The following is a 72,089-nucleotide window of genomic DNA, read 5'->3' as shown; positions in this document are numbered from 1 at the left end:
AATGTAATAAAATCTTTTATAGTTGTAGCTTAAGAAGGCAACAAATAAATTGCAAACATATTTCAGTACTTTAGCCATCAGAACATAAAATTCCGCATGAAGGTAACATTTAGTTCATGATATTGCTAGTCCTTCATTTATGTTTAGTTTTCCAGTTGAAAAGTACATGAAAATTTTAAGTTCATAACAGCACTAATTCCAATGGTGCAGGTAACTATATCATATCTTCATTAATGTTGTTGAGCTTTATTGTATCATCTCTGAACTGTACCTTCTAACACCTGGATAATAATATGTTAGGATTTTTTACAATTGTTGCTGCTAAAGACTGTTTATACATTAGAAGTGAACTCTCACAAATGCACAGACATCAGCAAAACAAACATGTAATGGATACAAAAGAGACTAAGAAAATTCATGAACCTGCACTTATAACAAGGTGTGCATTTATAATAATTACACTTACAACATTATTGATGCATCTTTCCGAATTCTCTCTGTAATCTAAGGTCTAGATTCAAACAAGCGGTTTTATGAAGATATAAAGGGACATGAACACTGAGTAATGCATAATACACAGTAAGAGAGAAAAGGAGGAGAGAAAGAACAGATCCTAACATAAATGTCATGTCCTGCAAAAACATATACCCTTAAATGTTTCTACAGATAGCTTCACTAGCTACACTACTTTTGCAAAAATTAAGTCAGCTGGCATTTGTGTGTCAGTATGTAAAGGTCATAGAGCAAAATAGACATTCTGGAAGCCAACATTTCCTTCAGACTAACTGTTGGGGGTTAGGTTCGTTCCTTCTTTCTCGAAGGAATTTTTTCCCCCATAAGTTACCAAGGAGACCAAGTGTTGGATACTTGAGAGTACTTAACCGAAACAAAGAGGTAGACAAAGTTAGAAGGGGGAGATAACGCAGGTAAAAGACAGAGCTTGAGGCAACTGCGGGCTCTTCTTTTTTCGGCGTTCAGGGAGAGAGAGAACAGCTGTTGCTGGCTGGAAGAGTTTCACTGTGGCCAAAGGGATCCAGTCCTGGGAAATCTACTATCACCGGTTCGGCCTGAATCCTGAGTTTTCTCTGCCACCCGCGGGAGCTAGGCCAGGCCCTGCCTCGCCTTCGGCTTCTTCGGCGCTGCTCCTCTTGCTACAGCGTGGCCCTGCACCCCCTGCCCTGCCGGGACATCCTGCCCCTGCCTGCCGGGACACCCTGCCACCCCAGCTACCAGCCTGGGACTTTTCCACTGTTTCAGCTTGGTGCTCTGAGGATCCTGCAGGGACACTGAAACCAAACTGCCCTGGGTTTTGTGAAACAAAGCCCTCAAGGTTCTTGGTACTGTTGTCGTTTGTCATTAACGCTGTAGTTGTTTGGTGGGTTTTTTTATGTTTGTTTGCTTTGTAATGCATACTAGTAAAGAACTGCTATTCCTATTTCCCAAATCTTTGCCTAAGAGCTTCTGATTGTAAATTTATAATTGAAAAAGAAAAAAAAAAAAAGGGGGGGAGGGGGGGTGTTTACAGTCTCCATTTCAAAGTAAACTCCAGTTGTTTGGGTTTTTTTATTACCTGGCAGATACCTGTCTTCCCAAACCAAGACACTAACATAAGAAAAAATTGAAATTTTAGGGAATTATAACAGAAATTAAAAGCAATAAGAAGATGGTGTAAACAGTTATCACCAAAGAGTTCTTATTAAGTCATTCTTTGGTCTTAATATGTTAAAGATTATATCTATGTCACCATTTGCAGCCAGTTTTGAAACTGCACCTCTCACACTTGAGTCAGAATTGGGAGCAATCACCCCCTTGCAACAAATCTGTGTTAATTCATCCTGCCCTGCAGTCAGATCTATTGTGTGGACTTCATTTCTGAGCTGGCTGTGGTTATGGGGCCCACACAGTTCAGAATTAGAGAACACCATGCTCATACTGGCAGTGTGCACCAGCAGGAGCAATCTGGTTTTTCCTGAAAAGGATTGGGCAAAACATATCCTAAAATAAATCTGTTTAAGGTCCTCCTAGCCTTAGGCCATCATTCTGAAAATACATACAAGCCTTTTAATTTTATTCTGACTTCAGCAGAACTATTCTCAGATAAGTACAAGCACAGTGAGTAGCTTTGCAAATGACTCTGAGAGTAACGATAATTCCGAGGTGTGATCTGAGATACTGAGTCTGAGGGCCAAGTCCACAGTTGTCTGGAAAACTGCACTGCCATTAAAATTCATGTGAGGACTATCCCTAGAGGAACTGACCTGTCAACTAAGGCAGAGAACTACCAAGAGGCTTTACTCAGAATCCTTTAAAATTATCCATACTTACGACGGAAGACCTAATTTAGAAGATGTCCTTAAAAAGGGGAGAGAAGGCAGATTTCACCTTTTAATCTGAAAGAGGAGTTTAAAAAGGCAAAAGAAAAATTGTTCCCTTTAGGCTGAATCCACACCAGCTATTTCAGAGCAGTTTTGAAGTCCTTCCTTTAACTGACTACACTGAACAGTGTGCTTTCACAGGATGGTTTTCCTGTACACTGGACAAATGCTCTGGGCATTGCAATTAGTCTCTCTTTCACAACAAAGTCCAGTCAGTCATTAAATATTTCATCTTTAGATATCTCCAAACTACCTGTGTGGTTGAGACTTTTGGCATAGGGAATCAAGCTAGATACAACTCAGAGTAAACCCCCTGAGCAACAAGAAACAAAAACAGAACTCCAGAACCAGCTTCCGAATACCATTCCTTTTCTGATGTACCTTTCTGATGTTCTTATGATTTCCTAATGAAGAAATGAAAATTAGAACTGAGTAAACAAAGCTAAACTCTTGTTATATTGTTAGTCACAATTAACAGAACATAGGTCTTCACACAGGCATAATTTTTAAAAAAATTATTTAATCATCTTTAGGAGTGCCAGGTACAGTGTATCCCAAGTTTCTGATGGCACAAGGAGACTTCCTGTCAAACATTGAAGTTAATAACTCTAGATGGGCTGTAGTCTTCCCCATAAGTGTCCAGGGATTACTTAGATTTTCCTAGCTATCATAGTGCACTGCAGATGCTCATCTCATTCAAGCTCTCAGATTCTCCTTCAACACTTGCAGAATTACCCACCTGCTGGGAAATGCCTATTTTCACATTACATTTTCAGGATCTTGTATCAGTGACTGAAACATATCCTCTTCCAGCCAAAGGATGCTCTGCAGGTCCAGCTTCCCCTGAGTCAGACTTGACAGTCTTGGTCTTGATGTGATCTAGCTCTGTATGTCATGTTTTCTTACCCCATTTGCAGTGAGAGGAAGTTTATGTTTTTGTTTTCTTGCTAAAAAGGTATTGGCAACACTTTTCCAGCTGACTTAATAATTACTAACTTGTGCAGCTACAAGCAGCTTGTGTAGGAGCATTTTAAGGCTGACAGTCTTACAGTTCCAATGCTGCCCATGACTACAAAAGGACATTTGTCACCTCTTGGATCATTCGGCGCTGTGCCACCACTAGCGAATTTTTACAGTATTTTATATAATCCACTCCACAGCAACTGCCTACAACTTTGAGACTTCAACTCTCCACAGTACAAAAACTTCGACCAGCCAAAGGCTCATTGATCTTGACTTCCACTTTTCACTCTGAGTCCCACATAAACCAACCACTACCTGATCAGGTACTTATTCTCCTCCTTCCAGCAATTACTACCATCAATACACATGCACATGTTTTATTATTTTTTTATATATATACTTAGAACTTTTGCTGATGTATGCTTCACTTTTGTACAGAAAGTAGCATTCCTAAATTTTTTGTAATGTAGTTGCACAGCTAGATCATCTGCCTGAGATAAAGGAAAGACACTAAAACCAAACTGTTCCAGAACTTGCATTGCCACCAGTGCAAGAAATGATCCTCTGACAGACTTCTTTCTTGGTAGCACTACTTGCCTTTTTCAACACAAAGCAAAGAGCTCTCCAGACATCACCCAGTCTACTAAAATGCCATCAGTCAGGGCAAGGCTTTTAATTCACTCCTGTATCTGTGGGAAGTTAGTGTAGCAAAATTCAGTGTAAGATGTTAAAGAAGAGGGAGGTGATTTCACTAAACAAATTGTCTCAAATACACTGTGGATGCAGTTGCATTCTGCGAAGTACTAAGGTATGGTTTCTCTTCTTTTACAGCCTGGGGGATGAACAGATGCAGAGCAGACCTGAGGAGAAGGACTTGGGGGTGCTGGTGCTGGACATGACCCAGCCATGGGCACTCCCAGCCCAGAAAGCCAAACGTGTCCTGGGCTGCATCCAAAGAAGCGTGGGCAACGGGAAGGAGGGGATTCTGCCCCTCTGCTCTGCTCTGCTCTGCTCTGGTGAGACCCCAGCTGGAACCCTGCATCCAGCCCTGGGGTCCCACAGGACAGGACAGGTCTCATAGGAAGGACATGAACCTGTTGATGTAAGTCCAGAGGAGGCCATCAAGTTGATCAGAGGGATGGAGCACCTCTCCTACGAGGAAAGGCTGAGAGAATTGGGATTGTTCAGCCTGGAGAGGAGAAGGCTTCAGGGTAACCCAGCGGCTGCCTTTCAGTACCTGAAGGGAACTTTACAAAGAAGATGGAAAGGGGCTATTTTCAAAGGCATGCAGTGTGTAGTGGTTTAAGGCAGATTTTGGGAGGAAACCTCCTAAGGGGGCCCTCCCTCCCCTCCCCCAACCGGTTCAGGGAAGAAAAAACCTCCTCCAGAGAAGTGGAAAGAACCCTGTTTATTAAACAGACAAAGCACTCCCCAGCACAATAAATTTGACAATACCAAATGACAAGAACTTCATGCTGCTCTGGAGAGATGACAGGATTAGAAAAGAAGTCCTTCCTGGAGGTGGTTGCTCTGTCTCAGTCCCTCTGGCGCTGGGACATGCTGCGCAGGATGGATCTTGGTGGGTTCCAGGTGCGAGCCCCCACGGCGCTCACCTGAGTCCTCAGTCCAGAGAGACTTTAACAGTTCCAAGGGAAGACAAAAAAAAAAAAGAAAAAAGAAAAAAGGAAAAAAAAAAAAACAGGAAAGAAAAGAAAAAAAAAAAACAGGAGGAGAGGGGAAAAAAAAGTGAAGCTTCTCCTCCTCTGCCAGCTACTTCCTAACTAGCTAGCTAACTACTGAAGAAAAAAAAAATCTCCATCTCTCTCTGTGTTTTGCTGAATCCGACTCTCAAGGCCAGCCAGCGGAGGAAAGTTTCTGAAAACAAACCACACGCCTCTCCCTTCCCCCTGCTCCCAGACCCAACACCAAAGGCACACAGGGCAATATCCAACAGAGACCCAACAAACAATTGGGGATATAAACCTCAAAACATCACCCCAGGACACAGTGATAGGACAAGGGGGAATGGCTTCAAACTGAAAGCAGGTTTAGATTAGACATTAGGAAGAAATTCTAGGGGAGTGGTGAGCACTGGAACAGGTTTTCCACAGAAGATGTGGATGTCCCATACTTGGAAGTGTTCAAGACCAGGTTAGATGAAGCCAGTGAAAGTGTCCCTGCCTATGGCAGGCAGGTTGAAACTAGATGATTTTTAGCATCCCACTCAAGCCATTCCATGATTCTACAGTTCTATGACACTTAAGTAGTCTGGCCAGAATCACTTGGGTTCACCATGGAGGGCAAACACTGCTGTCTATGCAACTCTCATACATCTTGATTTCTTTTGGATTGACTACTGCACCCTGACTGGTGCATGTGCTGAACATAATTCTTTAATGTGGACAGTTCCAGAGCAAAATACCCAAGACTTGTGGTTCTTTTCATTTCCCCTATGAACATTTTATGGCTCCAGATCTCCCAATTTGACAGCATTGATATTGCAAGTTTTTCAATCTTGCTATCTGTGTTGGGTTTGCACAGCCTGGTTTTTGACAGTAGGAGGGCAGCAGATGTGGCTTCTTTGAGAAGCTGCTGGAATGTCCAACAGAGCCAGCCCCTGGTGACTCAAAAAATGCCATTGACCAAGGCTGGGCCAATTCTAACTGCTGGTAAAGCCTCTGTGATAACATATTTAAGAAGAAATCAAAACAAAAAGGGTGGCAGTTTTAACTCCAGCCAAAGAAGAGTAGAGTGAGAACACGTGAGAGGAACAATGCAGCAAACACTGGGGTATGAGCAGAAGGAGAGGGAGGAACTGCTCCAGGCACCAGAGCTGAGATTCCCCTGCAGCCCCTGGTGCAGATCATGATGAAGCAGCTGTGCCCGTGCAGCACATGGAGTTCCATGAGGATGCGCTGATCCACCCACACCCTGTGGAGGAGCCCCATGCCACAGCAGGTGGATGCTACGGGAAGTTGTGAACTCGTGAGAAAACTGTGGAGACAGGGGTCTGCTCCCATGCTGCAGCAGCCTCTCCTTGAAGGACTGCACCCCGTGGAAGAGTGATCCAGGCTGCAGCAGCTTTGGGAGGACTGCTGCCCACAGGATGGACTCACACTGCACCCCGTGGAAGAGTGATCCAGGCTGCAGCAGCTTTGGGAGGACTGCTGCCCACAGGATGGACTCACACTGCACCAGGTCACTGAGAGCTGTTGCTCATGAGAGGGATTCACAATGGAGAAGTTCATAGAGAACTGTCTCCCACTCCCATGGGAGGGACCCCAGAGTGCAGCTGGAGAATGACTCCTCTCCCTGAGCAGTGGGATAAACCATGGCAGATGAACTGACCATAATCCCCATTCCCTGTTGACCTGAACAACTTTGGTAGGAGGCAGAACTTGGGAAGGAGGGAGGGGTGGGGGGAAGGTATTTTCAAGGGCTCCTTTTACTTCTCATTATCCTGCTCTTGACACTCAAGAAATATGAATGAGAAACTACATACAGCATTTTGTAGCAATTAACACAATACTCTAGCTTGGTTTCTAAGGCTTTAACACATTCTTTTGTTAACACTTCAGTCACACCAGTCTTAATATTTTTGGTAGAAATGTCTATACATTCTCTAAGTTATTTATCTTTGTTCCCATTTGTTCTCCAATAATTTAGCCATCTAACCTCACAGAGGCATGACTCCTCCTTGTCTGACTACTTTCAATTGAATGTTTAATTAACACAACAGCTGACTCTTGCCAAAGGTATCCTGATATTTGCCACTTTAAACTAAAAAACAGTAGTGTGTTCTACTTTCCATCACATGCTTCAGCAAACACATTTCTACTGCACAGAGGGTGAGTATTTTTGGAAATTATTTAAATAATTTTTTTCAGGTTAATAAATTCCAGGTTAATCTATACACAAACAGAAACAACTGTTCAAGCTTACTGAAATTTTTGCAAGAATTGAACAACAGAGACTGTACAAGGTTGTGCATGAATACGTGAGGATTTTTAGTCTATCCACAGGATGCATTAATGAAACTGATCTCAGATTTCACAACTGGCACTTTCAAAGAGACAACAAGGATTTTCACTTCCTCAGTATGTCTGTCCTGCGGGTTGTTACTTAGCATTCGAACCACAGTTTGCTTCCAGTTGGTAAAGCTTTTTGTGGTCCTTTGAGATTAAAGGTGATGCCAGATCCATTTTATCAGATAGTTCAGTATCTTTTTGATATAAAATAGGTGTTGTATTGTCTAAAAGAGCTGACAAGGTCTCAGACTAAGATCCAAGAAGTGTGTATGATGTTTTACCCAAGCATTTGAAGCTCAGTGCCTTAAGGCACTTTCTAACTCTAACACCACTCTGGGGTTTGTGGGTGGATGTACTACTTCCTCAGCTAAGATTTTCTTCTATGACTAATTTCTCTTAGGAGTAAAGTGGTACTATCTTTTTACAAAGACACCGGCACCTTACAGTACTCTTGAGACCATAATGTGAAAGCTAATGCTGTGAAAACAAAAGTCAAGAATTTCTGATATTTTTTACTATTAACAGTAGCCTTTCTATACATCTGCAACTAGAAGTGACAGACACTTTTCAGTTTCTCCTGCCAATGGGATTATCATCACAACCTTAGGCAGCAAAGAAATAATGCAGTTAAGTGATCAACATATTCAATGCTCTAAATAGGACTGCTGTGGAAGCCATTCCTCAGACTTTTAAGTCTTTTTTTGTGCAGGACAACAGCCACACAAGAAAGCATCAAACCAACCTTCCTTTGATAACAAGCACCTGAAGATGCCAGTTAAAGCATGGGTATTTGCTGCTAAATGCTGTCATGTACCAACTGCTACAAACCTCCTCAAAAGTTGCATGGGCAGAAAAGAATTGTCATCTAAAGGCAAAAAAATAATATTGCAGCATGAACAAATAAATAAAAGACATTTTTTGCAGCACTGTAGTTAAGAAAGTGTATCCTACTGGAATAAGTTGCAAAATGGACACCGGAGACTTGCGGCAGTTGGAGGCTTCCCTCTTTAAAGAACAAGTTACCTGAAGGTAACTTGTAACATATATGAAGGGGTATGTTTTCCTCTTTTTCCTGTAAGTTTGTGACACATGGGGTATCAGAGGAAAATGGGTATGTGAGATGGGGTTGAATTCTCTTGAGAGCTATTTCTCAGTTTTCAGAGATCAAGTTTGCTGTGCAAGTTTTCTTACTAGCTTTTGCTTCATAGGTTTAAATTCAAAAAATCTAGGTTTATTTCAGATATAACCTTCAGCAAAATCATTGATCAATGTCATGTCAAAAATATTTCATTTCAAAGCTAGGACTTCAAGGAAAATACTTTTTATCAAAATGATATTAACAAAACTTTCTGCAATATGCTAATCTTTTATTTATCCAGATAAACCTTGCTCACCTCATGAAGTTTTTTATCAGGTTTGAAGATTCAGTTGGTTAGAAAGTCTTGCTGTCTTCTTTCCTTCTATTTCTTCAATACTACCATACTATCTCAAATGCACTTTTAATACACTTAATTATCCTATTTGCATTCTGCTCTAGGTAGGTTGGCATTTCTGGTAAACATGTTAGAAATATAATAACATAAGCTGAAACTCTTTGGTTGAGTTTGGAGTCTTTGTAATTAGGGAAAAATAAACATCCTACTTAAAAATAAAATTTTAAAAGTATACATGGAATCTACTGTTCCATTTTTATTGCTCTTTCTCCCAATATGACAACATTCAAATCCGAGTAAAAACAAATAAATTCAAATATATTTACCATGGGCTTCCACAAACTTGGAGATAAGCTTTCACTTTTGTGTATTTCATAATAAAGTAAAACACCTCAACCAACTGCTTGAGGCAACTGTGCAGAACTTTTTAATATGATTGCTACATGGTAGCTTGATGTATTTCTCCCCCTAGAGATGGAAGAAATAGGGCAAATGAGTTGTTTTTACTACCTTCAGTTATTACCTGGAGTCATGAGTTGTTTTTCCTTTTGACAGATGCTGTAATGTCAAGGTGGCACCAGCCCACTCTTGGCAAGGCTCTATCCTAGAAAACTGTTTTGCTCATAATAGGCTGCCTGACAGTCTGACCTTTATCACATTTTTCTTTCCTGTCACTTTCAGGAAGGGCAGCTGTAGTGCTGTTGATGTATTTCAAACACAGACAAATAATTTCAGAATTATTCTGAAACACTAAAAATTAGTTCTTCTCTTGATCTTGCAACACCTTCTGGGTTTTGTGATTTGTACTAAAAAAAAAATCTGAATTTAATTACTTTGTTACAGGATCGTTAAGAGTTTCTAGCACTCTATATTTCCTAAGGTGCTTTCCCAAAAACGCCTTCATGTCTGAAATATGAACGCTTACTTATTGGTAGGGAAAGCTTACTTCTTGAGGAAAAAATGGAAATCCATTGTCCAAGAACACTAAATCCTTAACCATTCAGTTAAAGTCACAAATATCAGCTCTGCAAACAACTTTTTCCTCTAAGGACTGCACAAAGGCTTGCAACATATCTCTGAGGTCAAAATGTGTGCCTGAGAAGGATATGCAAAAGCCAATTAGCTTTGGGTGGCATAATCTAGTGAATATTTCTATTTCTCAATCTTCCTTTTCAGTTTTTATTTTTCTTTCAATGTTAAAGAAAAGCAGATAAAGATACACCAGACACCCCCATATATGATTAAGTTTCTCTTACAAAAGAGAACTCATCAGGACTTTCAGAAAAGAGTGCAGTATTTTGCTGCAAAGTGTATATAATATGCTTAAAAATACTCTTCATCAAAACTAGTAGGAGAAAAGGGGAAAACATAATTGCCTATAAAAGAAAAACTTTTATAGAAACAGATTTTTCTAGATTTTTTTGTCTAGAAAATCTGTTTCTATAAAAACCACTGGAAAGTTTTCAAGGTAATACTCCACACATGTAGAAAAGTAATTTGTCATGAATGCTGTTACCTGCCTGTTATTCACCACCAGTCTTTCTTGCATCATCATTAAATAACGTCGTGCTGAGCAGATTTTTGCCCACATTCAGATGAGTAGAGCTAGCAGCGGAGTTTCCTTTACAGTCTCTTTCTTACACAATTATATTGACACATAAGCATTAAGATATACATCAGGCATCAGTTAAGGGACACTTCAGATACAATCAATTTTCTGAAATCCATAAGCCTAATTTCTCACTGGGGCATGCAATCAGAACTGGCCATTTTTTCATGTCAGCAGAAAAAGGACTATAAAAAATATTGACTTCTAAACTGCTAACATGTAATGCAGTTGATAGCACTTAAATCACACAGCTCTGTACTTCTCAGATTCAGTTGGTGATGCAGCATTTACTTTCAAATTACGGAAGGATTTTAACACATTTGCTTTAAGGTGCTAGTGCTGAACATGCAATACATAAAGGCACTTTTATAGCTACAGAAAACAGACTGCAAGGGCAGCAGAGTAGCAATGCTAGGCCTGGGACTGTACCCTGAACCATGCCCAACATCTTCCATTCTCTTCCTGCAGTTTTCTTTTAGAAAACAGAGCAAGACAATTCTTTAAAGGCAATGGGAGAAGACAAACAGCACCTTCTTTTCTGTAAGACTTGCTTAAGAGAAATTGTCTAGGGAAAAAAAAAAAACCTAATTTAATTTAGTTTTTTACACATGATGGATTCAAGACTTTACTCTTAGATCTATCTCACCACCAAGCTCATGAAATGGAATCCATGGGACACTAAACAGAGGACTAGAAGTCATGCTCAATTTTCTCAATCACATAAAAAATAGGCTATTCTGCTGATCCACTCATCCTGGTTGACCAGCTTCTCCAGGTAAACCAGGAAGCATCTCAGCCAACTAAGCCTGGAAGATCCCAGAAGTGATAGCTTTTAGACCACAACAGAAAAGTATGACCAAAATCTTTAAACAACTTTTTAAATCAAGTTCTCTTCTTAGGAGACATATTGATGCTAGTATATATAACAGAGAGCTTAACATGCCTGTTAAAACAATCTAAGTCATAGGTTTATTTATCACAGGTTTTATTATGATCTTCTAGTCTATTATAATCAAAATACAGTAGCATCATATTTTCACAACAAATGCATGTATACAGCAAGCAAAATCTCTGAGGACAGAGGAAAAGGAAAGAAGTTTCCCAAGTATAGTTTTCCAGATCTTTGTATTGTTATCCATCATGTCTTTCCCTGTTTTTTTTGGTGGATTTTTTGGGGGGGGGTTGTTTTTTGGGGTTTTTTTTTGGTTGTTTTGTTGTTTTGTTCTGGGTTTTTTTTTTGGGGGGGGGCAGGAAGTCTGTGTTTGATTTCTTCTGAAAAAGTAAAATTAGGGGGGAAAAAAAAAAAGGTAAATTGCATCAGGACAACTAAAAATTTTGTTTCTCTGGATCAGAAGCACAGCTCAACACAGACCCCCAAAGCCGCCCCATAGAAGCAACCACCTGGGGAAGTGAGTGTGTCTTACTACTGAATATTCTTACACTGCAATAAAACATGCACTGGAGCAATGGTCTCCCACCAGGAAGTTAAGCATCTCAGAGGTAACAAGGAGGAAAGCATTAGTTATTGTTTATTTTTTACCTAAAATAGAAGTGGAAACCTACAAGTATTTACCACCTGGAAGCATTAAGAAAGAATTACAACTTTACTAATACGTAACATGTCTTGACACTGCATTCTCATCTGATGTGTATACCAGAGGGTCATACTTAAGGGAGACAGTACACAAGGTACCCTTGAGCAAGACTGGGCGCTTCACAATGCAGAAGGGAGTTAACAGTGACACCCTAGCTCATTCTTTCACTTTCAGTGTACTGATGTACTGGACATTAGCATGCGCCCAGTTAAGTGGATCTGTGAACTGTATTACCTATCTGAACTACCCTAACCCTCAAAAACTGACTCGGTCTCTAAAAACAGTTCTGGAAAAAAAAAACTGCAGATTGAAAGTAACACAAATAATACAAGCATAGACAAGTTGCAGAGGTGATACTTCTGCTCTTAGTGTAAGTCCTTCATCTACCACTTTGCATGGTAATATGACTGACAGTGGAGTCTGATTTGAGAAAAAGTTGGCCAAAAAAGTTGAAAACTATCAAGGTAAGTATTTGAAATACAAATTTCCAAGTGTTATTGCTAACAGTGAACCTTTTTTTGAGTGTACATTGTACCTTTTTGTGGCAGACCACAGGCTCCCCTGGGTGCCGTGACCTTCCAGGTAAAGCATCTTTAAAAAGACACTCACAGTGATACAGCTCCGTTGGAAGGGCTGCTGGAGCAGTCAACTTCTTCTCAGGCAACGCAGGATAGAAGGAGCAGGAAGCAATCTTCCAGTATCAGGGGCTCCTTTATTAGACCCCAAACCAGCAACTGAAAGCCCCTGAGGCCTCAGAAACACAAGGGTTTATAGGGTTTGGAGTGGGTGGGGTCAGCAACTTAGACAAATGGGGGAAAGGATTGGGGAAACATCCAGTCAGGGGAAGGCAAAACCCAGGAGTTACGGTAATGACAAATCACAAACAAGTGATCAGCATACCTGCAAAGGCTCAGGGGATTTTGAGATTTCTTGCTCGCTGCAAGCGTAAGGGAAGTCTCTTAGAGAGACTCCCTGCGGGAAAAGTTGAAGCTTAAAAACAGCTTATAGGCTGTCAACCCTGCAAGGGAGGGTGAGCTCCTCTGTGGCTGGCCCAGGAGCCACCACACCTTTAGGCATTAGCTAACAATACTATGGAGCCACAACAATTAATAGAGCATTTACAAACCAGCCATCCAGGACATGAAGGGCAATCTTTTAAAGTTTTTCAGGAATGTTTAGAGTCCTGTGATGTTCAATCCAGTATTTCACAAATACCACAGAAAACATTGCTGAAGTGAAGGCTTGAAGAAACAGTATTAGAACAAGCCGTGGGTTGTGCGAGATTTTAAACTACAAGTGTTCCTAACCTGTCTCAGTTTATGGTAGTTGCTAGATTTTTTTTTACACGATAAAGTACATAGAGAGAAACTTTTTTGTCAATCCCTAACAAAAAGATGTAGTGGAAAAGGTAGCTGCTCAACAGTAAACTGTTCCTTTATTAAAAGTTCTGTTTTGTGAAAAAACTGCACAAGTGTAACCACTGATGAAGTAGCTGCTTTGAATAGAATAAAAAAAGTGATTTAAGGATAAGGTTACAGCAAGAGTGAAATTCATTCACTGGATCACTCACGGGCAACCTAGTGCAGCAAATAAACAGGACATAAAAGCACACTAAGTCCTACATTATCATCAATGTGGTTAATTTTATAAAAACAAGACCTTTCAATATTAGAATCTTCACAATACTTTGGAAACAGCTGAGGAGTTATCAGGGAAGTCTTTTATACTATAGGGGTTCCCTGGTTATCCCATGTCAAACTTACATTTTTCTTTCACAGAAAGAAAAGCAGTTGTTCCATATCTCCTGATCTTTCCTGTGACGAAAAGGGCCTGCCAGTACTATGCTAATAATTTTGAAAAATAAAAACATTTGATGTGTCACTTCAAGATAAAGATGTTATTCTAACAATGAGTAAGAAATTTTTTGCTTTAAAAATAAAGTTACTGTATGGAAGGAGCATTTTGAAAACAGAAGTTTGAAAATATTTCCATGATCATGCAATTTTGTTGCAAAAAGAAGTGAAGAAGTGTCACCCATAGAAACCTCTAATATCTGTACATTTGTACAGGAAAGAAAGTTTCTAACATTTAAAAGAAACTTCCAGAGGAAAGTTTTTCAATCCATTTGTTAACAACACAAAAATTCAATTAGTTTGCAAATCCAACTGACTGACATCAGGGAAAATGCAAACTTAATATTATTAATTATTGATTAATAAGCTGAATATTAATACACCTTTCCATAAGTCATGGGTAGGACTGAAAAATGAAATCATTATTCAATAGGCAACACACTTTCTGTTTGGATCAGTATCTTTGTGAAGTATCTCTTTCAGTAATGACAGATATTAAAGAGAGATATTAAATATATATTAAAGTTTAAAATCAAGATAAATTTGATTTAGAAACAAATCTTTGAATCTCTGTACCAGTGTTCAACAAAAATTTCTAAAAAAAGTGAGGTATCAGGTATTTCTGAGCATCACTTACTAATTTTCTACTGGGAACAGAAAAATACACTACCCATAAAAATATTTGAAAATTGTGTATCTAATCTATAGCTTACCTTTTTAAATTTTAATTGTGTACTTAAATAGCCGAGTACTACATATAATAATTTATATACAGTAAGGGTGCATGCTAAAGTATTTTTTTGTATCCAACCCTGGATTCCCCAGCACAGGAAACCATAGACCTGTTGGAGTGAGGAGGCCACAAAGCCGATTGGCACACTTCTCCTGAGAAGATATGCTGAGAGAGCTGGGGTTGTTCAGCCAGCAGAAAAGAAGACCCTGGCGTGAGCCCTTCAATATAGAAACAAGACTTGTAGGAAAGGAGGCAGCATTTCACCAGGGCATGCAGTAACAGGACAAAGGGTAAGAGTTTTAAAACGAGAAGGGTTAAGTTTAGATTGGACATAACGAAGAAAATGTCTACAATAAGGGTGGTGAAGCACTGTCACAGGTTGCCCAGAGATGCTTTGGATGGCCCCCATTCCTGGAAGTCCTGGAAATGTTCAAGGTCAGGTTGGATAGGGTAGCTTGGAGCAACCTCCTATAGTGAAAGGTGTCCCTGTCCCATAATCTTTAAAGGTCCCTTCCAACCATTGTGTCATTTTGAGATTCTACTTCAAAAATCTGATCCATTGCTGGGATACTATAAGCAGTAATAAACTAGAAAACTGCTACTTTTAACACTAACATACTGTATTTTATTCCATACATCAAGCTTAAGACATTTTAAGCTGGAATCACACAAAACTTACCCTACTGCAGTCTGACCTGCAGCAAAAAAAGACGATCCAGTATAAAAGCCTAGGCTTGAATTACAAGAAATTCAAAGAAAAAGCCACCTAAGCCTTTTCAGAAAAAAAAAAATATATATATATATATATATATTTATATATATATATATATATATATAAATAATCTGCAGTACTGTTCAGATCAGAAATTATTCTCAGGGGTTCTTTCATACTTTCATTCTCCACTTCTCTACCCCAGTGGATACTATGTCAAATACCAAAGGAATTTCTAAGCAAAGCATTTTCACCACTCTTGATGACACAGACAAAACAACAGAACAGGAATTCAGTACTGTCAGCCAACTCGAGGACAAATCCACTTCCGTTCTGAAGCAGCAAAGGCACAACAGCAAACTTGGAAGAACACGCACTTACTCACGAAACCTAGAAAGCTTAATATTTATTATGCATTAGGAAGCTTATTAACTTAAAAATCAACCTGCATAGTACAAAAGGTTTCTTATCTGTGCTTAACATGGAACAAGTTTCAAAATACGTATTTTTAAAATTTGTTCAGTCAATACACAATCCTTTAAAAAAACTGTATAACTGTCTGTACCTCATTACATTTATAAATACATGATTTACACAGCACCCCATCTAGAAAAACAAAAACTCCTTACAAATATCTACATATATTGCATACATATAAAACAATCATAAGAGTATTTTATCTAAGTTGGGTTTAATAGTCCATTTACACTGCAGCAAAATACATATAAATCTCTGTCTTCTTCATAAAATGTCTCTAAAAATTAGTGTATTTGTTACAATTCATAACTCCTTTGAAGCATGTTTAGAAAAAAAAAAGATATGAATATATCCATGATATTTAGCAGGTAAGACAGTGATATGAAGGCTGAATATGATTAATAACTGAGCACTAAGTAGCAGTTAAGGCAGCGGTGAAAGGAATTAATAGGAAAAATTAATTTATGGCAGATAAAGTGACAAAATGTCACACATAACACACATACATACATATCTTGATGTAACGTACTCTGGCACCTCCTCAGAGGTGTCTGTATTTCTGACACTGTTCATTTTAAAATTATGATTTTATTTTTTATAAGCAAAAATTTAATGGGACCTGGGTCTTGGGTGCCATCTGGACTTGGTTTAACTGCACAAAACTGATTATTCCAGAATGTGGGTTTAGTGTTTCTGTATGACCTTCACTTAAGGGTAACTACTGTCATGTGTGATCACACACATTCATAATTCTGCCATCTCAGTTTCATTACTGCCTTCTGGTAAATACTGGACTTCTTGTTAGTAAATAGTATTTGAGAATTTCATTGATAACCACTATTTCAGGCACCAAAACTATATAGAGATCAGTGCCTCCCATACCATGAAGACTACACGTGTCATAGATGAAGACAAAAAGGCATAAGAAAAGCGAAACAACCTATTATAGTGATGGCAGAAATTGTTCTGACTCAAACCTTTTTATTTTGCATTACCTTGCAATTTTGGGAACTAAGAATTCAGACTTTCAAAAAAATTCTGTCTCTATATTCAGGTTTCTACACAGTATCAGAACTGACATAGCATTTGCAGTCCAGTATTGGGTAGAATTACCCCAGTTTGTGACCTGCTGTTCTAAATAACCACTCCTGCAAGCATGATATCAACCTCAAGTATCAAACAGCAAGTGACCTCCTGTCACAGCTGCCTTCCTCTCAAAGTCAAGATACTCTGTACCTCCCACCAAGCCTCAGGAGCCACAATTCAGTGCATGAATTTGTTCCACAGGCCCCTCAGAATTTAGCCTTCATACACTGCTATCCTGCAGCAATGGTTCAATGTCCTCTTCATTACTTTGGTCTAGGTTGTTACTCAGATTACTGCTGCTCCTGCTGTTGTGTTTTTTGGTACTGCTGGCTTTGCTGTTCTCAGGAATAAATAAGGCGACTAGAAAAGCCAGAAGAACAATGCATGCTCCGATGAGGAAGGGGGGACCCGGAATGATTGCTCTCTACAGGAAAACAAGCATAATAAAGAATTCATGTTTAAGACATTGACTTCTCCATTATGAACTACAGGAAATCATGAGAGACATATTTATGGGGACTATCAGATTTTTGCAAACAGGTTCATTTGTGCATTGGAAAGTGAATTTTCTGCATCTAAAATCCCCACAAATTCCCCACCTGATCTCCACACTGATCTAAAAACCAAAAACACATAAAATTGTCAACTGACAGTATGATTGCCTAGCAAATGAAACAGATGTTGACTTGATGCTTTTTGTAATTTTTTTTTTGCTTTAGGCAACATGCCTGTTCAATCAACAAGATTCCTCTGAACATTAACAGAATACAGTTTCAACATCCAGAAGTACAAATACTCAGTAAATCTTAGCTTTGCTTTTCCATGGCTGAGATACTCTAGAATCAAGTTAGCCAAATAAACAAGCATCCCAAAAAAACAATATATGGGTGAGCAAAATTACAGTGAGACCATTCTCATTGCAGAGACATTTTATTCATGTATGATAGCAGTATTTGGAGCTATTCTCTCTTGCTTCAAAGCAGTTCATTTTAGAATTCAAAACCAAAACTCTACCCACATTTCATAGCCCCAACTAAAAACAAAAACCAGAAAGGTTTCAAGATAAATTTTAAAATCAGCCAAGAGGTTTGATGATAAACCTCTACAAAAGAAAAGTGTCAAAAATCCAGCTTTTTTTTTTTCATCTTTAACAACTTTTCTGTACCTGTGTAAACTAAAACTAGATTAAAATCAGAAGATGAAATTTGTCAATCCAGTGTACTTTCATTCTACCAAATGAAATGTAGGAAGCTATTCTCAAATGAAGTAGGAAAGTAACAGAACATAAGTATACAGTTATAGGGTATTTCTCTTGCCTCAATCCTTGTTACAATCAGAGGCCTAAGTTTTCACCTGATGGTCTGTACATATAAAGTATATAAACATACCAAAAATACATCTTGATGATATTAAATCTTCAAGAGGTGCTACACACACAAATACTTACAGAAGAAATTAACTTTCACAAATTAATACACCCTCATTTGTAACATAACAGCTAATTCACCTGAGCAGATTTTGAGTATTACATGATTGTGGTTTCACTGAGAGGAGTAAAAATCTTCCTAAAGCTACCATTTGTCACTGCATTTCAAAGTGTTATTATTACTCTCCAACACAGCCTACAAGTCCCACTGTTTGCTGCGACTGTTTTCTGTGGACAATCGTAATGATGCAACCTCACTCGAACTTTAGCTCCAGTAAATTTACATCAAAAAGTTACCTATACTGTTACAACACTGAAAACAATGCTGCTACTTCTGTAAATCTGAATATTTACGATCACATTTAAATTATGAGCTATCTTAATCATTTAATAAAACTGAAAAGCAGGAATTAAGTAGTTCAAGAATCTGATATAAAGATTTTAAATCAACCAAAAGAAGACAGATTTCTAGCCCTATGAATTCTACGCAGAAAACTGCACAACAAATTTTGAACTAACCTTATCACTGGGATTCTGCTTTGTTTTTTTTTCAGAAGTGTTATCAGGTAGAAATCCATTGAGTTCCACATGGAAAAGAAAGAAAATAAAGCCATACAGTGCTGGTCCCAGGCCATTGCACAGTCCTCTTACTCCAGTTATTATTCCTTGGACGACACCTAATGAGGAAAATGAAAATAGCAGGACTTTTTTTTTTTAAGCATGGAACAAATGCTCAGATCCATGATCTCTGAGTGTATTCTAATAATTGTTCCAAAAATAGAGCATACAATAATTATTTCAATATTTTAAGATGTAAGAAGTACATTGAAGACAAAACTGTCAGATTAAAATAATCCTCTACATCATCATAGTTCTGCCACTATACTTGTAGATTAGTGGAAGAATTATGATTTTTATTATTGTATAACTTTTCATTATTATGATAATTAAATTTTTGTGCAGGTTTAGTTTTTTTATATTAGAGTTCTTCCACTCTCACTCAAAGCCTACAATAAAGATAGCAGAGCTTAAATGTAGTTCCCATTCAATTTATTTTCAAGTGAAATTTAGAGTAATGTACCTAAGTGTTAAGAACTGCGACTGGGAAAATATGCACAAATTGTGACCAGTATTTATTTAAATACCAAGTAACTTACTCAGGGCAATAAAGTAAGTGTACAGCAGTAAATTCCCAAAACTGGCTGCTGTTTTACACTGGATTCATTTTAACGCTTGATTAATCAAAGTGCTGTAAGTATATTTCTGTTTTGACCACATTAAGTGATTGTGACAACACTGCAAAAAGTGTTTTGGTAGTATTAATTTCACATAGTAAGAGTCTAAAAATGCTGTTTTACAATATTAATAATCTGCTTCATTCTTAACTTGTAAAATGGGAGGAAAAGAAAACATGCAAAAATGAGAGCTGTCCCAATTTTTTACTTCATAGGTTGATAATATGAAAGTTTAAAATCTTCATGCCACTAGGCGGAGAAACCTCAGTCTTGAAAGCATTAGCTATTAACACCAGTTTCCTCTATGTAAAATAAAAGTTCAATGGCTTCTGTCAGCTTAACTAAATTAGTAATTTCCTGATGTAAACAGAAAATAAGTCTTTAAAAATCTTTAAAATGTCTTGAAAAAAAACGGGGGAGAGGGGAATAATAACAAAAACTCATGTAAAATACCACCATTTGCATCTTTCAACAGAAATCCACCTCCTGGAACAGCATCTCCTTTGTACTTCTCCGATTAACTGCATTTATCTAACTTCATGTTGTACAATGCTAAAGCATAACTGATAGTTAAAATTTGTATGTAAAGCATTTTTTAAAGAGAATACTAAATTCAGTTCTTTTTATCAGTGTTTTAATTTGTGATAACTTCTCATTTCACTTTAAAGGAGGAGGAATTTCTTACTGTACATTGCTTTTCACATCAAAACCAGTAAACTTTGTGTTTTCTCGGATTAACTGGTTACTTTGGCATCCTGTTCTATTCCTTGAAAATCTGAAGTACTGTATCAAATGGGCCAAGTTTTCTACAAAGAATGAAGTTTCTTTCCTACATTTATTTCAGTCTGGTAAAATGTGCAATTAAAGAGGTAGTATTGTAACATTAATCCTCATTGCCTACGTAGAGAATACTTAGAGAATAAAAGGAAGAGAAAAAAGACAAAGTTTTTGTTGCCTTCATGGTACTTTTACTATGAGGTAAAGAAAAAAAAGTAGCTCATCAGAAATTATGTATTTTACAATGTAAATATGGTAAATTTGTGCACTTCCTTCCCTTCTACATAGACTAGCAGACTTCCACAGGTATTACCAAGTGAAAACTCACAAAGATAACTTGAAAAGTACACCTAGATAACTCTTCTACTTTCTAGACAAAAAACCACATTCTGATGCATAAACAATAACTGATCCAATACTCACCTTGTTGATCTGCCTCTGCATTTCGTGAAACCAGAGCACTAATTGCTGGGAATGTAATGCTTGACATTGCTGCTACAGCTCCTGCTGCCCACATCATCCTGTGTTAAATACATGATTCGAATTAAAAATGAGACTGCCCTTATAATAATTATTCCTCACACTCCCAAGAGGGCCACAAGGGCATTTAAGTTATTTAACACCTAATTCCCTTTCAAAATATTCTATTAAAATACCTAAAGATTGGAAATTATCTGGTTATCTTCTTGCTCCGCTCCCATATATTGTTCTGAACTTTTTGGAACGGAGGCACATTTGATTTGATTCTATCCCAGCAGAGAAAAAGAGGGGAATAGGAGTGAAGTGGGCTTTCCTCTCCGAACACTATACAAAGGAAAAATTCCCCAGGTTGTGTCCCAGTGACACAATTCTCTAGCTTCTGCCACTGGCTAGGAAGTAACAACATAAGCACTCATCCCTATCCATACGACACACTTTGTAAAGAAGTTGTTCTAGCTGATGGTTCTAATTGTCTCTACTTAAAGACAGTTTTTGTAACAGAAGAAACTCTGGATAGTTTATAAGACTAATTATAGTTGGAGTAAGAGAATATGTTAGAAAAACAAAAACAAGTATAGGTCCAATACCTTATGGATAAAACAGATATAGTGGAATTACTAGAAAGAACATGCTACTTATTAGCCTGTGAGTTAAAGTTTTAACCACATTCATAGACTTAATACTCAGTGGAACAAAGTGTTGCAAAGACTCCCTTTTCAAAAGGGCTGTATGTACAGGAAATTCTATCATTTCTATATATGCAAAATACAGACCAAATTTTGGTAGTGTAATGAAAATGGGAATGCTTAATTCACAGAACACTTAAATATCCATGACAACAGAATTAAATAGCAGAATTTCTTGGGAAGAAATAAACCTTTCAGTTCCTTAAAAAATGTGTACATACCAAAATGTATGCTTACCAAGCCTGAGATCCAAAACCATACCAAGCCAGCTGAAAGATCTGAAAGCCAAGGCCAAGGAGAACTGTATTTTTGTTCCCTATAGATCTCATCAAGATACTGAGAAACACAGTCTGCAAGAGAAATTGGTTCAATCAAAAGTTATTTTAAAAAGTCAGACTTGCTAAAGTAATTTCTCCCATGCAAAGTAATTCAGAAGACCTTTCAAATGATGTGGAAATTCGTACCATTTGTCCTCTTACTTCTCCTGGATTATGCCCAAAATATAGATAAGTCACTTCAACACTTACTGTTCAGATATTCTTAACTCTTAAAGGGTTACTACTTTGGGACATTGAGAAGTGTATGTATTACCTTCTCTGTGTACATTAGGTGACAGTGTCTATTTCCAATGCAAACAGGCTTTCATTTTCACCTCTACAAACCTATTTTATTACAGAATAGAGCACTCCACAAAACGAAAGCTGTTACCAAGTAAAGAGTGCAGTCTGGACATGACTTGAATTTACCAGTGTTTACAAAGACTAGAGAAAAAGACTGTTAGATCAGAAGTAAACTCCTTAGGTCACCTGAATTATTTTGCAAATTTACATTTAAACTTACATGTAAATCCTGGTGCTTTGTCACCTTTATCATACACGCTGAAATTTGGCCAATTCCTAGGCACCATTACTGACTCTTTACACCAATACGACCTTTTCATTTGCACATGGAAGCTAAATCTAACCAAAGATCAGTATTTCTATTTGTTAGAAGTGTTACTGCTGAGGGGGAAGGAGATCCCAATTCAGATACCACAACAAGACACTCAAGACAAGAAGCAGACACTTCCCAGTGAAGTTCACATGGACAACTTGACTCAGTTAATGGACCACCTATTTTTCTTTAACAGGGGAAACTCAACAATGCTACCATAAAAATACAGAGAAAAGGAACCAGGACTGCAGAGCAGAATACACTTCCTCTCTTGTCTCTCTTCCTGAGGCTGGCTGAGATGGAGTTAATTTTCCCACAGCAGCTCTCACAGGTCTGTGGGTAGCTGGAACGGTGTTAACACACCAGGGCTTTGGCTACTGCTGAGCAGCACAGGCAGAGAATCAGCACTGTCTCTCAACATTCCCCCTACATCAGTAGACTGGGCATGGCTAAGATCCTGGGAGGGGACAAAACTTGGCCAGCTGACCCAAACCGACCAAAGGGGTAACTCATCCCATACGGTATCAGCTCAGATTTAAAAGCTAAGGACAGGAGGAGGAATGGGGCATTTGTTATTTACGGCCTTTGCCTTCCAGAGCAACTCCTACGGATGCGGAAGCCCTGCTTCCTGTGAAGTGGCTCAACACAGCTAGCTGATGGGAAACAGAAAATAAATCTTTTTTCTCCCCTGTTTGTGCATGCCTAAACTTTTGCTTTTGCTTTAATAAACTGCAAACTGCCTTATCTCCACCTAAGAGTTGTTATTTATCTTAATTTTTCTTCCCTGTCTGGCTGGGAAAGGAAGTGCTGGAGCAGCTTGGTGTGCACTTGGCATCCAGCCAAGGACAACTGCTCACCCTAGATTTGTTTCTCACTTTCAGTTCGAATGCTACATAGAAAAAAATACAGAAATTCTACCTCAATGTGTTCAGTTCATTCTGGAGATATCCAACATGCCAACAAAAATCAGTATTTATGAAGCAAAGATTATGTCAACGAGCAAAGATTATTTCAGTAAGCTATACTCTTCCAAGAGCTCAAAAATCAATAGATTTTCCTCACCTTAAAATTATTATTTCAGTTTCCTCAACTGAAAATTTGAAGATTTTTAGGAAAAATACTGGTCTGCATGAAATATGACTGTCAAACATGAGTGCACACCATGGCCTCAGAACAAACCACAGTACAAAGATTAAAATAATGACTTGAATGGCTAATGAAGGCCACAACCGACACCAGTAAAACTGGCAAACGTTGATGAATGTGTTGTTTACATCAAAACAGCAAGACCATTCTGCTAAGAATGGCAGCAAGGTTACAACATACTCTCTTGCCATTCCTCCTCTTGTTATCAGAACAGAAAGACAAACTGTATCCATAAAGATACCAAAGATCACATCATAAAAACTCTTTGGTTTACAAAAGACATAAAGAATTTGTTGAAAAATCAGCTCACTGTTGTCAATTAAGAAATATGATAAGAAGATACCGAGGCTTCACAGCTCCTCAGCCTCCAAGCTGAGCCTAAGTAACCCTGGAAAGATTGCTTGTATGCAAGTTTGACAGCACAACCCAACTGAAGAGGTGCAAGTAGCATGACTTTTATTCAAAACAAGGCATTTCCCTTTCAGAATGCCTTGCATTTAGTAATGAATTTCCTGCATAATTTTAATGATTTTAAGTCAGAGTTCCAATGAATTTACTGATTCAAGTTTAGCAGATTTTATTTTTCTGATGTCCAGATCAAGTATTTCTAAGGAAAGCGGATACAAAGCAAGAAATTTACACAGACTGTGTCATGAGTACATTTAGTGGATGTACATTTACTGGCATATTAGAGCATGTAAGAGGTTTTTAGATAAGCTTAAATGAAGCACTATAAAGAACAAAGCTTACCTGAGCTACTATGGACAGAATGCCCACCACAGCTATAAATGCCGCAATGCTAGCAGATCCAAAGCCTATAATCTGTAGAGAAGCAGAAATTGCATAAAACAACGCCAAACACAATCCAGGGTAATTACTAGAAGTGAGTACCTTCTCAATGAAAACACTTATTCCTGCTTATACTCTAGATTTATACAGGATCCATACAGGAAGTGTCCACTTTCAAGAATAATCCTTGACTCTTTGCCGAGAAAAGTATAAAGGAAAAAAAAAACTGCCTTACAAAAAGGAGACAGAGGATGTCATGGATCTGGCAACTGAAGTTCTCTATTCCTCCCACAAATACAAGAGTTCTTACACAGGCAAGGTCCCACCTCAAGACAGAACCAGAAACTGCTCCACTGAATGGAACAAAGGCCTGCTTAAGTTAAACATGTGCTTAAGATATTGCAGGGTTTATGCATCAGGAGTCAAGAGTTACTCAGTTCTCGGCTTAGCAAAGCACTCTGCCTTAATTTTAAAGCTTTACTTTGTAAGAAAGCAGGTCTCTGAGCAAAGTCTATAATAAGAAAGACATCATAGGGAATACTTATTTAAGCATCCTTAGTAAGATGTGAAGACACCAACATTTACCTGTCTCAAGTACAGAAAGAAACTAGAATACTGGCCAGCCTCAGGCAGATATGAGAGCAACACTGTAATGCAGATTGGGAGAACTGTAGGATCTTTCCTAACCTTCTTCAGAGACTGCAAAATAAAAGTACAAAGCAGGTACTGTACATGCATACAAACTCTAATGAAAGCATAAAGGAAGAAAAAGGCAGATTCCTTTTTTTGTCCATGTATGCACATCAAAATAATTACACATGGATACTGTTAAGCTGAACCTTAAGCCACAAACAATCTCATGATATACAGTTTGGGAACCCAATTCTTCGGTAAAGTTTTCATTAAGATTTTTGAAGCTACTCTTCAGTGCCAAGTCAAAACTATTTCCCAAAAACAGCATTATGTAATTGTAAGGGAAATACCTAATTTCTTCTAATGGATCTCCATAATAATAATTTTGTTTTGAAAGATATAGCAAATAATATGTATTTCTTATACTTGTCCACCGATTATATTAATTACTTTAGGGAACAAATAAACTGTGGAAAAAAAATTCTGTGACTGCAGTCTTTCAAGCATGCCATTCATCTCTCAATATTCATAACCAGTTCCCAGGACAGATATCATGAAGAAAAAACACTCCTTCCTTTTTTAAGATACCCAGGTGTAACAAAAACATAAATCAACTGAGTAGATGTGAGTAATTGAACGAGTTACGACAAGGACTGCATGGTATGTTTAAGCCCTTCCTATATATGCCCCCCCTCAAAAAAAAAAATCAGGCTTTATAGATCCATTATGTATTAGAAGGAAATCACAGGTAACCAAAACTGGAAATCAAAAGTGGGGAGAGATACTGCCAAAATAAAGTGAATATGTAAAACCTTAAAATACTGGCCTTTGAGGCATAAGAATTCAGCATTTCTCTTTGCAAAGAAATAGAGTTCCTAAGCTAGAAAATTGAAGTATTGTCCCTTTGGATTTCACACCAAACATTATTTTCAAATCTAGAACTATTTAATCCACAAAGTTTTGTTTGATTTTGTTTTTCAAATGTAGTTAGATCTTAACAGGCAAGAGCAGAGAACGGAGACTATGTTATACCGAATAGTCAAGCTACCAGTAAGACTGAAGACTTCTGAAGCTCACAAACTGCAACTAATAATTATTACTTATTAATCACCAAATATTTAATAATTACTTATTGAAGTGAATCTTACTGCAAAAGGATCTGCCTGCTCCCACGATATAGAAGATCCCCATGAAGCAGGTCTTATTTTTTCTGGCAGAGATTCTGGTACAGCTTGCAGGATGAAGCAGATGTCCGCAACAGCCACCAGCGTGGCCACCAGCACAACCAGACTATCCCCATAGCTGGCAGACAGGTATGCTCCAATGGCAGGACTTGTTACCAAACTTGCTGCAAAGGTGGCAGACACCTATGGCACAACAACAGTTTGCAAACTCAAAGTGGTTATTTTCTCCCATTACAGAAAAATGAAGTAACTTGCTCACCACCACCACCCCTCCCTAGAAGTGTGACTTAAAAAGCACACCAGTAAAAATTCAAGTTAAAAAAAAAAATCCAAACCAAACAAAAAACCACACACCATTTACAACAGTAAATATGGGTCCCAAATATAGTTTCTACAGCCTCCTCAATAGCACACCATACTAGATAGGATTTGCAGTCCAAGATCAGGTTTGACTCAAAGGAAAATGGCTCTTACTTTCAAACAGACTAAAATCTTTGTTTTCTAATTATGAATTTGAAGTGATTTCACTGAAAAAGTTGTCAGTACATTTAGATGCCTGCCTAAAATAAGTTCAAAAGCTAAGGATGTCCATAATAGACTTCCAAAACCCAAAGCAATATAGGTATCAGGAAAGCAAACTAACCAGGAATTACATTACCACTGAAAGGACTAGTTTGCACTAACTAAATTATTTTTCTCATCTTTTGATCATTAAGAAAAGTCATGTCTAAGTTATTGAAAATACTGTGTTATATATTTTCATCCTTACTCACAATTCTGACACTAGAAAAAGCCATTCTATACCAGAAAGAAGTCATATGAACTAGAAGTGCAACTTACAGGTGATGGAAATTATTATTAAATTACTTGCATTTTCTTTAATATTTAATGTTTTGTTTGCAAAACTTAAAGACATTCTTTCTTAAACATGCCCTCTATGCAAGTTGTCAAATATTAATTCTGTTCCCATGAGCACACTGTTCACTGCTTGAACTCTAACACAAGGTCTTGAGCCATGGTTCATTCCTTTATCAACCTCTTTAGATTAATCAGGAAACAATCTGTACGTCAAAACACAACTTCAATACGAAGGTCATAATCTGACCTTTTTCCCCAAGATAAGCATTATCTTACCAGTCCATAGGCTGTAGTTCTTTCATGTTCTTGTGTTACATCAGCTACATAGGCAAATATTACAGAAAAGGTAACAGAAAAGATTCCAGATACTGAAATCATAGCGAAGTAACACCTAATAATTAAAAAGCAACAATTAGAAAAGTTTGAGATAAGATCTCTTGCTTTTTATATTACTAATAAGCAAATTTGTGTTTATGCCTAAGAGAAGGGTTCCTTGAGAACTAGCACAGAACTTTACGGGAGATGAATGCATGAATGAAGTAAGTGCAATCTCACTTAAATACCAGAAAACAGCGTTTTAATTTTTTCATGTTCTTCTGTTTACTTTACATCAGCCTAAAAGAAGAAGTGGTCCCTTGAGGACATGGTACCTATTTTTACACTCTCGAGTTCAAGTTATGAAAAATGAACTGTCTTAGAAGTAATTTCATCAGCCAGTTGAGAAATAAACTATCATAGATATATATATATAGATCTATATATATAGACATATATATATATAGTGCTGTGGAAGCTGAACTCTGAATGCATTCAGAGTGTACACAAAGTTCTTTCGCAATTCTTACAAGTTTTGCAATTAATGTAAATGCAACTGAAGTCTTAACTGAGCAGTATTGACTTGGTTTCAAAGTCCTAATCAAAGAGGTAAAAGATCTCACTTGCAGCAACTATACTTTTCTTTAGCAGATTTAATTTAGCTTAAAAAACATGTTTATTACTGTCAGTCATAAGGGGAAAAAATAAACAGAAGCAGGATTATCAAATCCTTCCAAGAACTGCTTTACTTGTATGAATATAGATCACATTCCATTATTTTCTACTTTTAGGATACACAGTCAGAATACATCTTGAACAGAAAAGCTCCAGAATAATGCAACCATGTCTACAAAGGAAAGCTGCTTTCTTCTTGTTTTACTGTCCCTCTCCCATGTCCCCAAATGCCTCCTCTGAATATCTGCTTTCCTGACAAGCTTGCTGCTGCAGTTTGTACCACTCACCATGGGCTTATTCGCATTAATGGAATTGGGACACAGGTGAAGAAAACTGTAAGAAGAAGGAAAGATTTTCTCCCCCAGGCATCTGAGAGAGCACCTATTAGTGGAGCACTGAGAAATGACAAAAAACCCTGTAACAGAAGAAAACAATATGTTTGTATCTGCATTACCAAGGCTCACTTTAACTACAATATGAGAAAGGAATAAAACTGAAAACTGATTTGAAACTAAACACAGAACTTGCAAATAACTGAAAATTTACACTATTTGTTCTACAGTCTAGTTTTCTATGATTCTGATGTTTTATGTTTCAAATTTATTAAACCTGAATGAATATAAAAAAAAAAGAGACAGCATGCGTTGTTTTTTTTTTTCAAGGTCCATTTGATTCAATACAGAAGCAACATGGACTGCAAAATCTCCTTTAAAATCTCCTAAATACAGTCTAGTTCCACAAAGGACATTATCTTAGACTCTATCAAGAGACTCAGTGCTAGACTTCAAACCCAAGTTACACTCTAATTTGGACTGTCCTCGGAGAGAGCTTTGGGTAACATAACTGCTCTCTGAAAAAAAATTAACAGTTTAAATTAAACACTTACTGCCTTATACTACATATTCATCCTGTACAGTACATCTGTGCAGTGCAAGAACTATGAAAATCATTTGTGCAAGCCTGGCAACTTGAGATCATGGGACACCATAATGAGATTCCCATGGCAAAGGTCAGACTCACATGTACAGTAACAGAAAAAATTGACTAAGGATCAAATACTACATTTTCCAGAATTTCATTAAGTCCTAGAATCTAGGCCTCAAATCTGGTTTATTACACATGAGAATTAAAATAAGTGAAGGATTTCACAGGGTTGTTAACTGGGGAAAAGTTCCTCCTAATTAGTACATTCTTCATTTATCAATCCAATTGTGCCATAAGTCCAAACATCAATAAATGCATGGTTCTGTAAGCACCTAAATACCCTGTAAGTCTACTCTGGCTAACTTTAGCTTACGTCTATTATTCCAACAGAGTCACAAGTTTAACATACGTGTACAGACTGCTGTACTAAATAACCGTTCTGCCAAATCCTTACAAACCAACCTGATTTTCAATGTTTTCTGTAAGTAGATTGAGAACAAAAGCTGTAAAGCCAGACTACCAGATTCTTGGAAAGTTAGATGTCTTACACAGTTGAAATTAGTTTTTCTGCTCCTTAGAATCAGATTTCAGTGCCACATGAACTAACACATTTTGCTGCCAAAAACACTTGCACAGTGTTTCACAAACAAAATTTTAACAAAAAAAAAGATACGGAAGTACAAGATCTCTCTAGTCTTTGACCCCCCATTTATTAGACCTATTAGAGCAATCCAAACACTCATTACATTACTGCACTTTTCTACAGATATGATCGTACAAAATCTATGGGGAACCCTCTATTTACTACTTTTAATACAGTGATGCATTGCACTGTGAGTGAAAAACTTAAAAACAGGAAGGGAAACATGAACTTTGTTTTTCTATGAGAACAATGAGAAGATAACTTCCTCTTTCAGTCTGAGACAAACCAACATCCTGAGTACACTGTGTTCTGCCAATCCACCATGAAACACAGCAAGACAGCAAGTTGATCCTAAAGATGTTATGTTCTAACAACTAAAAGCAATGCTTTAGAATTGTTACAGGACATAAAAATAACTTCTGAGTGCTACAAATTATCTTAGGTTACAGCATGGGCTTTGCAGCCTCCCAGTACAACAATTATCAAAGAACAGACTTTACATTAATTATGCTAGAAAACTCTTGCAGGCTTTTTTGTGGCCACAATCCAGCATAACCACTATGTGAATGCAGTGGTCTAAGTAAACTATAAGCTGTCCTGAACATCACAGAATGTTCAAGAGTTGATTAAAAAAAAAAAACAGGAAATATAAAAAACCTGATGAAAAATAGCTCTTTTGCCACATTTTAAGACAAAATCACAGTGAATAAGTGCTTCATTTTCTATCTCAGTGCTATCATGATTGCATTGATTTACCTGTAATATAAATAATTTAACATTAGGAAGCAGACAATGAAAATGTAGCTTTATTCTCAGACAGATCCTTATCAAAATTACAATAGCTACAAGTGGTACCTATTCAAATGAAAGGAATTTAAATTTCTGAGAAACATTCCACTTGTCTCAAGATGCTGCCACTTCTGCAACAGAACTGTAATTCAGCCCAAGAAACAACCACTACAGAAAAAAAACGGTTTAAGAATCAACTGCATTCTCAGTGTTTTGTATGTTCTTATGGAAAATGCAGGTGAGACAAGTCAAAACACAAAAACATAGAGAATATTTAGGTCAGAGGTTTAAAAAACATCTTACCTTAACACCTTGAATAAGACCATTCATTAAAAATGTATGATGGGGAAATGTTTCATGTAAGACCTGACAGGGGGAAAAAAACCCACTATTTTAATAAGGAGAGACAAGACAGAGTTGATTCCAAGTTTAAATCTGATTTGTAAAACAGGATAGCACTATGAGAATTGTAAAAAAAAAGTATCCTATCCCAAAATAAAAAATAAAAGAGAAAAAACAAAAAACTGGAACAACCAGGAAAAAAAAAGTACCTTCTAGTTCTTTTTTGTCTTCACAAGAAAACGTAAACAAGATTTAATATCAATTTATTGGCATAAATTCCTATGCTGGCAAAGCCTGTAATGCAGAGATAGTTGGTTTGGGACACTATGCTCAAAAAAAGGACCAATGTAAGCAAAAAACACCTCCACGCAGTACAAATTACAAAATTTTTATGTAGCCAATTCCTAAAAAGGTTGACTCAAACACTGCCAATATTTAAGTGTGAAAATGAGATTCAGCTAACTCACACTGATAAGGAAAAAACAGTGCTGTATTCACAACTGAACACATAGCAGCTATTAAATAGCCATACAGTTAGAAACATTTCCAGGTAATAAGTAGATGCTTGTAATACCAGCAAGAGTTCTGACTGTTTAAATACAGCTACAAATTCATGTAAGGTGCTTTACCAGCAGTCTTAATTCAAGGGCAAGAATGTTAATCTATGCTAAACAGATTTACCATAAATATGCAAGAGAGTTAAGGGGCCTCACAGGTGTTGCCCATGTTGACTAAAAAAACTTATTCTGATGTTCAAAGCATGTACGCACAAAAATTCACATTCAAACAAAATTCATATTCATTTGCTCCTGATATTTATAGATAAGTGCCAACAATTACAAAACTGGCTTTTATGTACACTGAGAAAGTCTTACTAAAATGTACCAGCATTATTTTTGTAGGAAGACTGAGATTCCCAAATGATAGGTTTAACTGAAGTGGTGGTTCTCTTACAAATTACTGGGCAGATAATTCTCTTTATTTACATCACTCTTCCCTTCTGGTATAATCTTTTGGTTAGGTATATAAAACAATTTTTCTTCTGTTAGAACACTGACTTTACATTATGAACTGAGGGGAACAAAAAGGTCAGGATTCAAATCACAGATCTAAAAGTAGACAGATCTTCTAAGCTAAAGAGGAAAGAAAAAAAACCAAAACAAAACAAACAAAAATAGGAAACTCGGAGAGTTTAATCTAATTACCTGTGAACTGTTTTCTAGGTTTGTTTTTTTTTTTTTTGAGAGGCCACCACTGCTGATATTTTTTGATATTAATTTGTTAGTTCATAGACAAGAGAAATGCAAGTTGACAAACTGGGAGAGGGAAGTGCTTTACTCAAGTTCTACCAATAGATACATATTCAAAAAATATACATATTGAAGAGAGAACATTAAGTAATTAATATTGCTTATAGTAATTTACTAACATTGTCTTACAAGTCCATAAATTAAAAAAATGTCCATAAACTTTGAGTAGTCTTTGACTAGAATAGCTTTCGCGTGCCTTAGAAACACTTTAAATCTTTTCTTCTCCAAGTATAGTGCCATGTAACAAACAGTACAGCTTTGCTGACAGATGTCAAAAGAAGTGAAAAAGCAATTTAGAAAATGAACTTCAAATACTCTCAGATATCAAAAATACACACAATTTATTTTCACAGTATGCAACATTTTAATTAGATTGAAAGTTGACAATGACTACAGAATCATGAAAAAATCCACAAAAAATTGAGTAGCCACGAGCTTTGATCAACAAGCCAGATATTTCTGTTTCTGCCCTTCCTACCTGACAAACCTGCTTGTGCAGAAGTGGGAAGCTGGCATTTCAAAGACTGAACCTTGCTCATACGATATCTCTACATGACTTCTAGTACTGCTTCCTCAAAAGTGGGCCAATGCCAGCTACCACAGGTACATCACAAGACAGGCGCAAAGTATCAAACCAGAAATTATATAAACCAAACAGCAGCCATCCAGTGTTTGCAAAGCTGATTATAAATAAAGAAGATCAGTCTCAGCTATGGACCTATTCCAGTTGGGGTATACTACTGAGCAACTACTGAAGAACCCACCTAACACACAGTTTTATTAAAATTGGTGGGGGTTGGCAGATCTGTAATAATTATGATTTGCACATTTATCCTTCTATATGAGAAGTGTCAAACTTGGGCAAGTTGAAATTGAGCACTTCGGTTAAGGAAAAAAAGTAAAGAAAAATAAAAGGTAAGAAAGACAATCCAGTAAGTTTCCTTGCATTTTGACACCAGCAAGACAGGACGACAGGACATTTTGTGACACAACTGCTTTATGGAAATGTGTTAACTGTTTAGGTGAACTTTTATATTACTAAGTTACATTAAGAAGTTCAGCAATTGTCTTTAGAAGAATTACGCAAACACATTCCAAGAGTTATGTATATTACCTTATTTGGAGTTTGGAGAAGGAAAAGAATTAACTCTTTCAATGACACAAACTTTGCTTGCCATGTATTCAAAACGGTCTCAAATATTAGGCAATGAAAACCTGGACTAGTAGACCTACTGCAATTGGTCACAGGCAGGCCCCACTAAAACGAATGAGATCCATGTCTTCAAATGACATATCCTATTACCAAACACTCAAATTATCTTTCATCTGGAAAATAACCAGAACAGACTAAATACTTATGAAATACTTATGAAACTTCTGACATAAATGCCTTTGCATTTTACTCTAAGTTACATGCTGACAAAACCGTCAGCCCACAGGAGCATACATAGTTAATAAAGGGTGGCATAGTTTATTCAGTTGTTACAATTGGAAAATTAATTGAACGAAGTCTTAAAAAAGCCAGAATTTCCAGAAATACTTTAATCAGTAGACTACACCAGTGTTACTCTAAAAGGCAAATAAGAGTTAAAGAGCAGTACAGCAGAATTAATTTATTTTTCCTTATCTTCCAGTCTTTCAGCAGCCCAGATCTCAGCTGCTAAGACTTCTGGAATTCAGGTAATGAGATACACATTAATGTAAAGCGAATTAAACCCCCAAATCCCTAGAAATTAGCAAATTAACATTTGTCAATACCAAGGTAACAGCTGATGAATGAGCTGATGAATGATACTCACCGTTAGCATTGGAGTTGTCAAGAGCCCCCAGGCAAAGAATTCTAGAAATATGACCACCACCGCATGGTATACAGTCGGCCGTTGCTATGAAAAACAAAGGCAGTGGTTGTACGCATCTAGTTCATTACATGTGCAAATATCTCTTGCAAACATGTTTTGAGCATAAACACATTCCAGCATGACCTACTAACCAAGCCCTTGGGAACAACAATAATCCAAACAAGGGACGAGAAACTGTTTTGTATTACAAAACAATTAAAGATCTCTAGGGAACTTGAAAAAGTTTGTTCCCTTGAACACCTGCTGACTGAAAAGATTTACTGGCCCCATTCCTGACACTGCCCTGTACTGCTTTCACCTCCAACATGTCTTTAGGCTTTCCCCCCACAAGCGTTGTCCACAACCCTTCCACAACAGGGTGGCAAATGGTATGCCTCTTCCTGCTCCCTCCACAAGTGACAACAAGACACATCCACTTTATTAAGATCACAGCACTGTTTCAACAAAACTATGACAACATACATAAACAGAAGAGCAACAGTATTTGTATTTGAAAATGCCAAAGTATGAGAAAATAAAGAGCTGGTTATGTCATCTGTACAACTGTTTTCTGTTGACTGCTGACCAACTGATTCTATGCTTGTGTCTGCAAATACAGGCTGCAGACTGAGGAACTATTCTACTGGTCAACAAGTAATTCCAGAAAGAATTAGCAAACTATTCAAGAACTCATGATTCTGTGAAACTGCTGCCATTCAAGATCAAATTATTTGGTCCCAGATGAGATTAACGAAATCTTTTTATTTAGATGAAATGGGCAGAACCCTTGGAAAAGGCATATTCAACCAGAACTGCTGTTTGCTTGCTTGCTTTCTTCCCAAAAGATTTAAGCAAAGGTGCTGAACAATCTAGTGTCACTGCCTTCACTGCTGTGACAGCCATGGCTGGCAAAGGGAGACTAACAGATGTAATTTAGCTAGACTTCTGTAAAGCTTTCAACACAGCTCCGTGTGACATCCTTATCTCCAAAGAGGAGATCCATAGATTTGAAGTGTGAACTCTCTGGTGGATAAGGAATTGTCTGGATGGATGCAGCCAGAGAGCTGTGGTCAATGGCTCTGTGTCCAGGTAGAGGCTGGTGATGAGTGGTATCCCTCAGGGTTCTAATCTGGGACCAGGGGTCTTCAATATCTGCACTGATGACACAGACAGTGGTACTGAGTGCAGCCTCAGCAAGCCTGCAGATTACACAAAGCTGTGTGGTACCACTGACACAGTGGAGGGACAGGCTGCCATCCACAGTGAGCAGGACAAACTTGAGAGTTGGGCCCATGAGAATCTCACGAAGTCTAACAGGTCAGGGTGCAAGGTGCTGCACCTAGGTCCCTGACATGAATACAGACTGGGAGAAGAATTAGAGAGCAGCCCTGAGGAGGACTTGGGGGTTCTTGCGGCTGAAAAGCTGGACATAAGCCAGCAATGTGCACTCACAGCCGAGAAGGCAAACCACATCCTGGGCTGCAGTAAAAGAGGAGTAGCCAGCAAATGAAGGGAGGGGATTTTTGACCTTCTACTCTGCCCTCACCAGACCACATCTGTAACACTGTGTCCAGCTCCAGAGCCATGAGAACAGAAGGACATGGACCTGTAATAGTGGGTCCAGAGCGGGCCACAAAGTTATTCGAAGGCTGAAGCATCTCTCCTATGAAAACAGGCTGGGAGTGCTGGGGTTGTTCAGACTCCCAGAAGAGAAGAGAAGGCTCCAGGGAGACCTCTGTGGACTCTCACTGCTTGAAGAGGTCTTTTTCCAAAAGAGTGATGTTAAAAAAAGTAAGAGTGACCTTTTACATGGGCAGAATGTAATAGAAGAGGAATGGTTTCAAGCAAAAGATGGAGAGATTTAAATTAGATATTACGAAGATATTCTTTACTTAACAAATACCGAGGCACTACATCAATTTGCCTGGAGAAGTTGTGGACATCTCATACTCGGAAGTGTTAAAGGCTAGCTGCATGGGGCCCTGAGTAGCTTATCTAGCGGGTGGAATCTTCTCCACTAGTGGAAGGGTTGGAATTCAATGATTCTAAGGAACTTCAAAGTTCCTTTCAATCAAAACCATTCTGTGATGTTTTCTTTTCTGAATACCCCTTGGCATAATAACTGTTTTACATAGTTTTTTGTTCTAAAATTACTTTAACTTTCTCCTAAGAACTGTCCTGTAGACAACTGTTTTTCAGTGTTTCCTGCCAATCCAAGGCCATTACACTCCAACAGAATAGTGCAATTTAATAATACAGAATTCAGTTGAAGAGACACTAACCGGTGATAAACATCAACCCAACTCATTTCAGCAAGTGAAAAGCAGGGTGAACATGAAACTCAGGATCTATCACTGAACACAAAAAATGTCAAGACAACCTAGGATGAAGGTAGACTACAGACACATTTGGTGTTTCTGCCCTGCTCAAAAACTTTCACCTGAATTGGTAGAAATGACACGTTTTGAAAATGCTTGCACTACAAGAGTCATTTTAGCTAACTGTCTGTAGTAAAAACTGTAAAGAACTTCCTATTGTTTAAACAGTAAATGCATAGATCTATAAGAATTTTTAGATCTGTCAGTTTACTAAAACCAGTAGCAACAGTGTATTCTAGGTAATAAGATTCAAATTTATTTTCTACATTGCAGCTTGCTTCAGAGCATGAAGATTTGAAGAAAACAGTTCTCCTTCTCCTGGGAAACAATATGATATCATAGATCAATGTCCATGACAATCAAAGATTATCTCTGGAAGGCTAATAACCTTCAAGTATTATTAATATGTCTCCATAGGTTACCATGCAATTTTTAATTTCTAAATAGCAAAGACTCCAAAGGCTATGGGGGTAAAAAACCCTAAAATTCTCATGATAGAATAAGTCTGTAAGTACTTTTACATAAGGTAATAGGGTAACAATTTTATGACTATTTTTTGCTAAGATGTCTTTCAGTCAGACTAGCACTTCACACAAATTACACTGAAGTCTGAAAACCCCTTCCATAGCACTTTCCTCTGTAAAAAGCAAATTTTACAGTAGAATAGGTAAGAGACTCCCCAGACCTTCCCCTGCATCTACTTTACTTCTCTCACAACCTTATATCACTAAGCATGATGCTACATCATAAATATCTAGTCTGTATTTAGCAAATATTTCTAATGCCATGAAAAATGAAGTTTTGGAGTGTTTGGAGTTTTTCAATAATGTTTTTATTACACGCAAATTTGATCTGAAATTTATATTAGCAGAAAGATGATGCACATACATACTCAAAGACATGCAAGGAGATTAAAACAGTCTGCCAATCATTTCTGGCAGTACCATGCAGCTTACAGTTAGATGCACTGACCTACTAAAAAAAAAAAACAGAAACCACCACAGCCTTTTGGATTCAAGCCATGACCTGGAAAACTAAAATTCAGATCTTGAACGGAACATGTACCTGTTAAAACTAAGACAAACATTCTGTGTCAAATATACTACCATTACCAATCTATGATCTGCACTGATTGTGGCTGATGATTTTCAGTTTTCTTTACAGTGTCCTAAATCCCTAGATTAATTAAAAATCTTGTGCTAAAGGCTGCATTGGAAAACTAAAATCATGAAACCAGGAAAATTCACTGATATTATCAAATGGACTGATAAAGACAGTTACTTCTGAATGTTCATCTTTACTGTAGTTCCCAAAAACTACCACAGAAGCTTCCAATTTTTAATCAAGCATCAACTTATTTTTTAAGGAAACAAAATAGTTTATGATTAATCATGTAAACAGCCTAGTCCACAGATTAAAAAAGCAACAAAAACTCTTTACTCAGTTCATAGTCAAAGAGTTTTCTAAAAACACTTCACACTTGCCTTCATCATAAAACTGTATCAGTACTACTGGGTGAAGCTCATTTCTGCATTGAGAAAACAGCCATCAACAAAACACCATGCAATTTACACAAAGAACTTTGAGTATGTAAAAAATGGTAATAAACCTTGAAACACAAGGACCTTTAGACTTCTTGAATAAAAAATATGGGAACAACCTTATGATTAAATATGGGAATTCCTTATGATTAAAAAGGTTTTAAAAGTGATGCCTTAAGCTTTAGCTTTCATATTTGCAGATTCTATGTTACCTAGGGATGTAGCTTTGAGCATCATATTAAGTGTCAGTAAGCTTTCTTCACAGGGTAGGTAGACATAACAAATTCCTTTTTGCTGAACACCAAGGACAACTCTCAGGTCCGAAAAACACAAACAATGGTGGACTGAAGGGAGGAACAAGAAGGATGGGACCTCACAACCTGAAGCTGTAATTGGACAATTAAACCCCAATACGCAAATGGACCAAAACTGATAAAAATGTAAGACCTCGTGACCAGGCAGGTTTTTTGGTGTAGTGTTTGTAGTGGACTCGGGGTGCAGCCTTGGTCGGGCTTCGGTCCTGTTCAAGGTGGATCCTGGAGGCCTTTCAATAAATACCTGTTTTATTCTCTAGCTCTGTCCAGTCTCTGTTTCAGGTCAGCCTTCTAGGCAACAAAAGAATTTCAGAAATAGTGCAGATATGGTTAACATACAAGTTGCTTGCCTCATTTACTGGCCGCAAAATTAGAAGTGTTATAAGTAAGTGCCATCAAGAAAGCCCTAAAATTGTTATGGGCTTATTTTCTACTCACATGGATCATCTTCATGTGACAGACCTGTGTGTGGGCTGAGAAACTATTCATGAACATTGTAACTGGCTTGAAATACAGCTGTTTATCGAGGTTTTATACTTGCACAATCATTAATGAGAAAAACATTACTTAATTTCAAAAGCTTAACAATACAAGTTTGAGGCCATCATCATAAAATCTGTCCTAGAAGTGTTAACAAAATATATTATTTCTCCAGTTTGACACTTTTGCTTCGTCAATGCCTCTTTTCACTGCCCTATTCTAAAAAATCATTTTTTCCTCTGCCTTTCTTGGAGTCACAATAAATACGAAAGTTAATTTGAAGGAAACTCTGATAACTACTGGGAGTCAGTACAATTTTTTTTCAAAGAGCAACAGCTGTTGAACTTAAATAAATCCATGAAAAAACATCAGAATGATAAATCCAGCTGCTAATAATTGCTTATAGAAAGGAGGAGGGAAATGCATTCTAGTATTAGTAAGAATGCCTTATCTAACACATTTTGAAGAACAGGTTGTACAATTCAACCTAAATGCTCCACAGCAAAGTGCAATCTTACAGCCAATACCAGATCTGCAGAGCAAACCAACAACAGGCATTATTTATTATTCATGCAGTTTTTAGGTAACTATTTATCTGTTAATTCAAATCTGTAATGTAATAATTAAAATTGTTTGAATCCCTGTAAAAGCACTTTAACATCAATTTCAAGCATGCCTAACTGTTTACTTCTCTGAAGAAAAGTGCTTTTTAAAGAACAAAATCACTACTCACTGTTCAAATCCTGAAGTCTTCCAGAACACTTTTTCAAATTTTTCCTATTTTAATGAGGGCCACATACCCCTGCTAGGCAAATTAAGCAAAAGATTGAATTGGAGAAATACAGCAGGGTTTTTTTTCCTTCCATAAGGGTGAAGCAGCAGAGCTGGATATGAAGGGTTTGTTTCAATACTCAACTGGAAAAGCCCTAGACAACCTGCTCAGCTGATCCTGTCCTGAAAAGGAAGGTATCTCCCTAAAGTACCTTTTCAGTTACATAATCCTATTATCTTTCAAGCAGATAACAACCAAACTCAAACTGAACTTCTGAACTGACAAATCACAGGAACTTGCCTTTGTCCCCCTACCACCATCCTCCGGGGAATTCCTTCCCACCAGGCAGTAGGAGAGCCTGCTAGTTACTCGTTCTACTTGCAGCACAGACATACCTTTGCAAAGAGCACTCACTGTCCTACAATATACAAAACTACATTCAAATCAATTAGTATGAGTTTTATTACTTTTTCTAAGTGTCTACAGAAACATTTTCCCCTACAAAAATTAACTGAGTCAAATAGTCATTTTTTATACTACCACCTGCACTGCAGCCCACTATGTCAACTCCGATATTTTCAAGGAATAAAAGAACTGAACTAACAGAATCAGTAGAACACTCCAAGAAACATGCTTTCATTTATGAATCATTCAGATCTTGAAGTTCATGACAAATTATAAAATTCATTCCCTTTACACAATTAGCTTCACTACTATTTTATTAGTTTCCCCCAAAATACAACCATTTCAAATGCAAACTTTTCCTGTATGTCATACTTTCCAGTATGTCTCACTACGAGACTATTTAATCATTTTAGTTCATTCTTGCACAAGTATTATGCCACCAACCCATCTCACTTCATGATGGATTCTCTTTCTTCCACACATATTACCCAGGTAGTTCTCTGGGGACACTGCATGTTTATCTCTTTCTACTGACTATTTTCTTTAATTTTCACACAGAAGCATTTTGGATCCACCTTAATTCCAACTGTTCACCACAAATGCTCCATTTCTTGGAACTGGCAAAAATTCAGTCCAAAAATACATAGAACACAAGTGAAAGTGATTTCCAATCCAGCACAGCATTTTTGGTATGCCTTGTGAGCTGCAATATAAATCATAACTAATTCAGATTATACATTGTCCAAACTTGTATTTCAGTTGCAAAACAAACATCTTAAGCAGATCTGTATCTAGACTGGAAGATCATGACACACTTTTTCAACAGAAAGCTTCGCTAAATCATACTGCACAGGTCTAGAGTATCAGAACAACAACTCTTTCAAATTGAAAAAGCCTGTGAAGATTCTGCAAAGAGAAATTGTGCCTTTAAAAGTTCATGGAGTTCTCAAAAGCAAATGCATAGACAAGGCAGATCACATCAGTAAGCCTTCTGAAAATTCAGTAAACATACTCAAAGATGCTCGCTAAAGGCTCTCAAAGCAAGCAAACTCTTCAGAAAAATTGAAAAGAAAAAGAAAGCAAACAAACAAACCCCCCCACACAAAAAAAGAATAAAATTAAAAAAAAATAAAAATTTTTAAAAAAAATTAAAAAAACACCACAACAATTCTAAAAAATAAACCCACTGCAATTTGTTCACACAGCATAGCAACATTACCAGTTGACTCCTACTGCCCTGTCCTACCACCTGTGTTATTCAACACATTCAGAAGTGAGCTGTAAAACAGGATGAAAGGGAAGTGACAAAGTTCATTGATGACAAAATGCAATTCACTTTGGAAGAGTTATAGGGCAATGGTAAAGAACAACAAAAGTTCGTGGAATCCATGGAACAAATTAAGTGGCAGATTGAAATTAATGTATATTAATTTAAGCAATGCAAACAGGAACAATTTTAGTTCCACATACAGGATGATTACAACACAGGAATGTGATCCTGGAAAAAGAGTTCAATGAAAGAAATTAGTCTAGCATTCAGCAGTAGCTTACTAAAGCACAATCAAAAGAACTTCCCCTGCTAGGAAAAGATTATCATTATAGCACTGCATTAACATGTGATGTGCCTGCCTTGCCAATCCTCTTTTTCTGATGTTCTAATCATTTTTATGAACTCTACATAAAGATCCTCCTCTTATCACATGACTGCTCCATTCAGAAACTTTAAGCAATATGCATAGGTGAATAGTCTATTTTACAGAAGCACAGGAGATCTACAGAAATAAAAACACTACCAAAGGTATGGAGGAATGCTAAAGCAGCTTCGCCCACACTGCAATAAAAACATCTGCAGAAAGATACAAACAGGATTCACTGAACTGGGAGTGACATGAAGGGTGTTAAGAAAAAATTGCCACTACTTCCTTATACTAAAATACAAGAAAATAAGTGGCACTTCACACAATCTACTCTTGAGGTCAAAAATGTCTTGCCATACTGCATTTCCTTCTGGGAACACATTCCTGTTTAAGTTTAGACTGCACAAGTTTAGAAGCAGGTATCTTCCAAGGAACGTAAAGCATGAAGACCATTTCTGGTTCAGTCTTCATGGCTGAGGCCACCGAGGTAGGAAGACCAGCCAAGAAAACAATTGCTGTACATCCTGCCACATTCTGAAAGCTCTGCTCTGGACAGTACCTCATTGCTCAATTAAACTATTTCATACAGAAATAACATATAACCAGCAAATTATACTACAGCAAGTTGGAAGTCAAATTATCTGTTTAAGTTTTCTTTGTAAAACTTAGAAATACGTACAACACTGAGAAATTCCTCTAAAAAGCCCTGGATGCTTAGTTAATACACACGCTTCTCCGTGGGGCAGACAGTTAACTCAAACTCCTTGTCCAGTAGGCTAGGTTTGGATCTTCATAGCTAATTATGTAGCTATGATAATTAGTGATAATTTAAGTTTTTCCTGCTCGAGCCTACAGTACTTCTCTTGGAAGTACTTGGACACAACATCGTCCACACTGATAGCATCAGTAATAGTAGATTTGTAACAGCAGAAGTGCCTTCTCAGCAAAAATATAAACCAGAGACATTTGTTTTTAAAAAGGACAGCTAAACATTCCTGGTAACAGTTCAGACTTAATGTCAGTGTAACAGGATGAGAAGATTTAGAATGATATTGGCAGTCTTGAGAAGGCAATATTGCTCATCTCTAATTACTCAGATTTAACAGTAAAAATACCCTGCGTGGGAGAAAACAGTGCTCCACAAAGGACTAAACACCCAAACTGACAAATTAACAATGTTTTTACCACCAAGAATAAAATTTAAATTCTACAAGCAAGAAATTTAAGAAACCAGCTTACTGAACGCCAACCTGTTTCAGTAAAGTCTCATAACATTAAATCACACTGCCTTAGCTTTACTGTGCTGTATTCTTTACGGAGTATAAAGAAGTAAAATGCTAACACTAAGGGCAAGAACATGTAATTCTTTGGTTAAACACAGTTGTGCTTCACTGTGTAAAATAGTTTAAATAATAAAGGCTGGCAAACTTCCAAGATGTACAGTTCAGAATGTTTATATTATCTTTCCAAAATATATAAAGGCCTTGGGCTTCATCATAGCTGAAGCATTTTACAGTGTCCAAGAACATGAAACTAACGTCTGATTAATTCCACACCCTACTTAGGACTTCTCCCACAAAAGCACTTTATTTAGGCAGCATGACACTGTATTTTGCTGAAAAGGTTCCTTAGTGTGACATTTTACCGACAATAGGTTGCACAGAAATGATATGCATAGAGCAAATATTTTGAACGCCATGCTAAGTTTTGTATTACCAGTGTTCATAATTCAGAGGTAACAAGATTGCACAACAGCTAACAAAATGTCCCATGGCAGCATTTACTTAATTTCTGAGGCTCACTGAAGTCACGGTATTACAGCCAAGAAAAAATATTTAATTCCATTGGAATTCAGTTGAACATATTATTGTTCTTACTAATTTTGAGGCAGTAACTCAATTCATAAGAAGTCATTTGTTCAGCATTTGTATTTCAGCTCTTCAATTCAGTGAGGCCAATGCATGCAACAAGGTGAAGTTAGTTACAGCCACATCAAAAAACAAAAGCTTCTTACACCCAAGCTGGAGGGGTAAATGGAGTAAGACTTACACAACCTGACAGACTTGGTCATACTCTTCCACTCTGGCTTACTGATCCAACGTGAAAAAAGAGTAAAAATAAAAATGAAAAATTAAGACATTCTTCACAGACCAAAGACGCAGCTCACAAAAATTTCACTTCTGGATTTATTTCTTCAGCACCAGTTCAAGCAACAAGTTTCCTCTTCCACGTGCCAGGATGTACTCCCACTGACACCAAACAGATCACTGCAACTATATCTAAAGCCATGATCCAGCCCGTCATAGTTTATTGTGCATAAGCTCTTTCAATAAAGTCTAGGCAGTGAGAGTTGTAGCAATATGACAACCACGTGAGAATCACAGGGAGGTGCAGGAACTGCAACTACAAAACAAACTGTTCAGTCAGGAACAGATGCAGACCCTAACATGATATAACTGCACTACTGAGATAAGGCTAGAGCCCTATGCCTTTCTGCCTTGTACGGGATGCTTTAGAGGAATACAAAGTCCTCCAAGGGCACAACTAAGAGGGAAGGGACAAAAAAACACTCAGAAAACCAAACCTCAGATCATTTTACCAAACTGAGAATTTATGTCACTTTGGAGCTAAATTTTCAAGCTTACAGAAGAGCATATATTAAGTACTCAAAAGCATTTTTAACACTTTATCCAACTTTACCAAAATTCCATCCATTAATAAAAAAACAGGTTAGAGCTTTTGTCAGTTATGGATTTAACTTCCATTTGAGTTTTACTTTTTAAAATTAGAGAAAGAAATCAGTTCTTTGATTTCTTTTTAAATTTCCCTATCCATACCTTCTATTTCCTAGCCCTTATTCACGCATCAAAAAATTCAACTGTTTTTCTTCTATATAGTGAGATCAATCCTCTTTCTTCCACCATAGCTCTTCTTCTGAGCTGATAAAACTGAAAACTTTTGTTTCTTAACTAAAACATTGACTTTTCAAAACTTTTTCAGAGATATTTTTGTAGTCTGACTTCGGATTGGGTTACTGCATCCCATATACACTAGACTCTTTAATGGGAGCTGCTGTACACAAACGTGGAACAGCAATTCTACCACACAGCAGACATCAGCTGCACTTCTAGAAGAGTCTAACCTGCTTTTTAAAGAGCATAACCATTTCTAAAAGACAACTGAAAGACTCAAATACATTAGTGATACACTATAAGAAGTGTGAGGCAGTCATTTTGGATTTAACTTACATAAAAGAAATTACTAACGAATTCAATAGAACAACATTTTTCTACACTGCGTTAATCATCCACTAAAAGTACCTTAAAATCTTCATCAAATACAAGGAAGGTAGAAAGAATGTATGTGCATCAAACAGATGGTTTCAAGATTTTTTTTTATACTCTACATCTCTAGCCAGGGTATCACATTAATGCTACACTGTTAATGTTCAGCTAAAAATACCTCTTCACCTTCACATAAAACAGCACACTATCTCTGATAGCAGAGATGCTTATCTGCGGGAGGACAGGTAACACACAAAGGAGATGCTGGCTCCCTGACACAAACCTAGCACTGTTTTATAACTTTTGGCATATGCAATGCTTTCAGCATATCCAACTTTGTGAGTAAACTAAATTATTCAGGTACACATGAACATAAATATACCCCAAGAAAAGGTATTAACAGCTTGCAATTCAGATGCAAAAAAATGTATGTCATTTCAATTTGCTGAAAAAGATTTGGCATGGTAAGGCATTGCCTTGTTTTGCACCTGTACTCCTTTAAAAACTGTCAGTGCCAGGGTCACCTGTTTTATTACTTTGCGTCTTGCCCTAAGTTCTTCTACTCCATCTTGATCTCTGGGCTAACTCCAAACAAACGGGATGGGTTATATCGCCTCAGCCAGCACCATCCTGCCTGGAACAAGTCACCTGTCATCTACAGCAGAAAGCTCATGATCTCTGATCTGGTTTTAAGGCACCTTGTGAGCACACTGACGTACTGAAGGAAAGGTTTAAGCCTTTTTCTTCAGAAAGCAATTACGCACCGCTACATTTACCAACGCGACTTTGCGGCGAGCGCACGGATCACTCACTGCCTTTCAGCTCCTTTTTTCGCACAACAGTATCTCAGTGCTTAGTGTGAAGAGATGAAACAGAAAACACAGAAACTTACAAAAACTGCAGACAGTAACCCCGTGGGTTAGACCCAAGACGGAGCACCTCCAAGAGCTCCTAAGGAAAACTGAAGTTTTACCTTCTTGGGACCTAGGGTTCACATAATTTAAAAGAAAACTTATTTACAGTCACATGCTCACAGGTGCGGTTTCTCAGGTTACTCCGCCCGGGACAAAATTGTAACGAGTGTACCGGGACTTGTCACGGACAGGCAGGGCAAGGAAGGGCAGGGCCGACCCGAAGAACCCGCCGCACCCCAATTTCTTTAAGGCATGCAGGGGAAGGACGCTCCAGGAAACGTCTCAGTGGGCACCTGGGGGGGAGCTACCCCTGACGGGCGGGCCGGCCGCGGAGACCCACGCGCCGCCCGGCACAGCACGCAGCGCCCGGCCGCCCTCAGGGCCGGCAGGATCCGCAGGCGGCCGCCGCCGCCGCCTCGGCGGAGCCCCCGCTCCCACCCTGCACTCACCGCGACACAGCCGCCCGCCGTCAGGCCGACCCTCTTTACCAGCATGATGCAGCCGCCCCACCTGGCGCCGCCGCCGCCGCCCTCCCACGACGGCTGCGACGCCGGCAGCGGCGGCGGCGGCTCCTCCTCCTTCTCCTTCTCTTCGTCCTTTACCGCCCGGTTCAGGGCTGGCGGCGGCTCCGGCTCGGGGCTCATGTCCGTCCCACCATGACCCTGGTGAGGTCGCTGCTGCGACCGCCTCCCGGGCTCACGTGACCGCGCGGCCCCGCCCCCCTCGCGCCGGACCGCCCCCGCACTTGAGGCGGGCTCGAACGGAGGCGCGCGCGTGCCGGCTGCTCGCCGGCGTGCGGGGATCGTTGAGGTTGGAACGGGCTTCTGCGGTCGTCGAGTCCGACCTACAACCGAGCACCACCTTGTCACCTAGACCATGGCTCTGGGTATCACATCGAGTCTTTCCTTAAACACTTCCATGGTCAGTGACTCCACCACTTCCCTGGACAGCCCATTCCAATGTATGGTCACCCTTTTTGTGAAGAATTCTTAACGTCCAACCTAAACCTTTCCCGGCATAGCTTAAGCCTGTGTCCTCTTGTCCTGTCATTGGTTGCCCGGGCGAAGAAACTGACCCCCACCTGGCTGCACCCTCCTGTCAGGTGGTTACAGAGAGTGATAAGGTCAGCCCTGAGCCTCCTTTTCTCCACGCTAAACAACCCCAGCTCACTCAGCCACTACTTATTGGACTTGTATAGTTCCAGACTCTCCACCAGCTCTGTTGGCTTTCTCTGGACATGCTCCATCATCTCAATGTCCTTGAACTGGACACAGGATTCAAGGTGTGGCCTTACCAGTGCTGAGTACAGGGGACAGTCATTGCCCTGGTCCTGCTGGATCCACAAAGTGAGCGTGTTCCAATTCATTCACCTTGTATTCTGTGTGCCTCAATTAAACCTTTCTGAAGCCCTTGATCTTTTGTCACCGGGCAGATGCAATGGCAAGCTCAGTTTTCTCTCACTGGAGTACTGCAAGTCTAGCTGGTTGTTGTTAGCAGTGCCCCAGGTTCATCACTAGAAGCAGAACTGGTTATCTCACCAGGTGTGCACAAACAGGGCACTTTGAGGCAGCATAGTAAAAGTTGCAGCTACTGACTGACCCTGGAACATCAATACAGTCAACCAGTTGCCCATCTGGAATAAGCTCTTCACCAGAGAGCTCAAAATGTTCCCACCTGGCCAGCACCAGGCTTTCATATCCTGCAGAAGGATATGCAGTAACATCCTTCCATCTGGATATGCTACTGGAGTCAAGCTGCTGCCTTTCCTCAACTCATTCCTCAACTGTTCACTGCTAGGTACCAAGCTGGTTGCAGGATCAAAATTTTCAGTTTGCTAGAACAATAAAGGTTAATTTAAAATGCTGTTTGCTGTCTGACTATTTTGTCAGTGTATACCAACCATATATCTCCTAAATATAGTGCATTGTGGAATTTGTCTATGATTCATTATCCAGTAATTTAACAAACATTCTTTTCTCTCAAAGTAATGTGCATTGACTTAAAAGCTTTTCTTTATATGACCTTCTTTTAAAGGACAATTTTGTTTAAAGGCATCACCATTTTAGGAGGAAAACTGATTACTGTGAACTAAATGGACACACCAATTTATTTTTCTTATTATATAGGGATTATTAAATCAATATATATTATTTACATCTCCTTTCCAGCCCAAGCCAAATGTGTGTAGATTTTCATGCTTGCTTTCTTTTTTTTTTTTTTTTTTGTTCTAGTAGCCTAGAAGCTCTTACGAAAGTTTCATTTCTTCAAAAATAATTACCATGAAATATAGTAACATTTTTGCTCTTTTCATGACTTAACCATTTTTTTACTGACTTGAAAGGTGAGGGACTTTATCCTGCAGAGTTTTCAGTGTTGCATTTTGTTGTTGGTTTGTTTGGGCTTTGTTGTTGGTTTGTTAGGGTTTTTTTATTAACAGGCTTCCAAAGGATGAGAATTTTTTTCAATTCAAACATATTCCTCAGTCAGAAAGGTATGAATTTTTATCAGCTTGATGTATCAGCCAGAAACCTGTCTATCACATGAGGTTCATGTAAAATGCATTATTTTAATTCATCTTTATATGTTGAAAATTTCACCTTTAAAATATTTACATATATCACTGAAGTATTTAATCCACTTCATATACAAACCAACATCAAATGATCAGCTGTAATGGCTATTGATTTGGGCTCAACAGACCGCTACTTTATGTCCTTGTTGCATACGGAATTTAAAGGTAGAGAACAGTTTTGTTCACATGCTGAGCTCCATATATAATCCTTATTAGGAGCTGGTTATCCAAATAAGTGGAAACAAAGCAAAGGAATAAATACTCAGTTTATGAAGAGACTTTACTAGTACAGTTCCTCTCAGTTCTTTGCTCTATGCTTTTTAGAGTATTCTTTGCAGTATTTTTAAGCTATCTGGAGGGCTCATTAATAACAAAGATATAGAGTTTATTAGAGAATGCTATTCAGCTAATCAAAACTGTTAAGAGTTGTAAAAATACAATGAACTTGAGTGACTGTTGAAATGTCAGCTGAAAGTGTTGGTAAGTGAAAATAGGTCATCTTCGGGAAAAGAATTCTAATTAGTCATTTGGTTTATAGATTTCTAAGTTAGCTATTTCTACTTTAAAAAGATACTAGAAATTGTATAGATAGTTCTCTGATATAATTCTTTTATCTGGCAGTAGCTAGTCACCTGCTTAGAGATAATAAAAGTATTCTCTGAAATTTAAAACTGCACTTTATCTCAGCTTAGGTATCTGCAAGTCTTTTGTGTTTTAATCCATTTTTTGTAGTTAATGGACTTAAATTACCTGTTTTATTGAAGAACAAGTATAAAATATTGACAAAATACTCATGTTAAAAATATGAACATGATCTAATTTTTTTCACATAGTTTAATGAAGTTTTGTGAAGTGTGAAACACCTGCAACACTGTTTGAACAAAATATTTCTAAGTGGAAGAACGAATTAACAAAATTGTCTGAAGGTGAATTGTATGCTGATCTCAATAAATCATGGCCAAGAGTATCCCGAGGAGGCTGCCCTTGGGACGGCTGGATGCCTGAGGTGCTGTCCCTACATCCATCTGTGCCATGCCACCCTACGCTGCTCTCTCAGACAGTGCTGGTGCACAGAGCAGTCATCTCCAGGCTCTGGCAGAGCATTGGCAGCCAGGCACTGCTGCTTTCATGGACCACAGTGCCAACAAATACCCTGCACACAGTCCCAAGTGCCCCCCTGAACAGTGAGTGTTGCTGCTGTCACGGCAGGGTGTTAATGCTGAGGGGCTGGATGGCACTGACGGCTCTTCCCAAGGAGTGGTAGATATGATGAGCGGCCAGCTTTGGTGTGCCTGCTGCTGCTGGCCGGAGCTGGATGCTTCTCTGTGGGACAGCTGGGCCAGGCCTGCTCTTGCTGGGGCAATGCTGAACTCTTGGATGTGGTTGGGTCATCCTTTGCGTCCATGTGACCACCCACGGCAGGGATATGATCTGAGGGTTGCTATTGTCACTCTGTGGGAGACTGAACTGAACTGAGGCTACTGGGTAATGACTTGAAACATTTCCCATTTGCAGAGACTGGGGAGGTTTGTTGAAGCCCTTGAAGACAGAAGAGTTGAGCTTTTGACTGTGTAGTGGCTAGGCACTGATGTGGTAAGACAGAGAGTGACTGATAGGCTATGAGTGAGATAGAAAATAATCCTGTGGAGACAGGATAGTGCCTCTTGTCATGCTGAGTTGTTCTCCCTTACACAAACCATCATCCTCCCCTGTGCCTCCTGCCCCTCCCTGTACTTTCTCCTCCCCTCCTCCCACAATCCCCACCCACACCTCCCCAAGTACTGGAGACATTCATATGTGGCCTGAGGGTCATAGGGCTGATGGGCCATAATGGGCCATAATTGACTCTGCTGCCGTGGTTGTAGGCAACTGTGTTGTCTTGGACACGTGTTATCTTGGATACCTGTGTTGTCTTGAGCAACTGCATTTTCTCAGAAGATGTCAAGGGCACCCAAACTGTCCAGTGATCCACAACATGACATCATCCAATGTGAAGCTCCCTGCCCTGGGGTGGGTACCTGGACACCTGGGTGTTCCCACCTGAACCTGACTATAAACCAAATAGACTTGGTGTTCAGCAGATTTTCCTGGGGATTTTTCCCCACCAGTTCTTTGGTACCTCTCCCACCACGCAACAGATTAGTTCTACAACAACCTCTTTGGCTGCAATTGCTCAGCAGCCAAGGCTTGCTGAAGAGCCTGTGGGTGGTAAGAGCTACACACTCTAGGACTCTCTCTTTTTTTTTTTTTTTTTTTTTGTTCTTCACATTCTTGTGCTTTCTCTTTCTTTTTCCTTGTGTGTGTCCTTGGGTGACGTTGTTGCATTTTCATATTGCAATGCGTTCTTATTGTTATGTTACTAGAGATAATACTAACCAAAACTGCTACATACCTGTTTTGCTTTGCAACTGAATTGTTCTATGATAAACCCTACAAGTGTATATTTACAAACACCAATTATTTAGTGGCATTTCACCCAAAAGGATCTTTTAATAAGAACTTGGGTTACCCTTACCTTCTGCATCACCTGTAACTCTCTCCTAATGCTGCTGTGCCCTCATCATCTTCATGTTGAAACAGATCTTGGCCACTGTGGTCTTTCAGCACATCTCAGGACACCTGGCTTTTGCTGCAGTCTTCCAGCCTCCTCAAGGGCACTGGATGTTTTTGGTTCTCTTCAGACATCTCATAGGACATTGGACTCTTCATCATCATCTTCAGACATCTCATATTGCTCTTTGTCAAATTGTACTCCCAGTCCTCCTCAGCCAAGGTCTCTGGCTCACTAGAAACATGGGCTTCAACATCCTCCAGCACCTTCTTCATGCCCTGGATGGCCTCTGTCTCCAACAAACCTGTCAGCTCTGGCTGCCTAAGGTCGAGAACTGTATTCACCTCGTAGCTGAGGAAAGAGAGAGGGAGGAATTCTTGAGTAGTTCTTCCTCATGTTCATTACATTGAGGCTGGAAGAGCACTTGGAACAGGCTGCCCAGAGAGGTCATAGAGTCTTCCTCTCAGGAGACATTCCAAATCCACTTGTACACATTCCTCTGTAACCTTCTCTAGGTGACCCTGCCTTTGCAGGGGAGTTGGACTAGATGACCTCCTAAGGTCATTTCCAACTATTCTGTGATTCTGTGATTTGTATGGTTTGCCTAGCTACTACCAGCAAATATCTGCTGGGGACCTGGCAGTGGTGGCCGCTGGGATGGGAGATGATGAGACTGCAGCCACGTGGCACTGCAGCTAGCCCCAGGAAGTGAAAGGCTTGTTCCCCTTTTCCATGCCATCCCATCTTGTCCTTGGCACTCACATGTCTGGGTCTGTCATTGACCTGCCAAGAACGTGTCAGGGAGGCAAGCTGGTCCTTGCCCTTCTGCTGCAGGAGCTCCTTCTCCAGACTGTCCGGCTGCTGGGTAGCATTGCTCCACTGAGCCCTCTGCTTGGGCCAGGCCCAGCTGCTCCTCTGCAGAGCCTTCATCTCCAGGCTTGGCAGTCTTCTGAGAGGCTGGAAACTGGTCTTCTCTTCTCCAGAAGGATCTTCATTGCTGTCTTTGGTATCCGCTGCCACAGGTCTGCCAGGGGCATCCAGGGAAGATGCTGACTCCTGAAGGAACTTCTCTCCCAAGAGTGGGCATCCCAGTGCCCTGCATTCCTTCAATGTCCTCACAAGCCAGGTCAAGGCCCTAGAGCATCACAACGGTCTCTGGGCAATACAGAGCCCTGGCAGCTGACGCCAGCAGCCTCTCCCAGTGCAGGTGTTCCATGGCATTAAACCCCAGATATGGTATCTGATAACAGTTGCCATGGCACCCAATCCATCAAGCCACCAAAGTTCCATATTTGTCACTTTCACAGTAGGGGAGATAATGCCATCTTGATTAGGAAATCATGATACCAGCTACTTTTAGAAGTACAGAGGATCAAGATGAACATGACCATTCGCAGTGGAGTACAGGAGCTGTGCAACTTGGCTGCTGGGAAGCTGGACTGCTGCTATCTTACTTTATGAAGGGGTTTTACCAACTTTATTTGGAGCCTCTTTTAAAAAGGCTGGAGTTTTTGTATTGAAAACCTGCAATCTTACACGTATTAATCACGAAGAACATCAGGTTTAGGCATTGAATGATTTTGGTTTCAGAAAAAATTTAATATATATGTAGTCACACAAGTGAGCAGACAAGAGATAAAAATCTACAGATCTTGTACTTTCTGAAGAACAGGAAAGCTGATTTACCTCTGATTAATGGAAATTAGAGCCCATGTAAAAGAAGCCTTGCTCTCTCATAGATTTTTATGCTTGTTTGAGATGCAGAGTACAACTGTGGTCATAGCCAAGTTGAAGAAACTGAATATGGCCTGTCTCTGAGCATGTCCAATTTCTATGGCATTCAATAGGAGCTATATTCCTGAGTAGGTAGACATAAAGTTGCACTGTGATTGGATTCACTGCAATTGTTTTAGTGAGGTTAAAAGGAGAATATATATTCTCCTCCAACATTCTCTCAAATATTCGGCTCAAATATTCTCAGCTTGAAAGTAGTACTTTTTGGAGATAGAAATTGGTAACTGTCATGTAGAGCACAATACTTTATATATAAAAAGAAATATGATTTTTTTAAATTACTTCAATGGCATGTTTCTAAAATTTTGTTAGTGTTATGTCATGTATAATATTCAGAAGTTTAGTGCCTACATTTGGACACTTGCTTATTGTCACACATCTTTGCTCATATTTTTACTACAGAAAAGAGACAGAAATTTCCCTTTCAATTCAGTTTTTACATTTATACAGGAAACTGCTTGCAATATCTTAGTCTTCTGGTTTTAGAGGTCTTATGGTGTTACACAGGGATCAAAATATAGTTGTTGCCTTCAACCTGTGAGATATTCTAGCAGGATCAGAGACAATAAAGCAAGGGCAGCACAAGCACCAGGTCAGATTGACCTCTCTCCTCCTTATAAGGACAGTAAAAGGGCATTTTACTCACTCAATTAGAATAGTACAACAGAACAACCTTTACTCTCATCAAGGACTCCAGAACACAACTTCTCAGCTTTGGAGAGATAAATAAGGGATGTAACTTAGGGAAACAGAAGTCATGCAAATGTTAGCAGGATGCCAGCTCAGCTCTGTAAGTCTGACAAAGTAGAAGTTATGCAAAACAAAGATACTGTGCTTAAAAGCAGGGGGTAGAGGAACAACCACCTAAAAAGGACACTGGATGTTGAAGACAGAACCCAGAGAATCATAAAAGAACTTCCAGTAACAGGTGTGACTATGTCAAATAAAGTCAAGGAGGTGAGGATAGCTAATGAATATGTAAGGTATGATAAAATCTCTGTTCATCCAACACTTAAATGGAGCAAGGGTGAGAAACATGCTGCAATAAAGAATTCTTACTTTCTAGTACTGAACACTGTGTTTGAAAGCTTCTATCTGGCCAATTTCAGTGTCACTGGGAAACTTGTTGTGGGTGAGTGATGATGCTATGGCAGCTGGGTGAGCTGTGCTGCTTCAAAACTGCTCATTAATCCCACCCCATCACATCCCATCCCATCCCAGGAGGCTGTTCATGGCTCTTGCTGCCTTAGGGTGTCCTGTGTAAGATGAGCTTATAGTCAGCAAGGGCACAGCCAGTGAACTCTTGCAGGCTGGAAGCTGACATGTCTCTGTGATTTGCTCTCAGGTTAGATTTTTCAGGTACCTTTTTTTTTTTTAATATTGCGGTATAATCATAAATATATCGATTCACAGTTGTGTTATTAGTAACCTAAGAACTGGATGGACTCACTGAGGGGAAATTATGTTTGACCAAATCTGATAGCCTTCTATGATGACATGACAGATGGGTTCATGAGGGGAAAGCAGTGAATGTAGTCTGCCTTGACTTCAGCAAAACTTTTCATGCTGTCTCCCATAATGTCCTCATAGGTAAGATCAGAAAATGTGGGTTAGATGAATGGACAGCGAGGTGGATCGAGAACTGGCTAAATGGCAGAGCTCAAAGGATCATGATCAGTGGAGTACAATCCAGTTGGAGGCCTGCAGTAACTCTTTTTCCCCTGGGACCAATACTGAGTCCAGTCTTTTTCAACTTGTTTATCAAGAACCTGAAAAAGGGGATAGAGTGTACAGTCAGCAAGTTTGATGATGATACAAAACTGGGGAAGTGGCATAATTCAAGGTTATGCTGCTGTTCAGCAGGACTTTAATACACTGGCAAGTTGGGTGGAGAGACACCTGATGAGGTTCAACTAGGACAAGTGTAGGGTCCAGTACCTGGGGAGGAATAACCCCAAGTGCCTGCAGCTCTACAGAAGAGAACAGTTCTGCAGAAAAGACTATCTGCAAGAAAAGGACTTGGGAGCAGCTCTGTAGAAAGGGACTTGATAGTCTTGGGGGATCACAAGTTGACTATGACCTGGAGGGCCAAGGGGATTCTGGGGTGTATCACGAAAAGTGTGGCCAACTCTTCTGTGGGTGTTATGATTCAGTGGATCTTAAAATCTTCTGCCCAAATTAAGGTGCAAAGGAGACCAAATGTGCAACATCATCAGTTCAATAGTACAGGCTTTATTTTGCAAAATTGCTTGTATAACGAAAAGAGAGAGAGAGGGAGAAGAAGAGAGATAGTGCAAGTAGAAGATAGTAACCACAATGGATGGAGGATCATCCCATTAGTCATGCAGTCATTAGCCATTCAGAGCTTCTTCTGGTGCTGGGTACCCACCAGCGCTGGCTCACTCCCTGAGTAATTTTTATATAGTACCTTATTTGCACAAGAAGCGAAGCTAGGAGGGGCTTCCAGTTCCTCTTCAGTAGGAGTAATTGTCAGTTCCTTGTTAGCATGAAAGGGAGAGGAGGAATGGCTTTGGCTATCACTCATGCTCAAGTCTTAATTCTGTGGTCATTGAGGTCTACTCCAGCAGTTATATAGCATACAGCAGTAGAATGTTACAGTGAAAAGCAACTAGGCAAAGACAGAACTGAAACTATTTATTTTGCTGTTTGTGCTTAGGGACCAGTAATGTTTTATGCAACAAGTTTTACAACGAGTGTTTGTTTAAAGCACATACTACAAATGTCATTAACTCTTTCCTTACTGCAGGCCAAGGGAGGTGATCCTGCCCCTCTACTCGGCCCTGGTGAGGCCACATCTGGAGTGCTGTGTCCAGTTCTGGGCTCCTCAGTACAAGAGGAATATGGAGCTACTGGAGAGGGTCCAGTGGAGGCCACAGAGATGATTTAGGGTCTGGAGCATCTCTGTTATGAGAAGAGACTGCAGGAACTGGGCTTATTTAGTCTGAAGAAGACTGAGAGGACATCTATCTCATTAATGCATATAAATATCTCAAAGGCAGGTGTCAGGAGGATGGTGCCGGACTTTTAGCAGTGTCCAGTGACAGGACACGGAGCAATGGCTTTAGACAAAAACACAAGAAATTTTACCTCAACATGAGAAAGAAATTCTTTACATTGAAGCTGGCAGAACACTTGGAACAGGCTGCCCAAAAGGTTGTAGTCTCCCCGTCTCGAGACATTTCAAATCCAAGGAATACTTGGATGTATTCCTGTTACCTTCTCTGGGTGACCCTGCCCTGCCTTTGCAGGGCAGTTGGACTAGATGACCTCCTAAGGTCAGTTCCAATCATAACAATTCTGTGATTCTGTGATTCTGAATGCTCAAAAATGTTTGAAAATTAAAATAGACATTTTAAAGTATTAGGAACTAGCTAGATGAGAAAGAAAGTGAAAATACTACAGTATGTCATGAATCCATTAAGTCTTTATGCTGTTGCATCCCCATCTCAAAAAAGAAGTAATTAATAAAAGAGTCAGGGAATGGCTTTCGTATATGAGAGATAACAGAGGGAAGGGAAGAGTACAATAGCAGTTATAAAGTCCTGACTGACATGAAGAAAGTGCTTTTATTGCTTGATATTCTCTTAGGCAGGAAAAGAAGGCATTAAATGGGATTATCAAGAAACAAGTTTAAAACCAACAGAAGCAAGTGTTTTTCCAGTCAAATTGTAACTAAAACATTAAACTCATTTCTACAGGGTATTTTGGTTAAAAAGCTACAAGTGGTTTAAAAGATAATTACATAAGTTTATGGAATAAAGCTCTATTAAGAGCTATTAACCAGTACAAAGTCTTCCAAGCCATTGGCTGCACAAGGGTGGGTGAGTTTGTCAGGATTCCCTCTGGCATGATTGTGTTTTCAGCTATTTGCATAAGTATACACTGTATCGGAACAAGGACAGGTGGAAGTTTGGTGTAGCTCTACATAACTGCTCTTCAGTTTTAGGTCTCAAGTCTTAACAGTCATACAGACTCAGAACCTTTGAAAGAGAAACCACAGTTGCACTGTCTGACCAACTTTCCAAGAATGCAGTGGCTGGTCTGAAAAAAGTAAAACTGCCCCATTTGTTTTACTGGATGTGCTCTTTTGAAAATTTGTGATAAATTGTATGTCAGTGCTGATAACCATAGTTACTGATCAAATAAATACCAAAGATTACAAAGAATCATTTGAATGCAGAAGATTATGTTGTTTGGGTCAACAGAGTTTGTGAAAGTGACCCCTGCAGCTTGTGAGAGGGCTCTGTCTTGGCAGGGTGCTGATGAAGATAGCTTTACTTAGTAAGCTGTCAATAAAACAGGAAGGCTTCTATCAATGGCACAATTGTGTGCAAGAGGTGGGCCAGCTTATTCTGCAGTGCAGGCACTTGCCATGGTTTCTGACTTGAGCCAGAGCTATATGTTACAGTAATGTGATGAACTATAAGTACTAGGGACCAGAAACACCCTCCATTCTCTCCCTCCTCTTTACATCATAGTTCCCAGTGAGAAGAGTTTAGAACCAAAGAGCCATTTTTATTCTTCAGTTTCTTTCAGTCATTAAAGACAAGGAACAAAACCAGTGGAATGTGTTCGCACTGCAATTTAGCTGTGAAAGCTGCAAGAATTCTTTACTATTTTGCTCAAATTCATCATAGCCTAGTCCCCAACCTTCACTACAGTACAATTATGTTCTTTTTGGGTCCCCTTGCAGTTTATTCATTTCAAGGAGGGAAAACAACTTTGAAGGAAATTCACACAGGTGAGCTACTCTGAGGATCATTGACTGCAACTATTTCTATGTTGTACTTTTCTCCTTATAGTCGAATATCTCATAAACTGTCTTTTTTCCACAGTGTTGCACTAGGATATTTTTAGAGCTGATCCAAGTAATACGATAGATAGCTTCCTTCCTGTGCCAACCCTTTGTAATTGATGAGGTAAGCATAAATGTAGCAAAGACAGAATCCTTTAGGGAGTAATCTAGCGTAGACAAAACTTAGGAATCTCCTGCTTTCATTTGATAGTCTTTATTAACACAAAATACTCAGAGTAATAAAAAGATCAAATCCTATCAGCTATTAAAAAATCCCACTAGATGGGGTTATAGTTTCAAAGGAAGAATATTTTCTCATCTGGTTTGAGGAGGAGCAATTTTTTTGCTTCTTATTTGTTCAAATTGGCAACATAATCCTGTGAAGTTAGAATATATTGTCTTTTTGTTTTCTGTTCACCAGTAGATTTTTTGACCATTTCTACATTCAGCACAAACTATTTGGCTTTATCTGAGTAAATTATTGATGTGTTTGGGGAAGTGTTGTCACTGTTCATAGATTTGAGTGGTTGAAATTTGGGTTTTTCTTTGCTGTACCTAGCACTACTTCATTACCATTTTATATGCTGCCATACAACAGTTACAAAAGAAAAAAACTAGCACAAATCATCTTAATTTGGCATTAGTAATGTCATTGGTGCCATAATCTACAAACTATTTGAAACAGAGGTTTTGTTTATTTATTAATTTTTGTGAGAGAAAACCAATTAGCACAGGGATGCTGGGTATAACTGGGTTTGACTTCTCCTGAAGTCAGTACTACATAATTACATTAAATACAAGTAATGATTATTCCAGTAATTGTTCTTAGATCCTGGTTATTATTCAGTTTAAAAAGAAGTTTCTCAAATGAGAAGTCATTAAATATAGTAATAACCGAAAGAAAAAATGCATGTGCAAAAATCCAGTGAAAACAAATTGAGAGTAAAAGACAAAATTAATTCTTGACATTGTCTAGTTTGTGATTATTTAAAAACTTATATTAATATTCTTGTACCATGTATTTGTTCTTGTTATGCTTAGAACACTTTAATTCCTACATTAGTTTAATTAATATTTATAGGAATGCCTTGCATTTTACACTTTAAGAATGATGATAGGAATCTCAAGGGTTATCCTTGTTCTAATTAATTTAATTGAATTAGATTAGTTCTAAATCATTTCTAGCTATGGTTTTAGAAATGAAAGATGGCAAATTAAACTTATTTTTTAAAACCACTTAAAGGAAAAGAAAGGGGGAACTGGACAAGGATAGGAATGTAGGGAAATTAAAAGTAATCTAGTGGTAATATCAAATGTTGAGAATTCCAGTAAGGGATATTGGAAAACCAAGCATCTTTTAAAATTATCTAAAACTTATTAAAACTCAATTTTTGGAAGTAATTTGACATCTCTCTTCCCTAGCCATATTATGAGTTTTAATTTAATTCAGATTCTGAGAATGGGATTTCTGACTTTACAATGAACCTATAAGTTAGTCAGTCATTACAATAGGAGTGTTAAAAAACAGGTGAGAAATAAGACTATAGGATGAAGGACAAGAAAAAATAACGAAGGATGGGGGGTTTTACTTCACTTTTGGCTCACTGACTCTGAATATTTGAACTTTATCTTTTTTCCCAGCAAAATATATTCCTAACTTGGGAGCTGTCAGGAGCATTGTCATTTATTGTATGAAACCAAAAAAGGCATAATGAATATACAGTGACAATTTGTTTTCTTCCAAGTTCTTTAGGTGAAATAATTGAGCTCATTAACACAATTCTGAACATTCTTGCTGAACTTAAAAAATACTTTTTTCCCCAGATTTTTCAAAGATGGCATTAGTAAACTGGATTATGGGCTATTAGAGATTGTTGAATACTGAGATATATTATGTTAATTTATATGGTGCTTGCCAGATATCTTCTAATTTCATGATAATGATGATATAATCATAATGATGAATCATTACACTATGATTCAGTTCTGATGAAACTTTTGTGTTGCTAATTTACTAACACATGAATAAGAAATTCAGCTTTTGTTTAAAAGTACATTTTTTTCTTCTCTGTGCCTTAGTATTAGAATTAGCTAGAAGTCTCTTTTGCACCTTTTTTTTTTTAGATCATGCATTTAGTATGATTAGAGCACAATTAAGGAGTTTAGCATTGTGGTTTGCTCAAAATCTAGTTTTGTATCTAAAAATTTACCTTTTTTTTTTTTTACCAGTCATGGTAACTACCTCTTACCATTACTCAATTTCACTTGCATCGTGAAATTTGTATATACACACATCCAGAATAAATGTGTAAGGTGTTTGTATGGTGGTTTCTGTCTTTTTTGAATGAAGAATCCCATAGCCATATACTATTTTACTTCATTGGTTGCAGGAGAATAGATTTACTAGCCTTCAGGGAACCTGAAGGAAAAAGAGGAAAAGCAGGAAAAACAGCTTACTGAGTCAGAAAATTTGTGTTTAAAAACTTTTTTAACTCTGTGAAAGAAAAAAGAATGTCGATGCTAGAGAGTTGCTTGTGTCCACAGTTCAGGGAACTTTCCAGCTGCCTGTAAGATCATGACGCTATCTATCACAGGATACTAGATAAGATATAGAGGCATGGCAGAGGAAGTTTCTTTATAGTTAGGTAAATATCTCTGCAGAACGTTGCAACACTCCTTAGCCGAGTGGCAAAGGAAGAAGAGGGCAGAAGATCTGCTCATGTTCCTGTCTAGGGATTCAGCTGCCAAAGACAGGAGAGACACTAAATGAAGCACCCACCCTCTGATGCTGCCAGAAGCCCGGCCACTATGCCCATGGCTCTCTCAGCCTCCCGCCAAACCTGTCCATTACATGCCTCCATGATGACCAAGAGAACCAGTCCTGAGGGAACTGTGCTGGCTGCCACCAGCATTCCACCCATCCTGACATGGCCACTACCTCAGTAAAAGTCATGCTGGCAGCTCAGCCCCAGGGCACTCAGTGAAAGAAAAGTACAGAGGTCTCTTTGCCCAAGGATTTAGAGAGCTTCACTTTGCTGTGAGAGCACTACAGGGTAGGGGTTAGTGCCCTCTTATCTGTCCTGTAGATTATTGGCAACTGTACAGCTCAGTGGCAGAGGAATGAGAAGACAGGAGTGCGCTGTGGTCTGATGGCTTCCCTAACTGCAGTCCAAAGCAGCCACCCTCCATTACCATGGGCAGTCCCTGCCCCCTTATGCTTACTTTCCTAATTTCACCTGACAGCTTCCCTGCCAGACTGGGCTGGGACAGCCCTTTTCATGCCAATCCTGCGCTGTTGTTGTCACCAAATGCTGCTGCCAGTGTTGTGCATATGCAGCACCATCACCACATCTCTAGGGCTGGTGCCAGATGATGGAGGCTGCCTTCTGGGACAACACCAGAGCAGGCACGCTGACTTAGTTCTGCAACACTATGACATGGCTATTACCTTCCCCACGTCCAGGTAGAAGGAATAATTAAATAATTTATATTTCAAGAAATGGTAATGCTGGAAATGGAAAATAATTAGCTGTAGTGGCAATTTGAAGAGCAGCATATTCAACAAAGTTTGAAAGAGAATTAAAAGCATCAGGTCCTACTCACTGCACTACATTAAATATTTGTGATACCTGATACTAAGACTTTTCTATTTGAAGTATAAATTTTGGAAGAAAAAGTCTTTTTGTTTTGACTAAAGGCAATATTTCACACCCTTGGAATTAAAGACATGTGAAATGACAACCCCTTCATCAAGAGTGGTTGACACTACTGATAATATTTCAGCTGCAACATATTAGTCATTTCTTACTTTTTGCCAGCAGTTTTGAAAACAAATTTCAATTTTATTACTGTTTAGTTTGTATACAGCCAAAAGAGTGATACACATGAGTTTTTAAAAGGTTTATAATGGGTTTGCTTCAGATTTATCAGTGCAATGATGATGTGCTCTCCATAATTTCTATCAATTATATTTTATATAGATTATATGAAAATATGATGGACAGTTGTCATTCAAGGACAAGGTTTTGTTCTTTTTGAATTGAAGAGGGTGCTATGCACTTTTTACCCCTTTTTTATGGCAGTACATCAAGGAGTAGACATTAATTTAGGTGTTTTGCTCCAAGTAGTCTTGGGATACTTCTTTATAAGGTTCTTTATTTTTAAGTGCATGAAAATATTTGAGCTAATTTAATCAAATTTACGTAAAGGTTACATGGGTGGGTTATGTCCAGCCTCTCACCCACTTGCATCCGCAAGTCCTTCTCCCCAGGGCTGCTCTCCATCTGTTCATCCCCAGCCTGTGTTGGTACTGGGGGTTGTCCCGACCCAGGTGCAGCACCTTGAACCTGATCTTTTTAAACCTTGTGAGGTTCTCATGGACCCACTTCTCGAACTTCTCCAGGTCCCTCTGGATGGCATCCCATTCCTAAGAAGTGGCAACTGCACCATACAGTTCAGAATCATGTGCAAATTTGCTGATCCTCCTGTCTCTGTCACTGATGTCATTATCTTATTAAAACAATAATAATTCCAACCATCCTTGTATTTTTTTAATTAAAATCATAGTTACTTTCTGCAAAGTCACAAATAATTCATTTAATCACAAAATTCAAGGATTAGCTGAATAGTCCTATTATTAATTAATAGACCAGATAAATTAATCAGATGGATTCAGATCATAATATACAGTCTGCCAAGTCTGTGGAACAATATTGAAAATTAGCCCATTATAATAGTCTCAGACTAATCAATGAAAAGGATTAAGGGATCTGGGAAACCTATTTGTATATCAAAATGGTATATGCTTCCAGTCTGAAGACATGGGAAATCTTGCTGGCTCACAGCAGTACTTAAAAAAAAAATGGAGCCACTATTTAGAGGTCCAGAAGGTCATTTCTGATGAGAAATTAGAAGAAAGTTTTTCTAGGTTCTTGTTTCTCTGCTTACTCTGAAAGGGAAAAACACATTCAGAGATGCTTCAGGCATGCAGTGAGGTCGACATTGATGCCGTATTTCAAAGACACTCATATGTCAGTGCTAGGGTTTAGATCTTGGGATCAGCTGGTATTCAAAGGACAAGAATTGTAATGAAAATTGCCACATTATTAAAATATGGCTTCATCAAGTGAGATCCAGTTTGCAACAAATATGGAACATTTTTAATTTTCATTGTTCTATATTTTAAAAGTATCTCTACTAAATACATATATGCCTCTCTTCTGTGTTTTTATAACATTTAATAGTAGAAATAAATTATTAAAAAATACCACCAGATTAAAATGCTGAAGAATCCTTGTCAGCAGAAAATGGCAGGTTAGTTGCGGTGTCAGTGCTAAAAACTCAAATGCAAGACTTCAAACTTAAACATAAAAAGAGAGATGGTGTTTGACCTTTATCAACACAGATTCTATTTCATTTGAGTTGAGTTAAATAATTTAAGATCAATTTACTGGCTACATGTGGGGGTTGGAAATCAAATCTCAACCATAACTGTAGTGGGTGTTGCCTACTCGCCTTGTATTTTAACAATCATTCAACCCCAGATAGCTGCAGTGTAACAGTTTGCAGTGGCTTGTACAATGTAAAAGATAAACTAAAGAGTATAGGACAGTCATTTTGAAGTAAATGAAAAATGCCAAGGTGGCAGAACATACTTACTTAAGCCTGAATTTGTTCAAGAAACAGAAATTGTGAATATCAAAATTCTAATATGTACAGCTGCACACCAGATATTTCCTCTATTGAAATTTCAGTTGGCATTACCTTAGGCACTTAACTACATCTTTTGATTATATTACTGTTCTTCTGCTTCTCTGGTGTGAAGCAAAGTTTCTTCTACTCATATTAAGTAGCAGAAAAGCCATTCTTAATGTTTTGGCTTGACTATGTCCCCAACTGTTCATATTGCATATATCTCCAACTAATCAGAAGAATAGAGTTCTCACTTTTTATCCTTTTTACTAAAATAATGAAATATTAGCTATAATAGACATTTAATTTCTTTGAAAAGGCCTAGAGGTTGAAGCATTTACAGAATTTCAATTTGAATGACAGATTCCTATGCCCCCAGGCATTGTAGAGCAGTGTTTGGTAGCTTTCCACAAAAGGAATGGTCATAGCAGCTACTGCTGTTCACCCCTTGACTCCAGTTTCTCTGGCAATGTCCCATTCAGAAAATAAGTGGCTCCAGTTTTCAGTTTCTAGTGCATGATCATATAAATACCTTGCACTAGTAAATCTTGAGCTTTTTTTTTTTTATTTAAAGGAATTTTAATACCATTCTTTAAATTACTGATTATTATGAAACCCTTCTTTCACTTGGAAGAAAATAGCTCTCAAAATACTCACTAGGCAACAACTATCACTAGTAGATAGTGATTAACAAAGTAACATTTTAAAGAATCAGTTTAATTAATGAAAATTAATGGATAAATTCACAGAACACTTAGCAAGTATAGCTACATAAATTCCAGATACAGGGAGATTGTGAATTCTAGAGGTATAACCTATTACAGCACTTTCTGAGACTTAGTAGTTGAGAATATGTGTCTCCAGTACAGAGAATGTTCAGCTTTAGTGGAGACAGTTATTTCCCTTGCAGCTGTATTTACACCTCTATCAGATCACAGAATTCCCCCTTGTATGAATATTTGTTTCTCTTTCACATTCTTTTGGAGTTTTTTGTTATTTTGGATATGCAGGTTTGGACCTGCCTTCTGAGAAAGGACAAAAACCAAAGCAGTTATAGAATCAGTTAAGTATGTGTATATTTTAGAATCAGTTCAGAAGCATTTTCCCTTCAGCATATAATTTGAGTCCTCTCTTATTTTTCACAGGTATAATGAAAGAGAAAGGAAAAGCAGGTATTTTGCACATGTTTCCCTTTCCCACTTGCAGTTCACAGAGTCATGTAATAAATGCTACAGCAGCTCAGCTTTGCTCCATGCTGCTTTCTTTTCAAGTAACAAATGAATAATGGTAATGCTTTTTTCCAAGAATAAAACTGCTGTTTCAAGGGTTTGTTTCAAAGTATTCTTCTTCACAGTCCTCCACAGCAAGAAACGCAGGGAAGCAAACAAAACCAAGCATTTGTAACCCTTTTCAAGCAAATGAAAAAGTAGTCTAGACCCAAAGTGATAGCATTTATGAATTTTTTCCTTCCAAAAAAGGAAGCAAAAAGGGAACAAAATTACAGTAGCTGCTTTTATAAACAGGATCAGGGAGTCTGGTACCCATTTGGCACAAAAAATTGCAAAAGATCCCTTTTCCACATAGAGATTTCAAATGTGTGCTCTCGCTGCTAACATGGCAGATATATGCTGTATGTCACAATGTACACTTTATGTTACAGTAGACCTGACTTTTCTCCAAAGTCCCAAAGAATCCCGAAAACTGAACCTGGCATTTTGTACAAACTGATATGATTTATACGCTGCAGCCTCAGGACTTCCCCTGAGGACACTAATTCTTTCTTTTGGTGGAGACACAAGCCAACATGTCCTGAAAACTACGGAGGCTTAGTGCTGTCAGCAGAGCAACTCAATGACGGCAGGACACCAGTATGTACCTCCCTTAAGCAAACACACGTTGCTTATAATTGTCTCCCTTGCCCCCATCCCTCCAACAAGCTTAAATCCCTCTCCCAGCTGATTCTAGATGCTATCTGTATTTTCTTTCTCTCATGGGAAGCTCATTAGTACATCTGCAGTGTTATTAATCTCATTTCTATAAATCAAAGGTTAATAGTAAGGCAGGAGAAGATAATCTATAAAAATATTGCAACCAGAGAAAGAGCAAATGCCCTGAAGAAAAGTTGGGGGTTAATGATTGCTGTGGGTATCCTCTTACATCCCAGACCATCACCTTTTGTTTGTTTGTTTTGTTATTGTAGTTGTTGAATTGTACACTTTGTTGTTCCTAATTTTGAGATGAAATGCACTTTAATACAGGAATAACATTTTGTTTACATGCATGACACAAAGCAGTGCTGAGGTCTCTTGCTGCCACTTAAGAGTAGAGGCACACAGCTATGTGCGTGCATTTCAGAAAGGTTAGGTGATCTAACAATTGAAAATGTTGAAGAACATTGGTGCAAGGAAATAAAATGTAGATGATGTGGCTTGAGGTTTCAGCTATTAGGATGTTAGAGAGACTTGTTCTTGTACAATCATGCCGATGTATTCCTGAGCAAATTTCTATTGCTATGTCCTGCATAAGGGGAAGCAGAGCATTTGCTGGTGCAACTGTCTCTAAACTAAAGAGAGGTCTGCTCTCCGCATTGGGCTTCTTAGGAAATGTACGTCAAGAGAACTGCATATGTCTGGGTGAAGTAAACAATCTGTGTGCTAAGTGGAAACACACCACAGAAAATATCTTGCAGCAAAATATCACATTTCTTAAAAATTTTGGAATGATTTGTAAAGGTCCTTAACATTACTCTTCATTTATGCCATTGTCTTCAGTGCCTCTTGCACAGGCTTTTCCCAAATGGAGCCAATTAGTCTACTGAAGAGACATACATTCTGAAAGAAAAAAAAATTGAAATCCTAATCTTAAAAGAAATAATAACATTTTGCCACTTCTAAGAATATAAACTCTCTAGCATATCAGGTAACCAAAATTTGCAGCATTCCTATGAAGTTGCTTAGTATTACTTCCTTTTAAAAATAAGAAGAGTGAGAAACAAAACTGTTTTAGTGTTTTTGTAAGTTTATAGTTATATAAGGCCCAGAAGCTTTGACCCTTCATTCTCAGAACTCCCTTCTGGACTCTGCATTTATTTGTCATTGTAATATATTTTCTTGTAAATAGCAGGATTGTAGTAAGAACATGAAACTCATGACTGTTTTCTGTTTTCAAAAATATTTTATTTTGTAGCTTGGAATTGATTTCATGTGGTGCAGCCACAAAAACAAATGAAAAACATGAGAGCTAAATAGTTTCATTGCAGGAAATCCTTAACCATGAAAGACATAGAAAAGGACTGTCAGGAAGAAAAGTGACATCACTCTATTTTGAAATCACATTTTTCTGAAGCACATATTTATAATTCACATAATCACTATACCAAAGACCCACTTAGCCTGTAGCAGTAGTCTTTAAGAACTCCATTCCTTGCAAAGACTTCAGATTTCTGTTGGAAACAAAAAAGACATGAGATTGCTCTCATAGATTGAACTTTCCATTCTCAAAAGAAGTAACAATAGCAAGGTGACCCTAAAATAAACGGGGAGTTTTGGCGAGAGCAAAACACAGATCCAATCAATGTGATCAATGATACGTTCTCCGTTTATTCTGTGTAAGATGGCAGGTTTTATACAGTCTACAGAGTTTACAGTTACAGGTGTATTCTCATTGGCATACAGCACAGGGAAGAATGTAAACACTTATTGTTGAATAAACTTTCAAGGCAGCTACTATGTCCATACCAATTACTGTACTTGCTAACTACTAGAAAACCTCGGTTGTAATTCTAACTGTGTCACACTCTTGGCACTGAATTTCCACCTGTGCCATGAGGCCCAGTCTGGGTGATTCAACTACAGTCCAAATAGAAATCATGCCCACCTTCTCTAAGAAATTCTGCTACAAATCCCCCTTTTTCTTTTTCAATCATCCAGACTGAGGCAAAGGCACGATTTATTATTTTTTGTACACATGCTAACAAACAAGGCACCATTATCAAAATAACTATAATGACAAACAAAAGAATAATACTAAAACAAATTAAATCTTTGATCCACCCAGTGAAACCCCACGAAGTGAGCCACTTATCAAAAGGGGTACTAACAACTACAAGTTTTCCCATATTGCTTTTGAGCTGTGCGAGCTGCTTGTAGATTGACTGAGAGTGGTCAGACAAGTTCATACAACACATGCCTTCAAACTCTTCACATCCATGTCCTTGTGCAAGGAGAATGAAGTCGATCACAGCTCTGTTTTGGAGAACTGCATGGTGGATGTCTTTAATATCTGCGGCAAGTTCATTCAGTATAGTAGATGTTATATTAATTTGCTTTGCTGTCCAGCAAGCTAGGGTTCGCAACTGTGTGAGAGCCTGCGCTGAAGGAACTCCCAGGTCAAAAATTGAAGCTACTATTACAGTTGGACACCCCCATAATGACACTGAATCTTTACAATTGTGGTCTAATTCAATAACACTACATTTTGTTCGTCTTGGCATTTGAGGTAATGTAGAAATTTGATGAATGGTGGGGGCAAACAGGGTTAATTTTCCAAACTAACATGGACCTCCTGCAGCTCTTTGAGGCATTGCAGACCCGTCTCGATTCCCACAGATGAGGAAGATTCCTGGTGGCAATTTTCTCGAAGTAGTTTTTGACAGTGTTACCAAATGAGTCCAATTGCTGCAGTATTCTGAATAATTAAAATACAATGGGGATTTGGGAGACACCCAAGTATCACCAACCCTGGGTTGTCTCACATGTCCATACATTAGCCAATAATTTCCCGGTACTGAACCAAGGACGTCAAATTCTTGTGGCTCAGTACTGATAACTTCAAGATTTCGTGCAACAACAGCTTGTGCTCCCCAACCATTTTTTGATATTTTGTGAGCTTCACACCAATTGTCAAACCCAGTGCTGGAGGCCTTGGTGGGCTTATTGCACCACACATTCCAGGCTTCAGTCAAATTGGTACATATTTTGGCTTGAGTCCAGTTTTTGAACTCTGTCATGGACTTCAATGGGACTCCAATCAGACATGTGCGGAAAGGACTGGATGGCATAGCTAAAGACAGGCAAAATGAATCTTGTCCAGTTTGATTGGCCCAAGTGACCCACATGTTTTGTCTCTTGTCAATGTCAAGCATTCCAGCTACCACCATCAATAAAGTACTACTTAAACCAAACATTTCAATCCACAACATTTTTTCTTTTTCTAATTACAAACGTTCAACCTTATAACACTTTAGAATAATAACTATATAAACTATTTCTTCATGCTGATGCCCCAGGCGAGTCACCGCCGTCAGCTTCGAGAAAACACGCACGGATAAATCGGCTTGGCACCAAGCAGGACCGTTCTTTGAAGCTTCTTTTTCCTGAGAAAGAACAAACCTCTTAAAAAAAACTAAAACAACATAAAATCTAGAACAATTGAAAACCTGCAGGCAATACAACATTAAATTTATAAAATATATATCTTATCACTTAAACATTATAAATCTTAATCTTAAATTCAATTTATACTTAACAATGTCTAAACTTAAAACAAATCACACAGAGAGTACTCTTAACTACAACATAATACTAAAACACAACCTAAAACACAACTCAACTCGGCCAAGTACAACAAATCAAACATTCACTCAACCATTCACTCCTATTTCATGACACTTGATCTTTCCCCCATACTATGATGGGCTTCTGCACAACTAAAAACCACAAATGACTGCTGCTTTCCTTTCAAAATTCTTTGCTTCTTTGCTTGCGTGTTTCATTCAGAGGAATCTGAAATCATCGGTGCATTCAGGGGAATCTGAAATTGTTGGTGCATGGCTCTTGTACTTTGATGGAATGTTTTTGCATCAAGCTTCCAGCCGGGATCAGTTCTCTCCCTTTATCTTTTGCCGTGGAAAAACAACGAGAAAAAGAGAGGTGGGTTTTTTGTGTGTGTGTGTGTGGGTTTGTTTGTTTGGGGTTGTTTTGTTTTGTTTTGTTTGTTTTGTTTTGGTTTTGGTTTTTTGTTTTGGTTGGTTGGTTGGTTTAATAAAACTTGTACAATTGCAAATTGTCATTGGTGAGTCTTACAATGGTGCAAACTCATCGCAAGTGTCCAAACAGTTTTTGAGCATCATACAAGGTGATCTTCTAAGGGTAACTTTCTGAGGTTGAATGTGCACATCTGGGATCAGCCAATTCAGATAATTTCAAGGAGCTGATCGCTGTATTTTCTTTCCTGGAGTCACTGTCAGCTGTTACTTGACAAAGCTGCTGCAATGATGTGGCCTTGTTCTTGCATTGCATCTTACACGGCTGCTGTGAATGCTGCAGTCTGAGTGTTCTGCTTGGCTCGATTGGCTCTCACCAGCATTTCATCGACTGGACTACCCTGAGGAAGCGTGGCCAGGATGGTCTTGGTGCATGAATTGGCATTGTCAAAAGCCAGGGAACTGAACAGGTGTTCTTGGACATCAGATGGTACACCTGCTGCTTCCTTTAAAGAAGTTGCCAACTTGTCAATGAATTGTCCAAATGGTTCTGTTGCTCCTTGTTTTATTGCAGAATAAGGTGCTGGTTTCTTCTTATCAGGAACCAGCAGCAAAGCTCTATGAGCTAATGTCTGGAATAGCTGCTGCATTTCTATAGGATATGTAAGTTGTACAGCTGCCGTAGAATAGGCCCCATGTCCCATTAACATACATGGTTGTACTGCATAAAAAGGATCACCTGGTGTTTGGTGTTTGTTGGCTTCTTCCACTGCCAAGCACTTCCACTGTCTCTCAAAAATGAGGAATTGTGAAGGTGTTAGAAGCAGTGATGCTATACTCGAAGAACCTGCAAGGACACAGGATGTCAGCAGTAAAAATGTATTGTATGATGTTTCTTGCGGCTTCAGATTGCATCCCATATGTATAAACAGTCTGTTTTGCTTTCTGGAGTACTTTCTAATGACGAGGCTGCCAGGTGGCAACCCCGTTGCCAACAACAACTGGGCAGGATAGAGAACTGGCAGCCTGCCAATCTCCATCTAGAATGGTATCTCTCACAACTGAAGACCAGCGTTTTCCAAGAGGATTTTCTGAAAATGCAGGCAAGGACCCTGGCTGTGCAGCAGGTGGAGGAGGAAAGGAGTTGTGCTTCCCCTGCTTCCACCCTTGAGGCTTTGTTGATGTTTGGTCTTCTAGTTTGTCTTGTCGATGTGATAATTCAGCAAGTTTCGGTATCTTTTGATGTAATTCACTTGCACCTTGTGTCTTTATTTCTTGTTGTTTGCCGCAAGACAAAGGGACAGGGCTTTCACTCTCTGACCCATCCGAGTCCAACTCAGATGGAAGAGGCCATTCCACTGCTGCTGTGGTGTGATGTGGCTGCGCTGTCACCGTCTCTGCTGCTGCAGCTGCTGAGCATGACGGGGACAGCTCCCCCCGCCGCACCGCCTTCCCCCGCAGCGCCCGCACCCGCTGCGCAGGAGCGAGAGGGGGCCGCTCCCCTCCGCTGCTGTCTCTGCCCTGCGCTCTGCCCTGGAGTGCCGCCCCTCCGACTGACTCTGTCCCGCCTTCGGCTCCGCCTGAGCTCACATCATTTGCCACGACTACCAAACAGGACCATGGAGTTTCTTCCTGTTCATGCTCGGTTTGGCCAGCGGCAGGGATACTTCCTCCGCCTGTGTCACATGATCCAGGACATCCTGCGGGCTCAACTGCACCGGCGCCATTGTACCTTTCATTGGATGCATGTTATAAAGTTCTAAGAATTTCGCAATTTTTGAACATGGCTGCGACTGTGGATCTGGTTTTTCAGCCTCCACACTTCCAAGAGCGTGAATGGCGGCCTCGGCAGCTTTTTTCTCGGCAAAGTCTGCAAAGTATTTACAACTTTTTTCCAGACTGCCCCCAGCTCATGCACAAGCTTGCCGTCTCTGCCGCCTGCAATCACCGTGTCCCACATTAGATCTCCTATTTCGCGCTATTCAGTGACACTGAACACCAGGGACAGCTTATTCAATTTCCCTCTTTTCTTGGCCCACAGAGCCAGTTGTTCTAAGTCACTTTCTTTCAGTTTTTCACCTCTCTTAGAGAGAAGACGCAGCAAAAGCTGCGTGACTGCTTTCAGTTCTGTTTCCATGGTAACTCCCTCAGCCTTTGTTCCCCACTGTGGCTTACTTTCTCCCGTGGCGTGGCGAGTTTCTGCCACAGACCAAACTCCCCTGCTCAGTAGAATTCAGCCCCGAAAAGGCCAAACAGAGTCTTCAAATGCTCCATGACTTCATCCCCGGGAAGGGCCACACAGAGTCTTCAAAGTGCTCTGCAGACGGCAGTCTCCAGGCACTCTGCAAATGGCAGAGTCTCCAAGCACTCCGCACCCGGGTTCAACCAGCGAAAACGGTCGATGCAGAGTCATCAGATGCTCGAGTCTTCAAAACAGCATTGAAGCTAGACCATATTGAAATGAAAACAAAGGCATGACATCAAACTACATTTAAATGCAGGGTCCCTGACTTTCAGGCGCCAGGAATAGCAAGGTGACCCTAAAATAAACGGGGAGTTTTGGCGAGAGCAAAACACAGATCCAATCAATGTGATCAATGATACGTTCTCTGTTTATTCTGTGTAAGATGGCAGGTTTTATGCAGTCTACAGAGTTTACAGTTACAGGTGTATTCTCATTGGCATACAGCACAGGGAAGAATGTAAACACTTATTGTTGAATAAACTTTCAAGGCAGCTACTATGTCCATACCAATTACTGTACTTGCTAACTGCTAGAAAACCTCGGACCCTTGCTAATACCTTAAGTTTTAATTGTAACTGCGCCACACTCTTGGCACTGAATTTCCACCTGTGCCATGAGGCCCAGTCTGGGTGATTCAACTACAGTCCAAATAGAAATCATGCCCACCTTCTCTAAGAAATTCTGCTACAAGTAACTACCTGGATTTCTGGTCTCTCTACTAGTGTATCATTGTTTTAGAGACAGGTGCTTTAGTCAGAAAACTGTATCAAATATTATACCGAGCATTTTTTAAATATTAGTATTGGTATATTAAAATGACATATGCGTCTTTTAAACTTTATACCTATATGGAAGTGTGCAATGT

At 38.8% G+C, this 72,089-nt stretch overlaps 1 protein-coding gene across 3 annotated transcripts; it reads right to left on the bottom strand.

Annotated features, from left to right (window-relative positions):
- Positions 1-15,193: 15,193 nt before the first annotated feature.
- MFSD14B (major facilitator superfamily domain containing 14B) lies at positions 15,194-46,267 on the bottom strand. Of its 3 annotated transcripts, XM_066181674.1 has the most exons (12): positions 46,022-46,267; positions 33,809-33,892; positions 30,661-30,723; positions 28,289-28,416; positions 27,288-27,402; positions 26,118-26,336; positions 24,922-25,035; positions 24,298-24,369; positions 21,706-21,818; positions 20,726-20,823; positions 18,810-18,967; positions 15,194-17,288 (listed from the first exon to the last, which is right to left on the bottom strand). In XM_066181674.1, the coding sequence occupies exons 1-12, from the start codon at positions 46,214-46,216 to the stop codon at positions 17,085-17,087; spliced, it is 1,563 nt and encodes a 520-aa protein (XP_066037771.1). In that variant the 5' UTR covers positions 46,217-46,267; the 3' UTR covers positions 15,194-17,084. The 3 variants fall into 3 exon arrangements, with proteins under 3 accessions (XP_066037771.1, XP_066037772.1, XP_066037773.1); XM_066181675.1 differs by lacking the exon at positions 33,809-33,892; XM_066181676.1 differs by lacking the exons at positions 30,661-30,723; positions 33,809-33,892 and having other exon boundaries at positions 15,428-17,288.
- Between the last annotated feature and the right edge of the window lie 25,822 nt (positions 46,268-72,089).

Source organism: Chamaea fasciata, unplaced genomic scaffold (genome assembly GCF_029207755.1).
Source record: "Chamaea fasciata isolate MVZ Bird 193981 ecotype frontalis unplaced genomic scaffold, bChaFas1.0.hap1 SCAF_4, whole genome shotgun sequence".
Classification (NCBI taxonomy): domain Eukaryota; kingdom Metazoa; phylum Chordata; class Aves; order Passeriformes; family Sylviidae; genus Chamaea; species Chamaea fasciata.
The sequence above is the reverse complement of the archived record's forward strand: the minus strand, read 5'-3'. Positions and strand labels throughout refer to the sequence as shown.

What these genes read in the sequence shown, in the direction of transcription:
- MFSD14B (XM_066181674.1), bottom strand. Translation starts at nt 46,216, where the DNA reads ATGAGCCCCGAGCCGGAGCCGCCGCCAGCCCTGAACCGGGCGGTAAAG. An exon ending in TGACAACTCCAATGCTAACG is followed by an intron (nt 30,724 to 33,808) that starts GTGAGTATCATT and finishes TCCCCCTGTCAG; the next exon opens with GTCTTACATGAAACATTTCC. An exon ending in GGTTTTGGATCTCAGGCTTG is followed by an intron (nt 20,824 to 21,705) that starts GTAAGCATACAT and finishes TATTTAACACAG; the next exon opens with GATGATGTGGGCAGCAGGAG.